The sequence below is a fragment of the Zonotrichia leucophrys genome, chromosome 4A, assembly GCF_028769735.1.
Source record: "Zonotrichia leucophrys gambelii isolate GWCS_2022_RI chromosome 4A, RI_Zleu_2.0, whole genome shotgun sequence".
In the NCBI taxonomy this organism is placed as follows: domain Eukaryota; kingdom Metazoa; phylum Chordata; class Aves; order Passeriformes; family Passerellidae; genus Zonotrichia; species Zonotrichia leucophrys.
Window position 1 is genome coordinate 11,874,105 of NC_088174.1, and position 61,955 is coordinate 11,936,059.

Genomic DNA, 61,955 nt, shown 5'->3' on the forward strand with positions numbered 1-61,955 from the left:
ATTTGGATTGTTTGGGATTTTGTGGGGGCTTTTTCCTATTTTGGTGTTGTTTTAGAGCATCCAGCTAAATTAAAACCAGCATTAGGTGTTATTTAACAAATTCTACAAACTTTAATAAATTTCTACAAACTTTACAGGAAAGCAGCATTGTTTGCTGTCCTGGAGGTCAGGATTGCTCCTTCCCTGCTTTCTCTCAGGGAATTTTCTCGCATCTGTTGCTAAGAGACAATAATGACTGGGGCTTGAGAGGGACCCAAGAAGGTGCAGTGCTTCAGGGGAGGGTGCTCCTGGCTGCTCTCACTGAGGGCTTTCTCTTGGTGGGGCAGAGATACCTCAAGAATTGGCTGGGGAAGGGGCTGGGTTCAGTTCTTATCTCTCTCACTATTGAGGGGAGGGGAGACAGGCTGTAGGGGAATTCACTGCCACCACCTCTACGTTCCAGTTTCTGTCTTCTTCACCACCATGGGGTTCTGTTTTCTCCTGTGAGTGAGGCTCTGCTCACTAGATGGGCTCTGTATCATCCTGCACACTGTGGGGCTTTGGTACCTTATTAGTTCCTCAAAAAAGAAAATTTTCCTTGGTGTTTCAGATAAAGGGCCAAAATTTTGGCAGTGAGGCACAGCTCAGTTGGAGATGCTCTGACATTTCTGCATTGTTACTGCCCATGGGGTGGAATTCTGCAGGTTGGATCCCTTGTGCTGCAGTGCAGTGGCACAAGCCCTGTCTTGGCTCATCTCCTCAGCACATCTCAGGACCTGCAACTCGTGGTGCTGCTGCAGGACTGTCCCTGTGTCTGTGCACCACCCCTGCCTCCCCCAGGAACACCATGGTCCCTGGGGCCTGATGGAGCCAGCAGGAAAATTTCCCAGAGCAGAACAAGTGATGGAGAGTGCAGTGTGGGGTTTTCATTTAGACACCCCTCAGGAGGATGAGATTTTCCCCAGCATGGGATCATCAATGCTCTTCCTCTGTGCCACCACCCTGCTCCCTCGTAAAACTGCCTGTGTTCCATCCTGCAGTGTATTTCAGGAGATGCCAGGCTGTTCCTTTGTGGTTGTTTATGGCATCAAATGTTTTTCCTTTTACTGCATACTTCAGATGCAATAAAAGAGAAATGAAGGGGCCATTAAAGGAAAATGCTTTTCCCTGGCATTATCTGCTCTGTGGGATGTTTCCAGAGTTGCTCCTGGATGAATGCTGCCTGGACCCCTGCACCATTTGCCCTGTTATTTACAGGATGCTCCCTTTGCTACTGGTACCCCTTTTCTGGGCTGGTTTCTCACCCCTGCAGCACTCAGGGCACTGATGTCCTGCCACAGCTGCAAAAACAGGAGATGCTGAGCCTGTGGCTGGGGGCAGCTGCTGCTCTGGTACTTCTGCACCCCTTGTGAGCCAGGCCAGCTGCTCTCAGCCCTGGCTGAAAAGCTTGGCAAGGTGCTGCTCATTCCTGGGCTTTCTGTGTTGCTGCTAAAGACTGGGTACTCTAGGAAGCAGGCCTGGAGCATAAACCTGATGATTTATGACTAGAGCTCCTTCTAAGTGTGTAAGTCATGAGCCAGCTCTGCAGCATGTCCTGCATAAGTCTGGGAATTTGAGAGAAAAAAATTAATGTAATTAAAATAGGTGTGACCCATATGCACACAGAGCATTTGTTGGAGTGCAGGGTCCCTGCATACACTCCTCTTGGTGTTTGGGAAATTCTGGGCTGGTAACTCATCAGGGGGTGCAAAAGGCACAATCCCACTGTTAGTGTCCTTCCCTGCCAGTCTTCATGGACCAGCTGCAAAGGCACTAAAGAAAAGCAACTGAGGACTTCTTAACAGGCAAAGTGACACATTTCCCCTTTCCTTGGTCCTGGAAACAACTGAGCACTTTGGAGACTTCCAAAACAACTCAAGTGGGATGTTAACATCCTCTGGAGGCCGGGGACAAGAGCATCAGACTGGAAAATGGGAAATGGGTACCCTCAGCACCAACAAACAGACCCCCCTCTTCTTCTCTCCAGCACTGATGTAGATGATGAGACCATCATTGATTCTCTAATTACAGCTCTTGCCTTGTGACTTCTGCCATCTGCCAGGGGTGAAGGTACCTTGAGGGCATCATTATTTTAAATCCTACCTGATAACAGATAAAGTATTAAAGGAGGGCAAGATGACCTTGTCAGACAAATTTGATGCTGGTTTTCTGATTGTTTACTTCATAACAAGTTTATAACAGGTTTACAGCAAACGTGATTGATTAAGGTAAAAGGATTGAAGGAGAGTGTCTCCCAGCCTTGCAGGTCTTTCCTACTTTGAAAATAACATCATGAAGAATTTATAATCACCAGCAGTATACTTTGTAGTCAGCACTGGACTGGTGTAGAATAAGCTGATTTTAATGCAGCTAAATACAAGGCAAGGTACAAGGCAAAATAAATGTAGGCTGTGTGGGAAAGATAGGGAATTTGTTGCTTTAACAGAATGCTTCAGAGGAAAATTTATGATTTGCAGTTACCAGATGCTTTAGTGTTTGCAATTGCCCTGGGTGTCTGACTTGGGGTCTGGTGTTTGCTCAGTGAGAGCCAAAAATCTGAACTGTTCTTTGTCATCTGTGCTGCAGAAGTGAGAGGAGGCTGAACAGCTCCTGGTGCTCCCCCAGCATCACCCTGCACCTCCTCTGGCCCTTAGAGATGCAAGAACTTCATCCTTGGCTCTTCCTCAGCCCAAAGGTCGCTGTCACCATGTGTTGTTTTTGTTTTCTATCTAGCAAAGTCCTAAAAATCCTTCTGCTGGCAGGAACAGCTCTCTCCGTGCTGGTGCTCAGAACTGTCAGTGGGGACTTAATTTGTCTTTTACAATTTGCAGCTCTGTGTTCTCACTGCTCCACACATCATCCTGTGGCAGTCAATACTTCTAATGGGTGGAATTGGCAGAGCTCTTGCTTAGGCAAGGAAAAATCTGTCTCTGAGGCTGTCATTAGGAGACAGCTTAAATAGAGCTACAGGTGAGCTCACAGGAGAGAAACTCTCACAGGAGAGATTTTCACTGCATGAAAATCCCTGTGTGAATTTGGGGCTGCAAGCAGGAGACTGAGCAGCAGCTGTGGGGGCTCACTGCAGATCTCTCTGAGGGGCTGCACTTCACTGGGAGGGGACCACTGGCCAGGATTTGCCTTTGTCTTCATCCATGATTTATCTGAGCCAGCCTTGGAACTTTGTGGTGACAGCAAAACCTGATGTTTTCTGTGTGATAATGGCAGAGCAGTGGCCCTTGGCTGTAGAGATGTGTTTGGCTCCCCAACATTTTCTGTGATTTGTGGGGGGGAAACCCCAAACCCACAAAAATTGTATTCATTTTTGGCAGGTGGCTCTGTTGTTTATAGGAAAAGTAACAAAGGAAGAAGCCTTCCTTCCTTCCTTGCTGCTTTCCTTCCCTCCCTCCCTCCCTCTTTGGGATGCATTGCAGATGCCAATAGATGCATTAGGGAGAATTTGTGCAATGATTGAATAGCAGGTCTGGCAGATAATGCAGAAAGTCATTTTGCCCTGTGCTGGCTCCAAGGCAGGAACCACTTAGGCGTAGATTTCTGTCTGCCCTCATCTCAGGAGCCCTTCCCAGGAGCTCTGATGGACCAATTCTCAGAGGTCACAACTATTTAGCCCTGTGATGCTGCCAAACCCTCCCTTCCTCTGTGAGGAACAGGCATCAGAAGTGTTAATCCTTATCAGGTTTCTCAAGGTCTGTCTCACTGACTTTTAATTTCCATTTTTCATCCTTTCCTGTTTTTGGTTGTTTGCTTGAAGTCAGATTTCATCCCAGAGCTTCTCTCGGGCTCCTGCCAAGCTCATCTGAGATGAACCCTTGAATTCACGAGCACAGAACCGCTGCTGCCTTGCCTTGCCTTGCCATGTTCCCTCCTTGCCTTGCACTTCTGGTTTCTGCCCTGAAATCATTAATTTTCAAGCTGAGGTTTCTGTGGGTTAGCTGTAAAAAGAAACCAGCATCTTCCACAGCCTGTGCCCACCGCAGGAGTTTCTGCTTTCATTCCTTCCCCTCCAGCACCTTCAGCTCACCTTAAAAGCTGGCAGTGGAAGCTGTGCTGTGGCTGGGAGCAGTGTTTGTGGCTGCCCCAGTGTCACTTGTGGGTGTGGAAGTCATGGAGTGATCCCAAATTGCCCCATTCGCACCGTCCTGAGCTTCAGAGGAACAAGGAAAGCGAGCACGAATCGCTTGGGGCTCAGACTCGTCTCAGCAGCTTCCAGCACAGGCTGTTATATCACAGGATAAAATTAGACTCTGACCTTGAAACCTATATGTGGCAGAGCAGGAGCTGTAGCCTTGAAGCCACCCACATCCCATGTAATTCTCAGGATATTATGCGCTTTGAAAATGCTTGTCTTTCATTCTGACAAGCTTAAATCTTTTCTTATGGCGCAAAGTGCTCCTGCCTTCTCTCCCAGACTTTGTCTCCCTCCCTTTCTTTCCACTGTGCACCATGCTTAGAACATTTTCTCCTAAAGCATCTTCACCAGAAAAAAACAAAAAAAAAAATCCTTTTTATCATGCATACAGCAGCGTGAAAGAGAGCACTGTGCCAAGCCTCAGCTCTGCTCAAGAGTTCCTGCAGCTGATATATTTATCTGCCAGGCTCAGCTCCCCCTGGCAGTCCATTCATGGGGAAAAAACCCAGCAACCCCCACCTCCCAAAAAAACCCAAGAGGAAAGCAAGGCTGAGGCCTTGATTATAAATAGATTTTGTGGAGAGGCAGTATTATCTGCTTAAGAAGCAAGCAAACAAACAGGAATGCACACAAAGAAAGCTATGTCTCTCTTTGTCCTCTGAGAGCCACCTTGCTGCTCTTGGTGTGATGGCAGAAATGAGCAAACCACAGAATAATTAAAATAATGAATGTTTTGGTGCTTGTATTTAGTGCAAATGTGACTGCCCCTCCATGAACAGTAGGTGTGGTTGCAGTTCAGTGAAAGTATAATAAGTCCATAGCAAGACTGGGGAGATCCCACTGATTTCTAGTTCAGTGGATGCAGGTAACAAAGTCAGGGCTTTTATCAATGCAAACCACACAATAACATGTACAAAAAGGACCAGAAGCTCCAACAGCCCCCAGGAGCCTCGACCAGCCTGGCTGGGCTTCAGTCTAGCAGGAGTTACTACCAGGAGTGTACCATCATCACTTTATTTCATTTTATGCCAATTGTAATGTGCAGAAAGCAACAGGTTAATACACTGTAAGTCAGGATAGGAACTGTCCTTTCTCATTTGTGTTTGCACTATTCCATGTTCAAGTTTTTCATTAGCAGTTAAGTCAAGTTTTTAAAATCAAATGTTGAAAAAACTTTTAAAAGCATATTTTTACAACAGTTTTTGTAATTTTTCTCAGAGGTTTTTTTAATATGTACATAGTCACTACTAACATCTGTGGTTTGGTAGAAATATTATTTACATATAACACATTAAAACCACATTTGTTGTGAATCATGAAAGCTAGAAACCCTTTTCTGAAATATTTACATTTTAAAGCTCAAGGTAATAGTAAAGAAGCCTGCATATTTAAAAAGAAAGAATTTTCTCTCAGCAAACACCTTTGATTGTTTTTCCTTGCAAAGAGAATGCTTTCAGTAAGAGTAGTGTCTCTCCAGTGGATGCAACCCTCACTATAAAATGATGAGTCCAGTGCTGGAGTATCAGCATGTGGATCCATTTCTTCCTTTCTTCCTCAGTGAATATCCTGTGGCTGACAAGCACTCTCAGTAATGTAGAGTATTCTTAGTAATGTGGAGTATTTTTGCAGTGGCTGGAGGTGAGGACTCTGCCTCCCTCACAGACCCCAGGATAAGAGAGAGAGACTTGGATGAGGCTGGGAAATGTTTGTTCTTGTGTTGAAATTATTAAAATAATCTCACCATACATAATGCATAATGAAAGTATAGGTACCCTCCAGGGACAGCCAAGGAGCCCTTTAATAGTGAAACATTGCACCTCTGACAATGATGGGCCTTTTGGATTACTGGGAGAACTGATTCCTGCTTTGATTCGAGTGATCTGATTTACACCCAGATAAACCCTGGGCCAGACTGAAAATGTGGCTTTGCTTGATGGAAGATTTTGGACTGAAATATGGGAGAGAAAAAGGCTCATGGGGCTGTGCTTAAAGGTGTTTTAGTGCCTCTTGTCATGCACAACACTTTAGGGAGACTTCTGAAAGTTCATTAGAGGATATATTCCACTCCCACTTTCTCTTGATCTCATGATCTCTTCTTGTCTATTCTCTTTTCTTTCATTAGCACTTTATATCATTTGACACTTCATCAGGATGATGGCCTGTTTACTGTATGCAAATAATCCCTGAATTATGCATGAATAATTATGAATTTGCGTATTGGTTTCCTGAACTGGCATATTGCCATGTAAAATTAGCTCCACTTTAACATGAGCACAGAAACACACCGACACATCCAATTAGACCTGAAGGGAGAGCTCACCTTGAAGGGAGCACAAAGGGAAAGGGCAGAGGAGCCAGCTGGGTGCAGCCACGGCCCCAGGGCTGGGGCAGTGGTGTGCAATGGAATGGGGTCTGGTGGATCCAAGGTGCCTTCCAGGCATCACCTTCACAGGTGCAATGGTGTGCAATGGAATGGGCTCTTTTTGCACCCATTGGGGTCTTTTTGCACTGCAGCACCTCTGGTGGATCTAAGGTCCCTTCCAGGCATCTCCTTCACCCCTGAGCTGACCCAGCCATCCGTGCCAGGGCAGGGATTTTGTGCATTGCTTGAAGCCAGAGCTGACTGCAGGACCCGACCTGCCCAGCACAGCCCTGGTGAGCAGCCTGTGGTCACAACTGAGATGGGAAGGAGCCACACTGAGGATTTGAAGGGTTCTGCATTTTGAGATTTGTGTTCCTCAGGACTGGGTCCCAGACTTCAGCTGAGTCTCTGGGGCTGACTGGGTTGGTGTGGGCACTCCTGAGGTCACACGAGTCTGTCCCTGGTTTGCCAAGGCACCCTCTGTGCCATCCTGTGCATGAAATACCCTGCATAATTGCAAATAAATTAATTAAACTTAAATGTGGTACTTACATTTTATTTCTCTGCCATTTTAATTGCCTGTAAAATCTACTCCTGAGTAGCCAGCCTGCCTCTGATCAGATGAACCCACCTGCTTAAAAGGAGACTTCAAAAGCTGAAGGCACCTTGTTTTCTCTTGCTGCCAAGCAAAGGCCAGGGGTGAGCCCACTGCACTCATGCTCTGGCATCATCATCTAAAGAAGTTTTGCCATGCAAACCCCCTCAGCAGGGCCACTTTGTGTAGCAGATCTAAAAGGGAGGCTGGAGGTGGTAGCAGCCCTTTCACAAGAAAGAGAACAAGTACTGAAGATCTTTTTGCCTTTCTAGTATTCCTCCCAGGATGACATGGAATATATTTAGAGAAGAGCTGAAGACAGACATTCAGTAGGCACAGAGAAACCATTGAGGAGCTGTTTTCAGCTGGCAATAATTCTGGTATGAATCTGTGGTGCCCCTTTGAGTAAGCTCTTTGGTAGGTTTGTATTTAATAGCTGCAAGCTCACGTGTCTCTGCATAAATGTTCTAGTTATCCTCCCCTCTTTGAATTTCCTGCCAGGACAAAGCTGTTGATTGAACCTGTTTGAGCAAATCTTAAAACATCTGCACCAGTCTTGGTGTTACAGGGCTTTGTTCTGTGATGGGTTAATTTAAACAATTGTTATTAGCTATTCTATCTGAAATATTATCTGAATTACTCCATCTGAAATGTTTTGTGTGTATTGCAGCACAGGAACCCCAGGACAGATGAATATTGCTGCCCTGTAATTGCAGGCATTCTTGGCTCTGCTCCATGTTTGGTGAGTGTTATTTTAGATCAAAGTTTGATTTTTGGTGGGGATCTGTCAAAACTCATGACAGCAGTGAGCAAAAGGACCAGTTAACATAAAAACCCACGTCCTTTCTCTCAAAATCTAACCAGTGGACACACTATTCTCCCAAAAAGAATGTCTGTTATACATCAAAACCAGCTTAAATAGTTCACTAAAGTAACTTCTTTTTTTTTGTATTAAAAAGGGAACCAGTAAACAAAACATAATGCTTTTATTACATTTTAGCATGAATCTGATTTCTTAGCAAATGGAGGCATAATACTTTCTTTGTGTGCCTTGCCTTCTTAGCACATGGGTCCATAAACTCAGTGACATCTATAGAAAGGTGAGTTGCTGCTCCTTGTTCCATCCACCAAGCAACAAAGATGATGAATCCAAGCAAATCCCTATCATGGACAAAGTCAAAGGAGCATTCAATGTGTAATTTTTCAGAATCAGCAGAGATATAGTCTCCTATATGAGTTTTTTTCCTTGTGGAGCATCACATTTCCTTCAGACTCAAAGATCTGAGTAATTCCATAATGCTTCCTCTTGTCTCCCTCCTTTTTTAACTAGACTCTTTTACTGGGGTTTGGGACAGGGACCATCTTTGGCTGCCTGCCCATGGATGACCCTGCATGACTGAGCTGTCAGTGCCATTGGGGGGCTCTGGCTCAGTGCTCCCAGTGCCTTGTGCTGTGCTGCAGGAGCAGGAGGAGCTGCATCTGCACTCAGGCAGGAAAACAGGCTGGGGAGCAGACAGGGCTGCTGTAAATAGGGTCTGTGGGGTGGTACTGAGCTGGTGACAGTGGGGAACTGTGGAGGCTGAGCCTGCAGTACTGTTCCACTGCATCATTTTCACCCACATGATTATTTACCTCCCCAGTGGTGAAAATCCTCTTGATTCCAGCTCAGAAAGTGATTACTGGGGCTGTGATCAAGCTGATGTTTCTACTCACCTTTCTCCTCTGCAATTTGCCCTCTGACTCCTGATGATCCCTGTGGCTGAGGCTGGAGGGGCTGGAGCAGGGCTGTGGATTCAGGAGTGCCACAGACATTTTATGAAAAATCCTTTTGCCAGGATCTTTTCTCCTGAGAAGCTGAGAAGCTTCATCTTCTCCATGTTTTGCTGCTTTGGAATGTGATTTGGAGGATTGTTTACCCAGCATGTGAAATTGTTTTTACTTGATGACCAATGACAGCCACCTGTGTTGGGGCTGTGAGCAGTCACAAGATTTTATTATCATTCTTCTCCTTTGCTTGCTAGCCTTCTGATGAAATCCTTTCTTCTATTCTTTTAGTTTTAGTAAATAATTTTCTTTTAATATAATATATATAATAAAATAATAAAACAGCCTTTTGAAACGTGGAGTCAAGATTCTCATCTCTTCCCTCATCCTGGGACCCCCGCAAACAACATCACACAGGAGGGCTTTGGGCACCCACACAGAGCTGGTTCACCCACCCCATTCCCTGGCTCACCCACTCCATTCCCTGTCTCACTCATTCCATTCCCTGTGTCATCCATCCCATTTTCTGTGTCACCCATCCCATTTTCTGTGTCACCCATCCCATTCCCTGTGTCACTCATCCCATTCCCTGTCTCCCTTGCTGCCAGTTCCTGTTCCACCTCTCCAGGGCCAGCATCACAGCCTCTCCTCCTGATCTCTGTGATTTCATTAGCAGAGGCTGGGGATGATCCTCTCAGTGCAGACGAGTCTAATCTTCTGCTTGGGGATTTGACCTGGGCACACACAGACATCTGGCACCAGACCCTCCCCACAGAGCTCAGTGTGTCCTGAGAGGGAGACAGCAGAAGGAAAGGGAGCTCTGTGCCCACCATCAGAGGAATCAGAGCCTTGGAGACATTTCCTCCATCAGTGCCAATAGGCACAGCTGGCTGGAGGGCTGAGTTTTCACCTGCTGACTCTGTGCCTCTCTGACAAAGCAAAAGGATGTTTAATTGGTATGGAAATAAGCCATCAACATCCTACATCTTCTTTTCTCTTCCTGGAAGCTCGCAGGGATGGTGATTGGGGATTTGAGCTTTGCAGAGATCGGAGATATTTTTCCCCAAAACACACATTTCAGCTTACTCTGCTCATGCTGTGTTTTTATTATTTTTCCCTGTTTTTTATCTGCTTTCCATGTTTTTCTTATCATGACAATGGTGGTGAAAAATAAACACTGCAGCCAACAATGCTGTTCTAATAAAGCTGCAGTTAAAATGGCAAAGAGAATGCAAATTAAATACCATAACCATTTAGAAAATGTACTTTTTATTAAATATGAGTACTTTCCATCTCAGCTTTAAAACGTGGGTGGATTCTATTAAATTTAATAATTTTCCTGGGGGATTGCAGGGTAAAGGTGTTGCACAAATGCACAGATAACAAATAAGGGTGATTTTTAAAAACAGCACAGAAAGGTGCAGTTGTTAAATATATGGATCATAAAGATGCTCTGTTGTTGATTCAACCTCTCCCTTCTCTTTTCAAGTCTGCTTTCCTCTGATGTTGCTGCTCTCCATGGCTCCCAGAATGAATTTTTCACAAACATTAATTATATATTTATAAACATAAACACCAGTAAACTTGGCTTTTTTAGTGCATTGCAGATTTCCTTTTGGCTTCAGTCAGAGCAGGATTGAGCATCCAGGACCAAGCCTTTGGGCTTGGACTTCAGTGCTGACATCCAGTCCCTCCTCAGGATGCTGTTTGTCTCCAGGGGCTGGAGATTAAACATTTTTCAATATTTACAGCTTGCACCTGGACGTGTGAATGCTGTGGCCAAGTCTTGGCTAACAGGAGATGTCTACTTTTCTCTCAGGTTCTTGCAGGCAGCCCCTGTGTGTAACCACCCAGCTGTTGCAGAAACCATCCCGTGGCCACCTGCTCTGCCCAGGTGTCAGCTTGTATTGCAGTCAGCGCCCAAATCCTGCTGTGGCTCTGGGCTTTGGTGACCATTCCCCTGGTAATTCCAGAAAATTGCCATCCTGAGGCCTGAATGGCACAGCTTTTCAGCAGTGCTGGGCAGTGTAAACTGAGCAGTGCTGCAGTTTGTGAGTGTGGCCCAAGGCTGACTGCAGCACACCCAGCCTCGTGCTGCCTTCCAGCTGTTGATTCTTCCAGAACCATCCTTTCCTCAGCACTTTCTGTTCAGTCCATTCCTCTGGAGGACTCCTGAAGCTCTAGCAGTGACAGACCTGACTGTGCAAAAAGCTGAGGTGTTCCTGAAGATTGTTTTCCTGCCAGTGCATCTGAATCACCTTTTCTGTTTCATTTGTTCTGAATTTCCCTTCTGAGAAAAAAAAATCCAGAATCAGGAGATGCCTGGGGGATGCTCCTGCCTTTTCCTCTGCCTGGCTCCCAGAGCTGTGTGTGCAGCTCCTGTGAAGCTGGGCTGGATCCAAGGTCTCACAGCTCATCCCTTCAGGCCTGTGGAGTGCTCCAGTGCTGGGGATGGCTGCACTCCAGAATGGCCATGCTGAGCTGGGATTGCTGTAAATCCTCTCATTCTGCAGGTGTTTGGTGCAGTGTGGAAGGCTCAGCATCACCTGCATTGAGCAGCAGCACACCAGGAATCAGAGGACACCACAGAGGGACATTTGCCATGGGAAGTTTCTCCAGCCAGAGCTGGGTTTGAGACAAAAATACGCCAAGCTGATGGATGGTGCAATGAAATCATGCATGACAGGGTGGGCTAGTTTGGCACAGCCTGGTTTTGGTAGTGGGGGGAAGCCACCAAGGTGGTTTCTGTGAGGAGCTGCTGGAAGCTTCCATGATGTCCAACAGAGCCCATCTCTGATGGCTCTGGAGATGGAAGTGCTGCTGGCCCAGTTAGAGAGGCTGGGGCATGTGAGAAGAAAATTACCTTTCATTTAATTTCATTCTATGTAAGTACAACAGAAAAAAGGCCTGAGGATATCTTTCACTGTTTTATGACAAAAATAGAGTGAAAAATCAGATAGTGGGAACTGTCAGTGCTAAACATCATAATCTGTGTATGTGAAGCTTGGAGAGTAGCTGTTAGTAGATCTTTCAAGGTTAATGGAACTGACTTTATTTTGTTGATTGGATAAATGATTATTTCCAAAGGGATTAGTTATAATCCAGAAGTTAACACGTCATTTCATCTTTGATTGTGCTCCTACAAATCTTCTATATAACCTCTCAGACAGACAGCTCTGCAAGCTCAGCACTTTTTATGGAGGGATTTGTTGCAAAGCAAATGATTGTGGTGTATCTTTGTATGAGTTCTGAAGAGAAATACTGCAATGATGCATTTCCCCCCTTGAAAAAAGGCAATTCATTGAAAATGAAGGGTTTCACAGAACTTTGGCCAAGACATGTGACTTCCTTATTGCTATTCCAGTTGTCATGATGCTGAGAGCCCTGGGTTTCTACACCCACTTCCCTTGGAGTCCTGGCTTGCATGTATCCTTTTAGATATCTGTAGGCGGTGGTAAAGGGCAAATTCTGTAAACCTGGTGCTGAAAATTCCCCCGTGGGCCTTTGTGCATAGACAAACATGACTTAGGCAGTGTAAGGAATGCAAAGTGGAGGCTGCAAGGGAGGGGAGATAAAGGATGGCTGGATGTGTGTGTTCTCCAGGAGCTCCTGTTATGCTGTCAGCCATTCTCTGGAGTTCAGCTGTAATATGCTGCAAAGTGGAGTCACCTTTGGCTCTAGGCATAGGGACAAAGAAAATGTTTTCAAATCAAGGCATCTTTCCAAACTTAATCAGCCAAAACATTTTTAAGCCTCACCAACCCAGCCTACACAGCTTTTTAAATTTAATTGGCATTATTAAGTTTTTTAAGGAGGAGAAATATACACCATAAAACAAGTGTGAATATAGAGATAGCTTCATGATATTTAGAAGTGCATCAATTTGCCTCTGAATAGAAATATTAGTGAAAGAATGTGACTTGCATAATGCAAAATCTTTGCTTTCTCACCAGGTACTGCAAGAGGAATTACAAGCATTAGCAAAGTTCAGGAAGTCACAGCATCCTTTTATGCTTTTCAACTTTGCAGAGATCCATGTTTTTTGATGTTTAATGTATTTTAATATATATATTATCTTTCTGTTTGTATTAACACAATTGTATCTACAGTAATATTTTCTATACTAATACTTAATTTTTTTAATGTGATGGCACCTTGGAGAGATAGTGAGTGCACCTGGGTTTTTGAGTGTTGCAGCCTAGAAAGGGGCCTGCTTCAGGTGATTTGTTTTAAATGCATCTTGGCACAAGAGCAGCAGTGCAGAGCTCATGCACAAGCCCAAAGGGATCAGAGGGTGCTCAGCACCCAGGGATGGGCTGCAACAAGCACTGGGACCCTTGGCAAATAATCTGCCATGAATGGCATGTCCTGAGAGGCTGCTGAGGTGTGCTCTAGGATTTACAAACTCCAGACCCTCCTGTTCATACAGAGGTAATCAGTGCTCTGTAGTAGCAGGTTTTGCCTCCTGGTAAATCAGCTTTTCTCTGAGAACTTCTCCCCCTGTGCTGTCTTGTTGTGCAAGCCCCCCCCAAGATACCAGCATCTTTTCTGTCTGAAAAAGTTTTATCTGGAAGATGTATTCCTTCCCTCATTCCCTTGGGGATGCTGCATTTGCTGCCACCCCTCTTCACATCTCAGACACCCTCCTGCCGAGGGTGAGCTGGGAAATCTGCCTGTGCATGGCTGGGGAATCTCTGCCTGTGCATGGCTGGGAATCTCTGCCTGTGCATGGCTGGGGAATCTCTGCCTGTGCATGGCTGGGAATCTCTGCCTGTGCATGGCTGGGAATCTCTGCTTGTGCATGGCTGGGGAATCTCTGCCTGTGCATGGCTGGGGAATCTCTGCCTGTGCATGGCTGGGAAATCTCTGCCTGTGCATGGCTGGGAATCTCTGCCTGTGCATGGCTGGGGCTCCCCTGCTGCATCTGGATCAGGCAGGAATCCATGCAGAGGTGCAGCAGAGTGAGGCTGAGGTGCAAAGGTTGCTGGTTCAGTGTTTATGCAGAAATGAGACCCTCAGGTGGATTTGTTACTGCTGCAGGATAACCCACCCAAGGGTGGGATGTGCCCCTGGTCTCCATCCCCCCATCCCTCCCATGCAAGGGGCCAGTGGAACCTATGGCACAGCAGGATCTGCCTCTGCTGCAGCTCTCTGGGGCTGCTTTAGATTGCAGTCTTGGATTTAATCACTGTTTTGACAGGCTGCAAAAAAATATTGCTGCTGGCACCAGGAGCAGAAGGAACATGAGCAGCCCCAAACAGAATGAGCTGAAGAAAAAGAGCTTGTTTAGCTGGGGGCTCCTCTCCCCACTAAATTTCAGAGTCTGGCAGCAAGTGGCAGAGGGGTGAGACCTTCTCAAAAATAGGTGACAGGCATAATTTCTAATAGGAAGTATTAGACAAACCCCAGAAATGGGTTCCAGGGAAAGGTGAGTGCCCTGGGCTGGTTTGCTTTCAAACTCAGAGCCCATAAATAACAGCTTCCAGGGCATGATGTGTGTAATGATTCCTGTGTTCCTGCTAGGGACTAAATGAGCTGACACCCTGCAAGCTCCACTCCCTAGACTTGCATATCTAATATTTTGTAAGATGTGAAGTTTTCTCTGACCCTTTCTATTTACTTGTGCCCATAAATAAGGAATTATATTGAACCTGTAGTATTTGCCAAGACATAGTCCTTGTGGGGAAGATCCCCCTGTGTGTGTGTGAAAATGCACTGAAGGAAAGGGAGGAATTCCCAATCAGTGTTAGCTTGCTGCTTCTTATTCTCTCTACCAAAATTTATTATTTTTATGCTCAAATTTCTCTTTACTGTTCAGGGATATTTACCTAAACCAATCTGTACATCTGCAATGCAGAAAAGAGTGGAAGCTGTACTCACTTCTGTGTTCAGCAATATTTTGTACAGGATTTTCCATAATTAGCTTCTTTCAGCTGTAGTTTTTCCTTACAGTTTTCTGTCATCCAAATGGCATTTAAAGTACCTTAACATTATTTTAAGTTAACAGATTTTTTTTTTAATACCAGTTGTCTGAATTCAGATCTGTAATTGTGCCTGTAGATCCTCTTCTATGATGCATTCATTTTTAATACCTGTTAAGGAATTCATATATGGGGAAATAGGTATTACAGATTACTTTTATTGCCACTGTGGTGTGTTCCACTCTTCTTAGCAAGCTTGTGGGCAGTTTTGTTTAGATATCTATTATTCATCACTTGCCTGAGAAGACCAAATGTGGGTGATTTTTAAAAGCTCAGCCATGTAAAATCAACGGGTTTTAACATTTTGCTGTTGGTTTCCCAAGAGAAGCGGATTCAAGGAAAGTGCAAGGAACCAGCCAAATAGTTAAAAAATTCTTCCTGTGGGATGATCAATCTTTCTCAAATAGAATTGTGACCCTTGGCATGCCTAAATTACTATTGATTTAATGGTAAAAAATACATTTTTATTAGTTTTTATTATATTTGTCCTTTGCACTGAGATCCCTCAAAACCATAAGTATTTATATAAACAATTTATGGTCATATAATAAATAGTCTTCACAATTTAATTAAAAAGTCAAGCAGCATAACTATTTTTCAAGCCCAATGAGTAAAGATCCTGCCATTTTTATGTCATAAATCAGGATACAGACTGTCAGTTTAATCTCCTCTGTTCTCAGCTGATGCACCCATGGCACAATACTGTGTTGATATGAGCACTTGAGCATTTTCTCAAATGCTCCAGAGTTAGGCCAGGAGGTGTTGTAAGCCCAGGCTGTGTTTGTGTTTCTGCTGCCCTCAGGAGTGGATGCTCCTGCTCCTTGCTGGTGTTTCCTGGCTTAGCTGTGTGTGGTGGCAGCTCATGATGAGAGTGGCTGTGGTCCCTAAATAACCCCTCTGGCTCTTGCCACAGGACAGGGACATTTCCTGGATGTGGAGATGCTGTCTGGTGACACAGAAACCCACTGGTGCCCGCTGGCATTTTGCCATTTCACTGCCGTAGAACTCTTCATTTGATGCTGTGGAAAGGCATTTGAAGAAAGACTTGCTTCATGGCACCCACCTGAAGGCAGGGTTTCTTCCCAGCTGCAGCTGGAAATGCCTGGGTGTCCCTGCACTTACCTGTGCTGGTGTCCTGTTCTGCTTTATAATTCCAGAGATTTTAAACTGAAAATAGGAATGTGGTGTCTAAGGTCAGATCCTGGGCTGGAAATGGCACATGGGGACACCTGCACAGGGGCTCTGTGGGACCTGCTAGTGCCCAGGTACTAGTGGCTGCCTGGATCTAGCTCAGGTGTGTGGTTTACAATGGGAGCTTTGGTTTACAATGGGAACACTTTGAGAAGTGTTCCAGATTTCCCTCAGACTGCTGGAAATACCATTCTGACAGCCCCTTAGCACAGGATTTAATCTGGAGAAGAGAAGATTGATTGAGGATCTCATTAATGCACATAAATGTCTCAAAGGTGGGTACCAAAGGTTGGTGACAGAATCTTTACAGTGATGTCCAGTGACTGGACAAGGAGCAATGCCCATAAACTAAAACATAAGAAATTTCACCTCAACATGAGGAAGAACTTTATATTGAGGGTGTCAGAGCCCTGGAACAAGGTCATGTAGTCTCCCTCATGGAGACCTTCCAAACCCATCTGGAAGTGTTTCTGTGTCACCCCTCCAGGTGACCCTGCCTTGGTAGGGGGGTTGGACTATAAATGGTGGGTGAGCAGGTAAGAGATGCTGCCTAGAACCCTGCCAGCCTGATCATCAGTAAATGAAAAATCAGCAGCTGAAGCACTCAACGTGCAGGGAATCGAAATGAAGCTCAAGAGAGTCTGAGTAGGTGTTTGTTCAGCAGCTTGTTTAGACTTTAATCATGGTTAAATCTTTTAGTTAGATAATTGTTCTATCAGCTGATAGTTTGAATTGTATTAGAGAACAATATGCTAAAACACCTTCAGTGGGAAGCAGCAAAGGAGATGAGCTTGGATTCCTTCTTGTTCATTTCTTGCCTATCACGGTGTCAGTTCCTGTGTTTTCTGATTACTTGGGTTGCATGATGTGAATTTTCCTCTACAAACACTGACTCCAAACACACATTTCCCACCACTGCCTGACACGATAGCTCAGGGAGCCAGGACTCATTATCAGAGGTCAAGGCCTCTGTGTAATTTGCCTTGGATCGGGAGTTGTTGTTTCACTTCCAGCTGTGCTGTGGGAACTGGGACTAATTTCCTAGTGATGATATGCCCGAGTTTTCTATTTATATAGTTTTAGGATTTGGGATCTGTGTTTCTCACAGGCTTTGCTCTACTAACTTACAAGCTGCTGGGTGGTTTCAAAACCCTTGAAGTAAAGCTACATACAATTTTTTAAAGAAGAAATGAATTTAAGCAATGCTTCAAGCTAGGTTTTCTTCATTTTATGGCATTGCTGTGTGCTGGGATGAAGGGCATTACAAGTCCAATGGCTTTTGTGTGGTCATCACAAGCCATCACAGTAGGCTGTGCCCCCCAAAAGCTGCTCAGTGCGCAGCAATGAGCCTTGGCCTGTGCTGGGATGGATGAGGTTAGATGTTTGGGCACCTGGAGGCTCTCCTGCTTCCAGCCCTGCACTCCCTGTGCTGGGATGGAGGAGTTGGATGTTTGGGCACCTGGAGGCTTTCCTGCTTCCAGCCCTGCTCTCCCTGGGCTGCAGCTCTGGTGAGGAAGGCTGTGCACGCTGCAAATCATGAGATGTACCAAGTTCTCCATGTTGCCAGGGAAACCTCCAGTTACAGACACAGCCCTTGAGCTTTTTGCTCAGTTTGCTCAGCCCCACGGACTGAGTAGCCCCCCATGGACTGCTGCCTGAACCCCCAGAGCCAGCACAGACATCTCCCAGGTACAATGCAAAGTCTGATGTGGGTCTCTGGGATGAAAGGGAGACCCTCTCCTGAGATAAACAGCTAATTTTCCATGTTGCTGTTCCCACTGGTGAACAGCCAGTTAATCAGAGCCTTGAACTGGGGAATACTGGTGCCAGCTATATTATTGTAATATTGTTGGGTGTCACTGGAGTTAGTGGGGCAGCAGGGCAGTAGCTGGGCTGAAATGGCTTCACCATACACGTAACCTCTGAAAACAGCCCAAAGTTGGGAATATTTTCTGTCTTTTTATGTTTACCATCTGAAATTCTATCTCTCCCCCTCTTACCTCTGCTTTCCCTCATTCATTTATTGCTGAACTAGTTTTATAGATTTAATATTGAAGATTTACCATTAAGAATCAAATGTGGTTTTCCTGAAAGATGATGAAAATGATGTGTCCTGTAGTTTGCACTTGGACTGACTGTTTTCAGGTGCTCTGCTGTCCAGATTAATTGATGGGTGGCATTTTCCTGCTTGGCAATGGATGGGGAATAGAAAAGCAGATGACAACCAAAAACCTCAAGTTAGATTAGCAGAAAGATTAAAGCTTTTAAAGGAGAGCTGACACTCTGTGCACATGGTAATTATTAGAAAATATAAGCACAGATTTAAGAAAGCTGGATAAGCGTTGTAAAAATACTAAGGAAGCAGCTCCAGTGTTTTTATTTATAGAGGAAAATAGAGTTTCCCCTCTGCCCCCTGGGGGGGCAAGGAGCAGCACTCCCTGAGTTGCTGTGTGTTAAGGACAGTGGAAGAGGTTGGTATTTGACCCTGTAGGCAGGGGAATACTGGAGATATAAAAAGTCCACAGGGTGAAAGGTGCTCAACAAGACAGTAAAAACTGTCCAGAAGGAAATAGGCAATGTGAGGGAAAACATGCTTAAACTTGTTCTGGATTACTCTAGGCTGATTTGTTCTGAATGCTCCCTTTTTCTTCCCCTCTTTTTGGCTTTTACTGGCTTCTGTCTATTTCAAGGTTTAAAAAATATATATCAATTTCTTTCCTAAGCACAGAAAGTCAAAGAGCTGAATTTTAGCTGTTAAGCTAAAGCAGCCTAAATAAATGATCACTGCTCCATCAGGCAGCAAGTGTGCACCCATCCATGCTGCCCTGAGAGGGAAAAATTACTTCTTTTTCATAGGAGGACTGAGTTGGTTAAAATATTTAGTAGTTCTTTCAGTTCAGGCTTTATCATGAATATTCTCCTCTCAGTAGGAGGACACCACAGATTTCCTTTGTGGCAGAGGGGAAACTCAACTGTTCAACGCTGATTAAACCTGTCTTTGCTGCTCTAACTAAAATACACCTTCACTTTGGAGCCTTCCTTAAAAAGATAATGCATCTAGGTTGTGTTAAACAGAGAGATATGTTTGGGTTTTTGCTGGCTGGGTAATATATTAATTTGTAAAATTCCGAGAAAGGCAGCTCTTAGCTGATACAAAGTGCGAGATTAAGTCTTTGGTGTGAAAAGTCCTCTCTTGAATTGACCCATCTGAGGTCAGTTCTCCCCTCTGGAAAGCCAGGGAACAAAGGAATCGTGCCAGAGACAGGAGAGGGAGAGGCTCCCAGGCTGCTCCAGGGGCTGCAGAGGCAGAGCCCATCCCTGGCAGTGCTGGGAATTCAGCTTTGTCTGTGCTGAGAAATTTGGCCATTGTAGCACAACACAAACACAGTTCCAAAGCTGTTTCAGTGAGCAGAATAGGCTCAGTTAGCAACTGGATTTCATGCTGGCGCTGTGTATCTCTGCTATTGTATTTTGCCAGCAGAGAAATGTGGCAGATAGAAGCAAGTGTATTTTTTTTTTTTTTTTTTTAATTCCGCCACTAGTAGAGCTTGGCAGAGCCCGGTGTGAGTTGCCAACCCCATGGCTCCAGGCACGGACGGAGGGATTGGAGCAAACACCACATCTTTCCTGGGCTCACTGATAAGCTGAATGTGGGCACTAAGCAGAGGCTCTCCCAAAGGACTTCTTGTTCCCAGAGGCATCTGAGAGACGAAATATAATGCAAACTCCAATTCTCCAGTGTGGTTTTAGGAGTATATCTGCTAAATTCAGGGGCCTGAGGATGGGGGGAAGATCTCCACAAGCAAAACATGCCGAAAGAGAGTCCAGAGCCCATCACTGCCTGTGTCTCTGTTGGGTTCACGTGGCTGCTGTTGCTGGATGGGTCCAGGTGCCATCAGATTCCCCAGAGCCATGCATTTCAAGGGGAAAGAAAGGCTCTTAAATTAATTTTTTCCTGGCTTTCTGCAGAGTGTGATCTCCAAATCCCTTTGGAAAGGGAAATTGCATACTGGTTTTCCTTGTTGGGCTTCATGAGTGGGGCATTTTTTTCTGCTCTGTGGTGCAACATGCTCTGTTCCTCACAGCTATTGACCTTGTAAGTGTGGGTGTTTGAGACTCAGCCACTTAGGCAGTTTTAGTTCTTTCCTGGGGCTTGATAGATTTTTCCTGAAAATGCACCATTACAAAAGTCTATTAAGTGCATTGGGCAGAGGTTTCTTCCACCATAGCCCAGGTCAGGTATGTGACGCGTTGGGGTTTATTCATCTCATTGCACATATTTTTAAAAGTCAGGCTCTTGGACTGAGGAGGGAGATGTCTGCTCCCTTTTACCTGCTGAAATGAGAAATAACTAGAAGCTGTCAAGTGGTGATGGGATAGGGATGAATTTGAGGAAGGAACAGAATCAGGGGAGAAATGTCAAGAAAGGAAGGCTGAAAAGAAAGGCAAATAATCTATTTGCTTTATGAGACAGGAAACACTCGTGGGGCACTCAGTGGGGTTTGTGGGGTGGGATGCCACCTCCATGGCCCAGGGGAGCTCACTGGCCCTGAGAGCAGGGCTGTGGTCCCTGGGACATCAAAGCCCTGGAGCAGTCTTTGCTCTTCCCATCCCACTCCAGAGGCAGAATTTTCTTTTCCCATTTTAATGTGTGCCACTGCTGACAGCAGCATTTGCCCAGGCAGAAGTTGCTCTTACAAGAATTACACTCCTTTTCTAAAATTGCTTCCACCACCAAGTGCTTAAAAAGAAATCAAATGGGCTGCCATGCCAGCTCTTAAATGAGAGCTGCTCAGAGAGCAGCTCAAGAGGTCTCCAGAGAAGCAGCAAATAAAATGTCTCTCCTGTTTTTGGACTCCTGCTCTGCTCTGAAGCAGGCTGGGAGCCAGCAGGGTGGGGGAGCCCTGTCTGTGGGTTTGGAGCCCAACACTGGGCAGGCTGGCTGGGCTAGCTCATTTTGAGAGCTGGCTTGCTCCTTCTCCCTCCATGCTTGGCTTTCTTTTTTATTTTAAAAGCTTCATTTGGAGCCAGAGCAGCAAATTGGAGGCCAGTTGTATGAAGACAGTGTGGGGAGAGACCTGGACCCAGAGCACGGCTGTGGCTTGTGGAGATGAAGCCTGCAGGGGAGGGAGAAAAAAAATAAATGCTTTGGGCTGGGAATAAGGTTGTTCTTTTCTGCCTTGGCTGCCAGAGGGATGCTGGAGGTTGAGAGCTACTGAAAAGCAGAGTCTTTCTGGCAGAGGGATGAAAACCTCCTGACTACAGCCCACTGCAAGGAGAATTTGGCACCCAAACAAAGTAATTCTGTGCTGAGGCACTCTCTCCCAAAGACTTGTCTGAGGGGAGAAAAATAAAGGGAAGGAGGAGAAAAATAGCCAGCAGAAAACCCTTAGAAAGAGCAGCTCCTGGTTAATGCTGCCCTGGAAGCTTTGAAAATCAGTGGTGACCATTGCAAGGTGCTGCTCGAGGAGGAGAACAGTGAGCACAGAGCTCCAGGGTATTTGCAGGCTGGGTGAAAGCCATGTCACAACATGCAGAAGTAGAAATGTCACATTGCAAATCATGGGACAGGTGACAGCCTTCAAAATGTTACAGTGGCACTGCTAAATAGGAGGCCCAAAGTTTAAGGGTGGCTTGGGGAGATAAATGTGCTGCTGCCATTTGGTGAATGACCACAGGGGCTGTCACCAGGGCATGCAGTGACAGGACAGGGGGCAATGGCTTCAAACTCAAGGATGGTTGGTTTAGATCAGAGATTAGGAGCAAATTAGGGAGATGTTGGCAAAAAAGATTCCAGAAAGCCCATTTTTCTGCAGGAAACTCTTTGAATTGTTCTTTTCCACATCCATTCAGATTGAAATACCATTTTTTTCAGTAATGGGGTAGAATTAGCAAAATTATTTTTTTTCCTTTGAATCCATCAGATTGTAGGAAATGGAAACAAAAAAATTAATTTTAAAAAGGAATAGGATGGGTGTGTTTGCAAACATGATGCTTATTTAACATTATTTTCTATTCTCAAAACCAGCATGTTGACTTTATTATCAGCCAAACAGATTATGGTGTCTGTAAGCCTAATATTGACTGCTCTACCCCCATTTCATATCTCCCAACAATTTTTGATTGCTGCTGAGAAGACATTGCTGGCAATTCAGGACTAGAATTTCAGAGAACACTGATTTTTCAGCAGAATATTATGAAGTGTTGAAGAGTTACTGAGAACCACCAGTCTAAGGCTGATGTTATTTATAGCCTTCGTGTCTGGAGAAAGTGATAAATCTGCAAAGACAGGGGAGGATCATATCCTGCAGCCCATACTGTAAGGGCATTCCTTTCCCATAAATTGAAAACTAATGTTTATTTCTCTTTAATTAAATACTCCATTAGCCAAAGACTGTGTTAAAATATTTAAAAGGAAGTAATGTAATCAATATACCAACTGTGCCACTGTAAACATATTTCATATGCAGTAAGTGCCAGGTTTTCTCTCTTTGGTGAATTATGAGTGCTTTGAAAAGGATAGGTGGAACATTGTGGGTTGAGATGTTCTGTAAATGCAAAAATAGAATTTTTTCTTGTCTCTCCTGAGGGCACTTCATCAAGCTGGTGTCTTGGTAATGCTCAGTATATTAATTGATTCCATTTTTCAGGGGGAGGGGTAGGCACATTTCTCCTAAAATCTTCATCTGCTTTTAGATACATGTGTGTGTGTGTACATAAAATTATTGTCCAAAGCAGAGGATTTTGTGCTCCCTTTGGTTTCACTCCTCATGTTGATTCCATTGCTCCTGGCCCTGCTCCTCTGTGGCCTCTGATGGCCCCTCAGGCAGAAGATTCTTCACATCTCAGACACCAGAGCCTTTCCAAAATATGCCCAAAATAGAAGGGAAGGGAGGAGAAGCCTGGCAATAAGAGGTGGAGGAGTGGAGGGATTATTTTCTTCTTCAGTCTGGTTAAAATCAGGCTTTAAACCACTGAGGAACTAAATGCATTTTTTCCCAATAAAATAAATATCCTGCAGCCCCTCCTCCCCTTTACTGGTACCTGGAGGAGCTCAACCAGAAGCATAAAGTGTCTGATTTAGTGTTAACATGTTCTCAGCAGATACTTCCTCCCCTTGTTATTGCCTTGCAAAGCATCCATTGTACTCAGGTAATCAAGGGGAATTTTTGCAGCCACTTTCTTTCCTCAGAAAAATATTCCTAGTGGTGTGATGATAGAAAAAAAAATGTCTTTTGCGAAGATAATCTATCAGTTGAATTAGTTTACATGTGATGTTAATGCCAAGAACCTCGGGCTGCTTAAAAATAATAAAAAATGAAATGTCAAGCAAATAAAAGTTAATTAAACACACAGTGAGAGAGGCTTAATTTTAGTCCTAAAAGGAGCTGAAGCTTTTGCAGAACATCTCTACGAAGGTAAGAAATCCCTCAATGAAAGGTGTAAAATATCCCCCAGTCCCTGGCAAGACATGAGCACAGCACCTGAAGAGCACCTGCACTCCAGACACCACCAGATGTGGCAGAGGTAATTTTCTGGGGGTTGGGGAAGTAAGAAAGCAGTGAACTAACACAGAACCTCCATGAATTGTTGTATATTACCAATATTCTTGCAAATCTCCATACAGAAGGAGCTCTGAGTTATTCCAAGCCCAACGCAACACAAGATTGAAAGATCAGCTCCTTTTCCCATGGCATTGTGTGTTTCACAGGAAGCCAGGCTGAGCTCCATGCTTTCCCCAGCATGCTTTTATTCTTTATTCCAGCATATCAGCTGTGCTGAAGCAAAGAGGAGAGCCAGAAGAGCAAATGAGACAAGGCAGCAAACACTGCAGCTTGGGCAGGTGGGGTTCTACTGAACCAAGTGTTTGCCTGATTTGGGCACAACAGCGGGGTTTTCATAGGAATGTTCACCTCCCTTGCTGAGCCTCCTAACAAAGGTGATTATCCAATAATTAAATGTTTCCCCACCACCACAGCTCCATCAAGGAGGCAGCCCACAGCTGTGTGCCCTGGTCCAGGGCAGCTCCCTGGGCTGCAGGGTCTGCCTGGGGCAGAGCTGCAGGAAGGGGCCACAGCCAATGTCTGGGGCTGTGCCTGCCCCTTCAGGACCACAGCTGGGACAGGGAGTGTCCTTAAAACATTTAAAAAAAAGGTATGAAAGCCCACAGAGCTGTCAAATAAAAATGAAGGGATACCAAAGGGAAATTACAGTGATGGGTGGGACTCTTCTGGTGGGAAACCAGGACCCCAAGCCTGCTTAAATGCCTCAAACCAGTGGAGAAGGCTTAAGGCTATAGGCAAATTAAAGGTGCCAGGACTTGTTCACAAACACCCCCAAAGTCACCATGAGGGTTGTGTCTTCAGGCAGCACAAATCCCAGGAAGAGATGGAGGGAGAAGAGAGCTTTGCTCCCCATTTTATTTATGTTAAAGGGCTGTATGCTACATTTCCTGATTAATTTTGAAAAGATATAAGTTAGCAACAGAAGGTATGAGACATGCTGTATTTAATCTTGGAGTCTGCAAGGCTTTCCTCACCCTTGACTCATCACAGATTCATGTGTGCTGTGGAATGTGCTGACTTTCTAAAAGAATGGGTAACATCATTTCATATCCCAGGAAGTGGGGCTGCCCAAAATGTCAGAGCTCCAGACTGGTGGGTTTCAGTCAGGCTCTTTTCTTCGGTCTTTCTCTGCATTCTGCATTTCCTTAGCACCATCTAGGAAGCATTTGCACAAAGTGGATGGCATTTTGGTAAACACTTCACATGTAATCTTTAACAATCTAACAGCTTTGTTAGTCACTGTAACAGATTAAATGCTCCTTCTCTGAGCTGGCCTAGTTTGGAGGTTAAAATTATGCAGCCTAAAAGGGGAAAAAATTGAGAAAAAACCCACCAAACATGCTCTCATTCTGTTTGTATTATTTTGCAGTACAAAAAGAAGAGAAGATCAGCATCATCAGGAAAGCAGACTTCATCTTGACAGGTAACTTTATTTTGAAATGTAATTATTGGGCTAGACTGGCAGCAGGGGTAACCCCTAAGGTTGTGTGTCCTTGGAGAAGGGAGCAGGAGCAGGGATGAACAAGGGGATAATAATGCAATGACTGTTTTTTCCATTTTGCTCTCCCTGTAGTTACAAAGAAGCTGACCTTGTTGCTCTGTTGATGAGCTTGCAGTGCAATGCAAAGAAAAGCAGCCAGCATTTGCTGTGAGATGCGCAGTGCATTAAATCCATGGAGACAGGAGCACACAGGCCCTTTGCTGGGTAATGGCAGGCACACAGCAAATACAGTCACATATCAAACCTTTCTGTTGGGGGGGAGCTGTGGGATTACCTGTACATCTTTATATGATCACTCAGTTAAAAAAAGAGCACTTTGGTGGCTTTCCCACCCTTGGCAGATGGCTTGGGCTGGCAGTGGGAGCGTGCAGAGAGCCAGAGGCAGCTCTGCTGGATGTGCCCTGCCCTCCTTTCCATTGTGTCCCTTCTGTATCCCCTGGCTCTCGTGGCTCCCAGCTGGCAGGGACCTGCACAGAGGTGCCAGAGGCAGCCCTGCCTCATTAATGTGCCCTGCTCTCCTTTCCATTGTGTCCTTTCTGTATGCCCTGGCTCTTGTGGCTCTCAGCTGGCAGGGACCTGCACAGAGGTGCCAGCCAGCCCCAGGCAGGCAGGGCTGGCACTGATTAAGTGCCTCTCCAAGTGATGTGATATTAGAGGGGTTTTAACCAGCCCTGGAAAAAGACTTTTGTTTTGCTGTTGAACTAGCAAAGATTAGGTGGCATTTGAATTACTGCTTCACCCCTTTCATTTCCAAGACTATGAACATGTTTGCATTGGTTTCCTCACTCAAGAGGTCTTGTCTGGCAGGACTGGCCATCAGTCTCTCCTGATGCTGTCTGTTGTCCCAGAGCCTCCAGTGACTATGCAAAGTGCTGGATGCTACATGCTCATTCCAGATTTATCAGTGCAATTTGCATGTACTTAATATTTGTGCTTCACTGATGTAAAACTTGAATATTATTGGTTTATTAACTTTTTTCTGGGGGGGAAGGTTATTACTTTGCTTTATGGAGGTGTTTAAAATGTGCAGAACTTGATGTAGATGCTTTGATTGCATGCATAAAACTTGTAGGAAATACTGTAATAAAGCTCATAGAGCAGATAGTAAATGTCTTCATGTTTGGAAGGAACTGGATGTGCTTTGTGTTTCCTGATGAGTGGTTCATCGGTGTTAAGAAACAATTTTCCATTAATCAGGGTGTGTGTCAGCTGCAACCTGCCCCACATGTCTGTGTGGATAGGAAAAGGAGCAAGAGCCACTTTTTGTGAGCTAACCCCATATCTATATGGGTAGGAAAAGGAGCAAGTGTCACTTTTTATGAGCCTGGATCTCCTGCTGGGAACCTTCCACCACTGCCCCCTACAAGCCATAGTCTCTTCTCTCACAAACCATGCAATTCTTCAAATTTTCTCTTTCAGCAAGCTAGCAAACATTAAAACCGGCAAAGATTTATTACCAAAAATGCTTTATTTTGCATTCTGGTAGGATATGGTTGTGTCAAAAATATTAAAAAAAAAAGGAATTATGCTTGTTGGAGTAAGAGAATAAATCAGAAAATCATGCAGGGAAAATCTCCTGCCAGATGCAATATATGCATCCAAACAGACCTTTGGGCTTGACCATGCAATGCTGGTGATCTCTTATGGCTGCTGAGGGTGCAAGGTGAGGAAGAATTGGACTGGACAAGGTTAAACAATCTTTCAATCCTCCTCTGGTACTGAACTCTACAATATCCTGAAAGATCTGTAGTTTATCTTCCATATATAGGGGTTTGTAGTGACTTATTTTCAGTTTGTGTGTTCTCAACTAGTGAAAGAAATGAATGTTGCACAGTTAATTCATTTATCAATCACATTCAGTAAATGGATTGTCTGATCTGAAACACAGAGGGAGAAATTAAACAGATTAATGTCTTTTCTCAGCTGCAGCAAAAGCTGTGATCAGAGCTGGATGAATTAACTTCAAAATGAATTGACATCACTTCTGCAGACACAAGTAGTTTCTGTCATGTTTGGGGTCATGTAACTCAATGTCCATAGAGCAGTCAGGCATGCTGGCAGAGCTGGGACTTTTCAGATCATCAGCCTGCGTGGTAATTCATGCCAGCCTGCCAACATCCATCTTTTATTGGCCTTTATCCTTTCAGAGGAGGAGGAATGACTTGGTGTTTTCATCCCTCTCTGTCAGTGCCCAGTCATTACAGGAGAAACTGATGGTGGAGCCAGGATGTTTAATTCATAGATCAGAGGATGCAGCAGGGAAAGCTCCCTCCCATCTCCCTCAGGAGGAGCCTCCCTGTGCCTCCCAGCCTGGAACCCAAACAGGCACCACTCCAGCCCTCAGGGGGAGCAGGAGGGGAGCTGACACACTCTGGTCTGACAGATCTGTGCTCAGGACTGGGGGCTCCACAAGGAAGTTGGTTTTGGGCAAGCTGAACCAGGTATGGTCCTAGAAATAGACCTTGCTGGAGGCAGCAGACATTCCAGAGTGTGCCTTGCCTTGTGTCCCATCACTGCTTGGAAGGGGCTGTCACACCTCTGAGCTCCCTTCCTGCTGCTGGGAGAGGGGGTGAGAGCTGCCCTAGGAGTGGAGAGTGAGAATTTGGGAGATGCAAACTGAAGGACTTGAGTTCTTGGTGAGCTCAGAAAACACATTCACATAGGCCAGGGGAGTGCAGGGTGCCTGCTTGTTGTCAGCTCCTGTGGTGGGAACCAACACTTGTGGAGAGACATGAAAGGTCTGGTTTTGGTTCGTCTGGGCCTCTGAAATGGTGAAAAACAGACACAGCCAGGAGAGAGAAGCCTGAGCTGGCAGAGGCAGTGACTTACCTGCCATGGGCAATGGTGTTCATTCAACCCTGCCCAGAACCTCTGGGGTCACCTCTCAGAGCCAGGCACAGGGGACGGGAGCAGCCAGGCTGAGCCACTGGGCCATCACCTCCTCTTCCTCCTGAGTGAGCTCAAAATTGGAGCTCCCAAAAGCAGGAGCAGCCCAGGGCTGAGCAGGGTGTGAGGAGCAGCCCAGGGCTGAGCAGGTTTTAGAGAGCAGCCCAGGGCTGAGCAGGTTTTGGGGAACAGCCCAGAGCTGGGCAGGTTTTGGGGAGCAGCTCCCATCCCTCCCATCCCTGCCTGGCTCTGGGCAGGCACTGCCAGCTGAGCTGCTCCTGGTGCCAAGCTCTGGCTTTGCTTTTGTGCAAGCAAGTTGCCCTCTGAGAACACAGAACTGCAGAGCTAATCTCTGTTCTTAATTTGCCATTAAAGTTTATTTTCAGCAAATTATTCAAAAAATCCACAGCACAGCTGTTCCACATTAATCTCCTCCTTCTTGCGATTTTTCCCTTTGGCAGGAGGCAGCTTCTGTGTCTCTGTTTGTTTGCTGCAGAGCCATGTACAAGAGACAGGAGCCTGGTGAGCACTTGGGGCAGGGAGAGAGCTGGGTTCCACCTGACAGGAATTTGGAGAGGAGGTGGGGAAGGATCACCCATCGCCTGAGACAGCCCTGCAGGTTAGGGCAGGGATTCTGGAGCACAGACACACCAGGCAGCTCTGGGGTTTGGGGACAGAGGACTCAGCCTGAATTATCCTGCCAGCCTCATCACTAACAGCTGTAAAGGCAGAGCAGGGTCCAGCTCATTTCCTGTGCTGATGACAAGAGGAATTAAAGCTGAATGTTTCCTGGAAATCAGATTAGTGGGCAACAGAAGGTTGCCTCTGGGTAACAGTGTAAGGTCAGAAATTTAGTTTTAACTTTTGAAATCACTCTTTGGGCAGCTAAAAAATGATGCTACAATAGCTCATTGATACTGTAGTCTTGAAAGTAAGTTCTCTTTACATGGGTCCTTTAGACATTAAATAGGTGATTTGAATTAACCATTAACTATTATTGAATTTGATTATTTAATATTTGTGTTAAATATTAATATTTTAAAATAATATTTATGTATAATATTTAATATTTATTTAATTTTGTTATTGAATTAATTACTAACTGTAATGAAATATTATTTACTGCTACTTGAATTGACTACTAACACAATACAAATTGATGCCTTTGAATAGCACAGGCCCCATTTGTAATGCAAAGTTAATTTGTCCAGGTACTTTTAAGTACATGATTTGCAGTTGTCCACCCAGTTACTCAGAAACATTCCTGCACTACTGAGATATTTTTTAAAAAGTAATTTATTTTTCTGAGCAGCTCTATCTTCCCTTGTTAACAGACCCTGAAACAGTTCAAAGCAGAAGGTGAATGGGCATTCAAAGTGGAAAATGTAAATGTGTAAGCTGGTAAATGTTGCATATCTCAAGAAGGAGAGTTTAGCACAGACAAGAGCTGCAAAATATGTACAGCATCATTTTTCCTACAAATTCAAGACTGAACTCTTGTGACCCATCCACTCTGTGTGCTGCCATACTGTGAGATGCAGCACAATATTGGCAGTACCAGAACTGGAAGGGAAAGGTGTGTCTTATTAGAAAATCTGGTTGGAAATTAGGTTCATCTATTGTGTTTTTTTAAAAATCATATAATCTCCAGGTTCAATTTACATTTACCCCATTCAGTAGCCTGAGAGCCATGGGGTGTTTCTAAAGGGATATTTCCCTGTTCATTAAATCCCACTGGAGTCTAAGACAGAGCAGTGTGGGTTTCAACCAGAAATGTGTGGCAGGGCTGTTTGGGGAGTGGAGGCCATGTACAATAACACTGAATTAGGGCCAGTCTGGAAAAAATACATTTGAGCAAATTTCATGTCTGTTAGTTCAGACTCCTCTTAGGACCAAAATATTCGTTAGGTACTTGGATGGGAAAAACGAGGTAGATCTTGATTTCTCCTGCCTCATTTGGCTGGCAAGATGCTGCACAGTAAAGGTTAAATTTTCTTCAGTTGCTTTGAAAAAGATGCAAAAGGAGAAATGAAAGGAAAGGGCAGCAGATAAAGGTGGGGCAATGTGATGCCTTGAAAATCAACCTCATGAAATACATCTTAAATGGAGGAAGGATGAAGTTAGGAGAATGGCGTGTAAAGGTTTTCTTGTCTTAAATCTGTTCCAAAGATCAGAAAAAAAAAAAAAACTACCAGATGTCAATTTTGATAAAGTTAATGAAAAACTGTGGTTCAGGTACTATTTGATGAAATATGTTTCTATATCTGTTAGTCAAAAAAAATTAATTCTTTAATTAGAGGCAGTAAGAGAAGCTTTAAAAAAGACAAAAAGTCCAATTTGAGCAGCTGCAAATGAAAGAAACTTCAAAAACTTAAAATATGTTGTGTTCTTCCTGCAGTTTTACTTATATCTCAGTATTTTTGATTCATCTTGTTATTCTGAGTTAAAGGGCTCATGGGCCCAGAAAGCTGCAAACAAGGAGAGACCAGCTGGGGGAAAAGGAGTTGCAGGAAGGTGAATTTTCTGTCATCCACGTTGTTGTGCAGAGCTGCTTCATCTCCCCACTGCACCTCCCTGACACCAGGGCTTTGTGTGCAAAGCTCAGCCACCAAATTCCTGCCCCAGTCATGAAGTGCTGGGTTCCTCTGGGGACACTTTGTGGCTTTTGCAAAAAGCACGTCCTGAAAGCATTTTTCTTTCATTTTGATGAGGAATGGGAATGCTTTGAAATCTCAGAAAATGCTCAGGTTAAATCATACCCCACTGAGGGTACAGGAGCTCCCTGTAGCACCTTATCAAACAGCACAGCAAGGATTTGCCCTTTCTTTAGGCAAGTGGACTCTTCCCTGAGCTGTCCTTGTCTGTATGTCAGAGCAGAGCTGGATCTCTCCAGGTAAAATGGAAATAATTTCCTCTTGACACAAGTTTATCCTGATGTAAGGCTTAATTGATAGCTTGCAGGGCACTTGTGTTTTCCAGGCTGTTGGTTTTGCTCTAAGCACAAATTTACTCAGTGATGAGAATATTTTGACAACTCTGCCTATCTGTGCTCAGGAACTGCAGTTTGGTGTGAATTTCCAGGGTGTGTTGACCCAGTTTTAAGGGCTAAAATGAGCATGCTCTAGATTGATATGGAAATACTGTCGTTGGCAAAATAAAACAAAGAAATGGTAAATAATCAGAATTAGAGTTCATTCTGCACAAGAACTTTTAGGAGAGTTTTGCTTAGCTAGCAGAGGTGTGTTTTTGTCCTTAGACTTTCTCCAGAAGGTAATTTTTAAAAAATGATGCAATTCAGCTTGAAGAAACTTGTCATTCTGACCCACTTGCACGTCCTCATGGACACCTCTCTTCAGCAAATCCCTGCCTAGCTGTAAACACACAAAAATCAACATGTCAAATCAAAGAGAATTAGTTTTCACACGTTACTTCATTATTCTTTTGCCATCCCAAGTCTAATAATGTCTCATTTAGAATTCTCTCTCACTCATATTTGTGGTGTTTATTTTTATGTGCTTATGAAAGCTCATTTTTAGGCAACTCATGGCTCATTCTTTAAGAATAAAGAAATCCTTTTTGGTTTTATATTTGTTGTGTGAGGAGAGCTGGGAAGCCTGTGATTGTTTTCTTTAGATTATATAACAAATTAGCTTCTTCCAAAATATTATGCTCTGGGGACTGATGACAGGAAGCACGAGAGAACATTTGAATACATCACCAGATCTCTGCAATACATGCATGTGTTTTTTGTGTATAGAACAGGGCTTTAAGTAGAAGTGTTCAAACCATTTTGCTACCAACTCTCCTGACATTGTATTTGTGTTGCCTATACAGTCAGAAAAACATTTATATGCTGGAAGATAGTTGATTTTGGTACATGATTTGAATGTGGAAAAAACATTTGTACTAATTATGCACACACACAAAAAATAGTAAGGAAGCTCTGTGTTCATCTCTTTTATTTTTGTGATCCAAAATCTGGCTATAAATAAGAGTGCATTTGCTTAATAAAGAAGTATTATCACTTTGCTTCACCATTTCCCTCTTAGGTAAAATTAGCTGTGTTGCTAAGCCATCAAAATGCAGCTGAGAGGAAAACAATGATGAGCCCAGCTGTGCCCCTCGTGCTCCCACAGAGCTGCTCCTGCTCCTGCCCTCATCACTGCCTTTTGTCTCTCCCCATCCAGGAGCACATAAATTATGGTATTGCCATTCCATGGAAATTCTCCTTGGCCACTTTTCATTCCAGGAGCTGTTGGGAAGGTGACATGAATACCTGCTCACTGTTCCTCCCCAGGGCCTTTTTGACTGGGGCAGAATGAGGAATAATAACTGGATTGCTGCTGCTGTATGAAGGCAACCAATTACTGGTTGAGGCAGGTAATTATGATGCTGAACACAGCTAGGAAAGTTAACATCTTGGCAACTAGTTGAAATTTGAAATAAAACCTCACTCCCATTATGTTCTGTATGCAGAGGAACTGAGCAGATAGTGTTGGCTCAAGCCAAAATAACAAATTTGGATCAGACTTCCCTTGTATTGGGATAATAAGTGTGGGATTTCACAAGTGGCCTTTCAAGCTGGGCTTGCTTTAAAAAAAAATCATCAGTAATTTTTTTCTTTTTTTTTTTTTTTTTTCTTTACTAAAGCCATCAGAAATTGCTTACCAGGGTTTTGCAGTGTGGTGAATAGCTTCTTGTGACTTCTGACTTTGACTTGATGAGTTTCCTGTTCACCCTGATAGCTTTCAAAATGGAAGGGAGATTCTGAAATGACAAAAACAGCAAGGAATAGAAAATTGTGTTGGCAACTGCAAGCGGTGTGAACATTCAGACCGCCCCAAATGTGGGTGTCTGCAGAGTTACTGCAGAGAACAGCAACGTTCATAAGCAGATTACTGAGTCATGAGCATGTTTTGAATGTGATTACAAGCAGAGAGACAGAATTAGTCTTTGATTTCCATAAAAAATTAATGAGAGAGACAGACAGGGACAGACAAATTGAAGAGTTCACTTGGTTAATTTTCTACCCAGCAGCTATTGTAAATGTTCCTCTTATTTAGCAAAGAGAGATATTAAGTCTATATTAGTTGTGCTGGCCAAGAAAAACTATTAGTGTGCTGGAGGTTTACCTGGGGGCAAACTGTCAGCAAATTATAAAAGTGACAATGTGCTCATTTTGGGACATTTTGATGCATCTTTCACAAGTGCAGTCAATTAAAGGCTCCTCTGGAAATGATGTTTGGCTGCTGTGCTCCTGAACCACAGCTCTGCCTTCGTGTGGGCACCAGTGGGCTGATTCCCTCCCTTGAAATAGAGAATCTAGTTGTGTTTTAAAAGGGGATTACTGAAATTATGCCCTGCTACAGATGGGATAAGATGGGATGAAATCATCATTAATGCTATAAATGCAGCAAGTGCTACATCTCTAGGATATAATTTTATTTCTTTTATTCATGGCTGCTGGGCAAGTTATAATTGAGATGGTACAACCCTAGCAGTGGGTCTGAAGCAGGGCTGGGAGGTTCACAGCCTTTCCCATGGATTTTGGTTTCAATATGCCATGGCCTAGATGCTGACTTTAGCCAGAATTTAAGTACTCTCTACCTCACCCATGCTCCCTCAACTTTCACTCAAGGCAGCCAAAATGCCACCATTTGGCAGAAATATCAACTCTTGCAGATAATTCGTGAGGGACAAAGAGTTCTGGTGTCCTCTACAAAATGGAGTTTGCTCTAATTTGCGCTAAATACCAATGAACATTTTTGCAGAGATTTCTTATCCAGATATAATGTCCTGTGTTTAGGCTATTTACAGATGGTTAAACGGTCAGATGATGAGTTCATTCCCTATTTAAATACAACTCACAACAGAGCATTGGAATCTATACTTTAAAAGGAATAATTGCCCTGACTATAGAAGATTTTGTTCCCATGGAAAATGGCTATGAAACTTGTGTTGTTTAATTGTTTTCAACTTCTTTTTTATCTTTTTTTTTTCCCTTCAAATCTTGCAAAATGCTGACTTTTCAGTGAGAGGCAATGAAACTGTTGTAAAGCTTATGATGGAAATGGGCATATCCGTCTGGATGTAATCAACAGATATTTTCTCTGTATAATAACAATAATAAAGACCAGCTTTGGAGTGAAAGTATTTAGCATGAGTGTATAAGGTATTCTAGTTGTCTTTGAGATGAAATATGGGAAAACTCACATCCACTGTGTGTTGGGAGGAACAGCCCACTACAGTAAACAAGGTTCTATTTCTTTAGATGTCATGCAGGATTATTGGCAGGTAAGACACATGTTTAGATTCTGCTTTTATAGTCTCTGTTATGATAGTGTCTGCATCAGCATCTTTGTGTTACAGAAGTGGCATAAATAATTCATATCTTTATTTAAATAAATGTGGGTTTATTTCCAATTGGCATGGAAAAGGCCTTTATTTTCTATATCATTGTGCACAGTTGTCATACCAGCCCCTTATTTCAAAATGTTTGTGACTCACTCAGAGAACATGAGTAAATCAAATTGCAGCAAACTTAGCCTGAAATTTAATTAGATGATCAACAGTTGTAGTTCTGTACTTTCCTAATAAAACATATCTCATTGCAGACAGTTTACAAGGCATTGTCGCCTCATCTGAACCCATTATTCCTGAAACAACATGGCAAAGCATGAAGCAATTCTGTTGATTGTGCTCTGTTGAGTAACAGGGGTCCTTGAGAGTCATTCTGGATTAGTTAGTGATGTGCAACTCAGCAGAGCAGGAAGGAGCATTACCCTGGCAGTCCTTGCTCCTGTGGGATGGGAGCCACAATAAAAATAATCTCCATGGTCAGCAAGCATGGCCTGGGCAGAGAAAGGATTCACTTGGTTATGTGAAGAGAAATCAGATGGGTAAATTAAAACAATCAGATGTGGGAGGCAGCTCCTGCCACACACAGCACCACAGAGTGGAACACAGACCATTCATATTCTGGTTCATTTTTGCTGAGCTAGAAAGATGGATATCTACATGAGTTAGGAGATCATGAAAATTTCCACAGATTAAGACACACAGGGTAGGTTAGAGCAGAATAGAAGCACAGGCAGGAAAAAGCAGCACAGCCTAGAGGAATATAAATCAATGGAGATTGCAAAAAAAAGCAGAGAGGAGCACGTGCCTTGATTTCATGCTGCAAAGGCCAAAAAGAGCACAAGAAAAAGTAAAACCCCTGCTGACCAACCCGTGAGGAAACAAAGAGTCTTTCTGTATATTTAGTTTTTCTGTTTCCAGGGAAAAAGCAACACAGTGACTAGGATTTTCCCTAACTTTCTCTTCTGTTTTTATGATCACGGGAAATTGTTTCACAGCTTTTCTTACAGGTTTTTCTGGACTTTTTGTTTAAGTCTCTTTGTGAGCATGGATATGGAGTTATGGATAAGAGTGCTTCTGACAAAATTTATCTCTGGTGGAATTACTCACATCCAGATCTCAAGTCCTAACTCACTGGTAAGAAGGAGTAAAACCTGGGTCTTGTTGTGAGTGCAGCTGAAAACCTGCCAGGACCAGGGTGTCAGAGAGGAGCCATTCCTTGGGGTGGCTTGGAGACCATCCCTCCATCTGGGGTGGAGCCCAAGCTGCAAATAAAGCAGGTGTGGAAACAGGGGGAGAGCTGCTGCCTCTCCGTGGGCGCCTCTGAACTCTTTTAATATTTTGATTTATTGTGTACAGTCTGTTTGCTTCTCCTCTCCTAGAAATATTATAACTTCTCTTCCTCTGCTAAAACCCCTAACCTAAAATATGTCAAATGGTCTAATATTATTGATTATACATGCCATCGACCTTTCTTATTTAACAAAGAGTATCAGTGTCCCTTGTTTGTCTAACAAAGGTTAAGTTTAACCTTCAGGGCACAGAGCAAAGAACATCTGTTTATTCAGACTTTTAGCCTGGGGTCTGAGAAGCACATTTTCTATTTGGGACCTCTGGCTGACATTTGTTAACTCAGTTTGCATGCATTTTAATGTGCTTTCTCCTACCCCAAGGCAGTTGTTTGGAATATAATATGATGGGAAATAAATATATATATATATATATATATATGGCCAAATTATTGTTTTCCAAGCTATTCCTGCTGGAATATGAAGGAGAAAATGAGTTTTTGAGATCTTAAAACCCTCAGAGGTCACCAAGATTTTCATCAAGATTAGGATGTGGCACACTGGAAGTCAGCAGCATATGAAACAGAGAAAGAGAGGGAAAAACACCAAATCTGACTGGTCTGAGCCTTTTGCCTCTGTGGGAGAAGATGCTGTTGGGGGCAATGGGTGGTGGCTGGGCATGGAGGAGCTCAAACCTCTGGAAATGGAACCTCTCAGTCTCCAAACTCTTCTGCCTGTGTGGCTGTGGCCACACCAGTGTGTCAGTGTCAAATTAAACTGCATGGTGTTGTGCCATGGTGGCAGCAGAGCTTTGGGTGGGACACAGCTGCCAGGTGTCACATCCCTGCCTGGGGGGACACCTGGGGACCCTCCTGGGTCACCCTGTGACAGCTCTCAGTCTCATCCTCACTGGGTGGGATTTCTTATCTGCCAACACAATTCTGCATGAAGACTGCAAAGAAATGGGGATTTGTAAGAAAATCCCACTTCCAGTAGAAATTGTGTTAAAATTATTTTTTTAAAAAATTGTTATGATTGCATAGAACTTCTCTTAATGACATTTAAATATGGGGCCAAACTTGAGCTGATGGCATCTCATTAAAGCCAGGGGAATAGAAATTCAAATGTGCATCTTCCTCCAAGTGCTTTATCTAGCAGCAGGAGCTTATTATCTGGTGTGACAGTGTTATCTGCCAGGAACTGTGTATCTGTACCCAGCTGAAGACAGATACATTTAAACACAGAATTCTGAGTGTTTCTGATGGCTGAGATAACCAAAAACCTGTCTAAGGGTTCAGTACAGTTTCCTTAATGGCATCAAATATTCAAATGGGCTTCTTTATTGGTAGGATTATTGCACTGCAGAAGTTAAATGAGGCTTCTTATGATGCCTTAAGAAACCTAGAAATGAAACAACATACACTTTCAAGATAATATTAGTATAGGGGGTAATATAAAGCCTGGTCTTTATGGGAGGCCTCCAGGGGTAAATACAGAAAATGTCCACAAAACCCACCCCTCATGGGGGTGCATACAGTTTTGTAAGTTTATTAAATTAGCATAATTGACAAAAATCATCAATTGGGAGCACAGGTGGTGGTGCAATTCTCCTCCAGTTCAAGCCCCTGCTAAATCTCCCCCCTCAGATGGAAACTGAACCTCTTGATGAAAATGTGTCTCTAAGAGCTGTTTTTTGGTCTTGAGTCCTGGGGAGAGCCAGGATAGGGGCTTTGGAATATGTTTTGTCTTTCTGCCTAACAGGGCAGGGAAAAGTACCGGGAAAAGTAGCTCTGACCGCAGTGATAGGCTACAGAGCTACAAATATTTGTGTAAAGAATACAGAGAATATATAAAAGGAAATAAAGGCAAAAATCAGTACAGCGCCACTTAATGCAAGGATTTGTGTGCAGAGAGCTCAGACAGAACTGGATGTGTGTGTGCAGAACTGTGCCCTGCCTGTGCTACCCCTCTTGAAGCACTTTTCTCCAGCGGTGCTGCCCAAGGGGAAAAGGAGCTGTTGCTCCGCCCCTTTTCAGTCTTTTCATTCATGAAGATTTCAGTGACAAACTGAGTTCTGATCCTTTGCAGGGCTGATCCCAGGGGCTCTGGCAGCCCCTCAGTCCGTCTATGCTGCAGATTGGAGATGTGCCTGCAGCCTCCCATGTGCTGCTCACATTTCCCCTCTCCTCAGACATCCCCCTGGCAGCCAAAGGGCTCTGTTCCCTTCTGCTCAGGCCCCAGGTGACTGTTCTGGTGTTCTCCATCACTTTCTGGGCAAAGAACTGTTTCCCTCTCTGGAGCTGAAGCCCACTCACAGTCTTCCTCCATAGCATCACTCTGGGAAGAATCTCAGAATCAGGAAAGTCTTTCTGATAGAGCCACCTCATGAAGCCCCAAACCATTAGCAAGGATGCCTCTAATTTCCATATTCTAATTTCTGCCATAACATGCTGTGGGAAGAGTCATCTGGATATTTCTCTTGAAGCAGTAAATGGAGATGTCTTTCAAGATGTCCTCTGAGCCTGTTACCATAAATGTCACAAACTCCTGATGAATTTCCCCTCCCTGACAAGAAAACAGTTTGTTTTCAAGTGTTACTGAACATTTTCCCTTGCAAGAAGGTCTTGTGCCTTCCTGGTCACAGGCAAGCAAGAGCAAAGAATTCGTGCTTGGGCTGGTATTTCAGCATATAAAATGATCAGCTCCAGAGATGGAGTAATTGTGAACCTTTCTTGGGAAAAGCCATGTTATTGCTTGGAAATCACACACCCACATCAGGATGATCATCTGCAGTGGAGCTGTCTGTCCTCCAGCAAGAGATGCTTAGGGAACAAAACAAACCCACTTCTTCAGAGGGGAACAGAGGCAAAATGTTCATCCCAAAGTGCAAGGGACAGGGAGGATCTCCACAGAAGAGGTTTAAGTGCAGGAGGCACCACAGCTGAGCCCCTGATGCCAGGTGGGTGCTGCAGTGCAGGGAGCTCTGGGGGCTGCTCAAACTGCAGGAGCAGAGCCCTCCAGTGCTGCAGCTCTCCTGCTGTCCCTGGGGAGCTGTGGCTCCTCTCCATTGCCATTCCCCATCCCTCTGTGATGCTCAGGGAGTGGTCAAGGGCACTGTCCTTGCTCTCTACTACAGCTCAGAGGGATCTCTGCTTTCCAGGGCAGAAAATCTGCCTTCTTGGTCTCCCATTTCACAGCAGGATTCTGTGTGTGAGAGTTTCAAAAAGGCACAGCTGAGCCAATGCACTCACTGAGGCTGCCAGTGGATGTGCCTCTGCCTTCAGGGTCCCATGGCCCTTGAGGTGCATTTCATCAGCTCTGTATACATTTCACTATCACTCAATAGGGTGAAAGCTTATTGTCATTAATTGTGAGGGTTTATGTTGGCAACCACTTAGTTCCTATGGTTACATCTCTAAGAAATTGTGAAATAGGCACTTCAAGGCTCTGGGCAGAGAAACAAATTGACTGTTACAGAATCCATGAATGATAATAACTCATTTACTTATAATGCTAATAAATAATTGGTGTAAAATCTTCTAGTACAGCTTTAAAATACTTAGGGTATTTAAAGGTCAGCACTGCTCTTAACTCTCCATTAAAACCCCCATATTGCAATAATGGAGCCCAGATGGCAATTACAGTGTTTCAGAGTGTTCACTTAGCAAATCCATACCCTGGTCCTGCTCTGCAGGGCTGCCCTGCCTGTGTTCCCCTAACACTACAGCAGGGCTTTCTACTCTGTGCCAGCTCAGGGTTACAAACCATCCTGCTTCTGGACATGCTAAAGCTGTGCCATGGGAACAATATCCACTGTCTTTTTGTCTCATGCAGCCCTTTGTCTAGGCCATAGCAGGATCCTGAAAGAAACAGTGTTTTGTGGCAGGTAAATACTGTTCAATTTGTCTACAAGGTCACCCCTACTACCCCACCCCATCAGGGAACCTGAATCCTTCTGGTCTTTGGGTTATTTTCCTGGCTGTGTTTCTCATTATCCCTGTCTTTCAGTGTTCTGAGTCCTGGAGTATCAGCTTTGTGTTGCTGCTTTCCTAACTCCTCTTCCCCCACATTTTCTTCCAGATTGTGTGCTTTCCCTTTTTTTCACCTGTCCTCTGTTTGTCTCATGTGCAAGCAGGCAAGCACCAGGCTTTGCACTGGTTTAGGATGCTCTTCCATATCCTGTCCTATTTGTCTCATCAGAGCATGTAGCAGTTCAATTTTTGTCACTCTTTCCCTGCACAGATCTTGCTTTGCCTACAATAAATTTTTTATGCCTTTTCTCTACCTTGTTTCTTTTTTCACCTTGTCCTGTGACAGTCACCTTTCCACAGTGAACCAAGGGTGGGGGAAAAAGAATCTATTTCTGTAACTGTGCTTCCATATTTGCAGAATTTCTGCTCTGCAACAGGATAACCCCACGGTTTGCTTTTGTCCGTCAGCAATGTGTGCTAAGCACAGGCTTTCCCACTTAGAGCTTACAATATACTGAGTTGGCTTTAAATTATTCCTTCGTGATTCCTGGTGTGGGATGAATCAAGATGAATCACACAGTGATGGAGGTAATTCCTCCCATCAGCTGAACAATGAATCAGTCTCTATTTTTCTCACAGTTAAGATGCCAATTTGCATGTGGTACTAAATAATGTTCCCTGTTAAAATCGAGAGGCTGAATAAAGCGGTGGTCAGTTTGTTACAAGGTTACAGGCTGAGAGACAGAATGCACAGCAGCTACACTGCCTTCAGTGTGAACAAACAGTGCTTCATCATTTGGAAGGGAAAGTCTGGGGGCAGATCTGCAAAAACCATCTTCTAGAAACACGTGAATGAGCTGTTGCTTCAGATAGAAAACAAGCCCATCACCACTCAAGTTTCCTAAAGTCTCTGTAGGTCCTGAAAGCAAGCCCAGGATTTAGTGCTGCATTGCATATCTGACAGTAGACAGTCCTGTCTGTTGGTGGAGTATATTAAAAAGAAAAGCAACAAAACAATGCAGAGATTGATACTACTTCAAAAATATTCATAGAAATGTAATGATGCTATTTGCAGTCATCGTAATTGTAGCCTGTGTGTTGTGTATTTAATGAATTAGTGCTGGGGAAAAAGGTTCTTTTTCTGTGTGCCAAAGCCAAGAAGTGGACTCTCTTGATGGAAACCCAGAGATGCTCTGGCAAGCTGGCTGCTTGTTGCCCGGCATTCAGATCAGCAGGCTGTGACAGGGAAGGAGGGGAAGTACCAAAGCCTGGTGGAGAAGCTGTGCTGTTGGGAGTGTGGGGTAGCAGGAGATAACCTGGGAGACAAGCCAAGGATCAGAGTGATGGGGTGGGCTTGGGGCACTCAGCCCAGCACACAAACCCCTGGATTTCCTGGAGGCAGGCACAGATTTTCTGTGCTGCTGCTCTGTGGAACAGCAGAGCTCTGGCTGAATGTGCTCCAGGGGCTCTGGCACAGCAAGGCCAGGGGCTGCAGACTCTCCTGGTTTTCCTCCAGGGACAGGAAAAATGAGGAGGAGGAGGAGATGGCCTAAGCCCCCATGGCCTCAAGGGTCTGAGAGGTCCCATGTCTGCTGCACATCTCCTCTGGGTACAAACCAGCACATTAGCCTATGGCCTGACCTGTTTTGGAAATGCCTTCACCTTTTTCTAGGTTAAAGGCTGAAAGATTTGCAACACAAACAAGGAGCTTGTGCCCTTTATTCATTATGTCACTTCCAGTGTTAGCTAAATAAAGAAAATCCTTGCTTCACTTGAATTTAAAATGACACCAAGTCATGATTCAAACTTGCAGTGACATTTATCCAGTTAGCTGGTGTTTGCTATAGGTTGAAGGGACACATAAATACAGTTGTCTTCATATCTCATGCACATTTCTCAGTGCTCTTTGTCAGTTATTAAGTGCATTAATTCTTCTGATGCTAATTTCTGTGCAGGACTGATGAAAAATGCATTTTTCCCAGGGAGCTGGCACTTGGCAAATATCTCGATGGCAATAAATTAACACAGGAGCTAAGTTTCTGTTGCCATGGTTTTCTTCTCCACTGATACTCACAGTTTACTGTATCTTTACTCCAGCAAGTGTAGGGAAGCAAAGCCACATCCCAGATCCCCTGGGTGCCCCAAATCCTCTCCTCTCATGGCTCTCTCCTGGGGTTTGCCCTGACAGATCTCTTGCTCTCTGCAGGGTTCTGCACAAATCTCACCTCACTGCCAGACCTGGCAGGGCTCCTGAGGAGCCAGAAGAACAACAGGGGTGTTGCTGAGGAGTGTTCAGGCATTGCAGTATTCCCCTGCACCCCTGCCCTGCCTCTCTGTGCTCCCACCCCGCTGCAAGGCAAACTTTGCCAGCCCCACTTCCCTCCTCTTCACTGGTGATGAAGCTAAAAGCAAAGTGGTTGAACTCATAGCATCAAGGGACTGGGTTTAGTGCTTGGTGCCCTTACATTATTTAAGCTTCCTGAGGCTTCCCAGAGGCTTTTGAGGGGATGCAGATAAAATTCAGTGGATCACCTGAGCTGTGCCCTGCAGCAGAGGTTTAGCTAATAGGCCCCTTCTGCACAAACACATTTGTATTTCCCAAGGTTGAGATGGCACAGGGCTGTGAACCAGTGCTGCTCTTCCCAAAAGAGAAAGGAGAAGCCATGGAGATGGCAGGGCTCAGACTGTGTCCTCAGACTTTGTAGGAAAGCAAAATATTGATTTGGCAGGACCTTCTGTTGTAGCATCATGCCAGTCCCACGTGTCCCAGGAGAGCTTTATCCTGCCTGGGAAATGGTGATTGAGGGAAAAGCAGATCCTCAGGACTGCTGCTGAGGTCTTCCATCAGGCACTGGTGCTGCTATTGATGGCATGGCTGGTGAGGTCTGTACTGTGTTTCTCTCTTTGATGGACTGGAAATAGTTCTGTTCTCTACAGCTGGAGGCAAAAACGTTTTTCTCCCTTAAAAGAAAGACTGGAAATAGATTAGGTATTCTCTTTCTTTCAAATTATGAATATATCCTTGCTGCTGTCTGTATAGAATCATAGTTCTATTTTTCCTTCAGATTTGTCTTACTTTGTTGGCCTTATTAAGAAAGAGCTTTTAACTACTTTTTCTAATAATGCTAAATCTAAACAAGACCTTCTAGCACCGTTTTACCTCAACTATGGTTAAATATTTCTCTTTGAAATGTACAGATCTCTGCTTCTGAATCAAAGGGAATAAAATCCCTTCTTTGCCCTGATTCAGACACAGGTCCTCTCTCTGGAACAAACAGAAATGATGGAGTGGCAGAATTTCTAGTCTTAAGATACATCAGTTTTACAAAATATATTTGTACGCTTCCAGCAGGAATAAAACACCTCTGAGAAACAAGGCAGAGCACAAGTACACTGTAAATTATTCTGGGTGATATTTTTGGGCAACTGTGCTGGGCTCCTTGGCAGCTCTCAGGGTAGCTGGAGCACTGCCTGCACCTCATCCTGCCACATCCCAGCATGTGTGGGTGGGAAGATGTGCTGCAGAGGGTGCTTTGTCTGTGCTCATGAGATGTTCACATTAACAAAATTTGCTTTGTGTTTTTGCAACTTCAGAAAGAGGCAAATGGCTCTCAGGAAAACCCGGAGTCTGCAACAAGTATTTGAGGTGCTGCTTCCATTCCTCTCTGTGGGTCAAATGCCCTGGTGTTAAATTCCTCATTACTCCTGCATCCTTCCAGACCTGGGCCCTGCATTTATTGCTGTGTCTGAAGCAAATGCTGGGCTGGGAGAGCAGAGATTTCTGCTCTTTGGCAGCCTGGGCTGGTGCTGCTGCCACCTCTCACCCTGCTCACAGAGATTTGGGGAGGTGGCCCCAAGCAGCTCCTCCCTGAGATGCTCCTGCTGCTGCTGCCTTGGTGCAGCCAGGGCCTGCTGTGCCCCGGGGCCTCAGTGAGTGAGGAGTTTGCAGATTAATCCCTTGTAGAACTCCTGGCTGTGCATTCTCCCTCCATCATGACCCCCCTGGAAATCAGTGTCTGATAACACCACCAGGAGAGATCAAAGGGGCACAATCTGCATTAGCTGCAGCAAACAGAAGTCTTGCTGTAGCCAGCGCAAGAGCAGAAATACAAATCCTGGGTGCCAGGGTACAATTGCTGCCAGGTTACTGATGGCAGCCTCCTCAGACCCCCATCAGGATTACAGCACTCAGCTGCTAGGCAATTTATATTTATTAATACACACAGGGCTTGATTTAAGCACAGCAGCTCAGCAGCAAAACTGCCTCTGATTTATGGTGCAGGCAAGAGGTGATATGAGATACAATCCCTGGCATGGGTGTGCAGCCTAAAGAGCAAGGAGAGGCAAGGGGAAAGGATCTGCATGGTTGCAGGTAATTGCCAGTTAATTTATAATACCCAGATATTTCATTCTATAGAATACTTATTTAAAGGTTTGATCATGGAGATTTGATTATGATTTTTTTAAAGAATATTGGTTAATAGCACAAAATCCTTTACTTTTCTTTCCTTTGTATCCATTTGTCAGTGTGAAAGTAAGAAAAAATATAATTTCTACTCTTTAACCAATGGCACATCTAGGCTTCATACAATATTGAATGTTTCTATTTTTTCCCAGTGAGTTTTTTTTAAATTTAATATCACCTGATCTTTGTGCAGTTAATTCCCTTGTCATCAAGCCATGTAAGTACTGACCTCAGAATCTCAGAATAGCCTTTGCAAAAAAATAAAAACCACAGTAATTTGCATCACTGTTGCTGAGGGCTCTGCATATTTCCATTTTGAAGTCCCAGTTTCAGCAGGCTGGACAATACAGATTGGTGTGGCTGTTTTCAGCTTTCAGGACGAAATTTATTCTTAGAAATTGGGTCAAAGAATTTGTTTTGGCAGGGCCGACTGAGAGTGGCTCTGTTGAAAATAGAAAATTTGCAGAGCAGCTCATTAATTTAAACAATTAGGTTAAAACTTTCTTTATTTTAAAAGTGAGAATAAAGTGAGAATAAAAGCAGCCAAGTTACCTAAAGTTAGACTGAGATATACAGGTGGAATCAACAAATGGGAGGCTTGCAGAAGACAGAACCCAGCAAACTGATGCATATTTTTTTATAATCTTTTTCTATCTTGCTTCCTTAATATTTCATTGTGTCAGTAAGTTAGGTCTTTCTCAATACTGTATGTCCTTTATGTCGTTGGCTTTGACATTGAAGAAAGGGAGTTATAAATTACACATCTGGCTGGTGGATGGGCTCTGAGCCCCCATGGACTCTGAGAGCTGGTTGGAAGATCAAGGTCTAAAAACAAACACTCACATTGAAATCCTGTTTATCTTTGCTTCCTTCTCATCTCAATCACAGAAATTTCCTGTGGGAAATCTTCCTGCAGGAAATGTGGAAATGAAGTGGCAGTGCCAGGCTGGCTTGTTTCCCCCACCACAAGACAAGAGCATTTCCATCACAGCGTCCTTGTTCTCCCTGTTCCCTTGTGTGCCTTCCCCATCCCTTCTCGGATGTGTCAGAGGCTCTTCAGGATCTTGAATCCACTTGGCTGAGAGCCATTCCTCTGAGATGGTCAAGTACACACCATTCCTTCCTGAAAGCTTGTCAATTAACTTTCCCTTTCAAGGGCTAATGACTCTAAATAGCACCTTGAGCTCATCGCTGCTGTGCTGGGGAAGGAGGGGACCCTGCAGCCAGCACAGCTCCAAATCTGGAAACATACCTGCTAAGAAGATTAAGTCTGCTATGCTGAGCATTAAGGCCATCAATATTTATGCAGCAGGCAAAATTCATATCAGAGCTGTCAGGCAGAATCTGTCACCGTGGTGTTTCTAAAAGGTTACCAGCCTCCAGATACCTGTTCCTCACTTATGAACGAGGCTGAAGATGAATTGTTTTGCAATTTGAGTCTTAGACTACTGGTAAACTGCAGGATTCATCACTGAATTAATAGTTTGCTTGGGTCCATCTGCAGGCATTCCTCTAGTGCATGCAATGAATAGCAATCTGAAGGATCAAGAGGGTAAGCTGGAAATGTTTTCACTTCAGAGAAAATGTCTGATTTGTTCAAGTGCTCTTTATCAGAGTTCCCATATATGAAAGGCAAACCCTCAGTGGGCAGTTCTGGCCTATACAAGGGGGTCTCTGTTCAGTGGCACCTGGCCTTGACAGCAGCTACTGTGGGCAGCCTGGAGAAGAGCACAGGTACCTTGTCTAATATACTGAAAACCTTGGTGGAGCATTACTTCAACAATTTTCAGCTGGCACATCTGCCCCCAGCATGTCTCTGTGTGTGCTCTCTTCCCCCGGAACTGGGCTGAGGAGTGGAGCTTTTTGGAAAAAAAAAATAAGCAGGAGAGGAACCTCTGCTCTTACCAAGTAGAAAGGGAAGATTCACAGCAAAAGGAGCAGCAGAGCACAGCAGGATCTGGTATGCAAAGGGTGCTAAACACAATTCCTCTTCTAACACATGGATGTATGATGGATACAAAACCAAGGAGGAGGTTATGAAAGTTTATATCCATGGTCTGGACAGTGTCCTTTTAATTCCTGCTACCCCTGACAGACACTTTCAGCTCACTGCTCAGCATCCCAGTCCCTGCAGGGATATCTGTCCTTTTCCTTTCATTGGAAGACATGCAGAATTTTTTCTGATGGGTAAATGATATGGTGAGAGAAGGAAAATCAGCATGTGAGAAAACTATCTAGGTGGTGTATTTTGGGGAGCAGAATCCCTGTGCCAGCTGATGCCTTCCCCATGCTGCTGCAGATGATTGCTGCAGTGTGCAGGCAGTGTGCTGCTGAGCAGGTGATGTGTGAGAGCTGCAGGCAGTGATGACGCTGGACATTTTCTCTTTTCTTCCCTTCAGGCTGCAATTCTGTAGTTTTGACTTGTCTCCTGTTTGCAATAGAAGTTATTAACCAACTGTGTTATCAGAGTATTACCTTATTAGTGTGGCACAAGAGTTTCCAGTCTCCTGACAATAATCTGCTGTAAAGGCAAAATCCCACTGAGGCACTGCATGATAAACGCCCTCAGGATGCTGAAAGTAATTGATATGAGCTGCAGCTGTGGCTAAGGAGGATCCCTGCAGAGGACTTCCAGGATTCCCTGCATCTCCTGCACAATGTGGCCCTGGCAAGACTGGTTTAGAAGCCATAGGTACAGGAGCTCCAAAGGTCCTGGGGCTGTTTTCTGCTCTAGAAGCTGGGTAAGGAGGAGCAAGGGCCTAGTGGGCTCTCTGACTCCTTCCTCAGTGTAAAATTTCTGTATGAGTAGAAAATGAAAAAACATTGAAAAATCCGACATGTTATTATCACTTGATAAATCACCTAGGTGCTGCCTGCCCTTTGTAATCCTGCTCTGTTACATAAAATTTGCTCTGCTTTTTTCCCCCTGGCCTACAGAAAAACCCTGTAATTTTCTTCTCATGGGAAATTAGTTGTACAGTAAAAATATTTATTGAGGCATGGACACCTTGATCCATTTCCTGTTTGAATCAATAGAAAGGTTGTTATTGATTTTGATGGGTTTTTGAGACAGGCTCCAAGTTTTATCAATTTTTCAGTAGATGAATTCCCTGCTGAGGCATGCTTTGTCCTGGTTAGTCCTCATCATGGTTTTTTATGACTTTTGGGAAGGAATAGAAACATAACAGAAAGTAAAAATGGCCATTTTATAAGTTAGAATATGAAAATGTGGCTTGGAGTTAGTGACTAGCATTGCTTTATCCTAAGCACCTACAGGTATGGTTGGTGAACTTGGTATTTTTCATCCGAGATGTAAAAGCTGCCAACTCCATTAAAATCTGATTCAACATGACATTTGTGTCACATCTGATCTGCTTGCATTGGGTAACATTATGTCAGCTGATGGGATGTAAGCAGACACAGCCTAACAGGGAGTGATGTGCGAAACAGGCATTCTTCTTCTTCCTGTGCTTAGCACGAGTGTAAGATAACACAAAAGGCAAAATAATCTTTGACTTCATGAATGTGACATTTTCAGGGGGTGGCTACCATGGGTTATACACTGTGTGCCACCCCATAATGTTATTCATCTAAAAAGGTAACTCAGCTTCATCTTCAGAAGTGATGATGAAGGACATAAAATCCCCTCATGCCCTTTGTGATTCCCTGTATTCAGGAGTCTGCTGAGGTTGGTGTCTGGTGGTTTAGGTTGGTGTCTGGTGGTTTAGATCAATGAATCTGTATTTTAAATCTGGCTTTTCCAGGCCAGCAAGTGTAAGAAGAGGTGGGGCATGCACAGGAACCACATCCCAGAGCTGTGTTTGGAGATCCCAAGTGACAGAGCAGTAGCAAAATCCGAAGGGAGATGGAGTCACGATCCTGCTAGTGCTTCGATCTCAAGTGTCCTGCATCCTGGGACTCCTCTGAGCACAGCTTCAATTGCAGGTTCTGGGTTTGTCTGTGAGAAAATCCTTTCCAGGTATTTAGGGGCACTGTGTGGCTGCTGAGAAGTGAGGGAAGGCGGCCCTGTCAGGGAGGGTGCAGGGGGCAGCTCTTGGGGCTGGAAATCCTCACTAGGCCAAACTCCAAAGCTCTTGGGGCTGGAAATCCTCACTAGGCCAGACTCCAAAGACATGGTGTGACCTGCTGAGATCCTTTTACAGATTTGACTCCAATGAGTCTACATGCCATAGCTCACCAGTACAGTATTTATTGTGTTTCATTTTTGTCACTGTGTGCTGGTTTTGGCTGGTGTAGAGTTAACATTCTCCAGAAGCTGGTACAGAGCTGTGGTTTGGACTCATGCTGGAAAGAGTGTTTATAATTCAGGGATGGTTTTGGTACTGCTGGGTGAATCAAGGCCTGTTCTGCTCCTCAGCAGCCCCAAGGCTGGGGGTGCACAAGGAGCTGGGAGAACACAGAGCTGACCTGAGGGATTCCCAGACTATGTGGAATCAAGTTCCTGTCATGGAGCTGGGGAAGAAGGAGGAAATGGGGATGTCCAGAGGATGGTGTTTGCCTGCCCAAGTCACTGCTACATATGCCAGAGCCCTGCTGTCCTGGGGATGGCTGCACACCCACCAGCCTGCCCTGGGGAAAGATGAATTCCCTGCTTTCCCTTTGCTGCATGTGCAACTTTTGCTTTACTTATTAAATTGTCTTTATCTTTACCCTTCCCATTCTCTCCCCATTCCAGGGAAGGCAGTGAGCCAGAGGCCATGGGGGTTGCACCATGACACTCTGCCATAAAACAATCTATAAATAACCTTGGTGTCCATCACACTGCAAACCTCAGGCTCAGTAAACACCATGGGCAGTCAGATATTCCTGAAAACTGAGCCAAGGCAGCATGATCCTTCTGAAACACCTACATTTCTATGGGACTGCTGCTCCTATAAGTGATGGGTTCAACCCAGCTGGCCATCACATTTTACCTCAAAGACTACATATTTTGTCAATACTCTGCTTTTTGCAAGATGAAATACTGCTGGAATAAAGATCTCTAGGCACACTTAACACATACAATACCAAGTGATATATTTATGCTGTTCAATAAAAGAGCTAGAAAAGGTATTTGTCAGGGAAGCAGTGGGCAAGGTAATTTATATTTTGTATGAAATGCCACTTAGGAACACTTAAATAAAATCATCACAATACCTGTTTTTCTGCAGTAAGCTGGTCCTTGTAGTCATACAAACTGGCTTCCAGCCCAACACAGAGCAAAAGTTAACTCTCTCAGGGCTGCCAACAGGAAATCAAGAATATTTTCACTGTTGGAGTATGGCAGGAGCCTTTCTGCTCTTCACCCTCCTCGGTCCTTGGTGGGGAAGCTGAGGCTGTTCTGGGTAGCCCAGCCTGGTTACAGGCTGAACTCAGAGCTCACAGGGGCAGGAATATGAAGATTAAAGGTCTCAGGAGACACAGATCCAAACCTCAGCTGGGGCAGTGGCACAGCTGCTGCCTTGCTCAGCACTGTTATTGGAATCCTCAGCACAGGATTGGAACTGAGATCTCCTAAAACTTGGTACCATCCTTGTCCTGAAACCTGTGAAGATCAGAGTGAGGGCTGTTGTTTTCTTCTTTGTGCTCTGACTTGAGCTGCACACGCATTTTCCAGCTCAAAGCCAGGATAAATATGCTTTATAAGTGGTGATAGTCTGATTAGGCTGGGGGCAGAGCAGACAAACATAAATACTTCCTACTAGTCAGTACTGTCTCAAAAATGTGACACCTTAAAGGTCCTTTTTATTTTGGCTAGCTGCTTTCCCAGTACAAGCCTGTGATTAATGTCTATGCACTGCTAATTATTTTTTTTTTTCAATTTAGAAACTTCCAGGAATTGTTGTGATAACATTTAAATGGCAAGAGAAGGCTGAGCTGTCCCAGCATTGGTCCAAGAGTCCCTGCTAAACCTGCTGACATTTCATGGGCTGGAACTCTTATTATCCATGCTGCTCAGCTGTTTCCAGCAAGATGCCTTCTGTAACTTTTTCCTAGGGACATAACTTCTTCCCTGACACTATCTTGTGCTTCCTGTAACTCCAGCAACTCTGATGGGTGGATTCAATTTGGACACAGCAAAGGTTGTAGCCCACTGGTAAATGAATTGGCAAGTTCCAATTTCTCCTGGCTGCTTTGAGATGGCTGCTGAGCAGATTGTGCAGGGTATAACCAGGATGGTGTCTTGAAATTATAAATAGTGATCAGATGGGGTGTGTTCAGTTATTAATAGCATTTTTCTACTTGCAGCAAAAAATTCTTACAAATGGCAGCTTCCTGCTTTGTTTGACCATTTATAGGCTTATAGACTTCTCCCTTCGTGTTTTCTCCTAGTGATATTTGGAGCTGCTAAAGCAGATGAAGCTACAAACCTGTCCCCTGCTTTGTCTGATGTCAGTGTCTCCTTCCTTCTTCTAGAGAACAGCACAAAGCTGAGACATCATCACCCAGCAAGGAAAAACACTGAAGGGTAGAGAAAGGCTTTGGAAACTCCCCAAAGGAACAGGGGATCCACTCAGGGCTCCCTCACATAAAAATTTGCTGTTCCTCTGTATTACATCTCTAATATGTGAACATTTGGAAGTGCTGGTTCTCCAGTTCCATGTGTTACAGGCACCAGGGAGAAGATCTAAACAACATCTGCAGTGCCAAGAGAGGTTGCCACTCTGTGATGAAGCCCAAAAATATTGTGCTAACCATGAAGGACAAGTGATGGATAGCAGTTGCTCCTTCTGATCACTTTTAGGAATGATGCTTTTTCTGTGCTAAGAACTCTGCCAAAATGTTGCAAGAAAAAGAAATCTGCTTTGCAGTCATCCATTTTCTCAGCTCTAAAAGTGTTGGCCCAGTAATTCACTCATTCTTTGTAATTTTGGTCTGCAGTGGGACAACTACACACTGGACACTGCACCTACTGCAGGGAGGGGACTGCAGCAAAAACCCTGCAGCAAAAAACCTGTTAGGAGATCCCACTGCTGACCACAAGGATTTCTGGGCTCACTGACCTGGATATTCCAAACCTTTTCAATCTGAATCTTGGATCCTTCTGCTGAGCCATGGGATTGATCCAGAGGCTGAATCTTTGAATGCATTTCTGCTCTAGATGGGGCTGGGGCCTCCCAAGGCTCTGAGCAATTTATGCTCTTCTGATTTCACTTCAAATTCAATGATGGAATTTTATATGCAGTAAGGTGCTAGCTGTAATATATGAGAACTGAATACTTGGAGGGAGTGAAAAAGAACAAGCATTTGGGAAAAGCGTTTAATAATATTTTAGTCAGAAATTGTTTTATAAAAAGGGCATATTTTACATGAAGTAAGCTGTGTTAAAACCCAGTATCCAGGACACTGTTTAAAGAAGAAAAGGTCAAGGTCTTTAACAGTTCCAGAGCTGAACCAGCAGTGAAATGAGTGAGCTCCCACTGTCCTGCAGTGACACTGTCACATCTGTGCTGCTTCATGCAGGTGCGTCCCTGGAGGGAGTTTCAGGGGGTAGATGTTACCATCTAAGGGTGGTACAGATATACAGATCATCTACAGATGATACAGATATACAGATCATCTACAGGTGACACAGAGCCAATGTCAGGCACAACTATGGGGCTGTAGGTTCCAATCACCTTCTCCTGAATAACTGGAAATCTATGGAAACCAGACTCGGATTTCAGACTCTGTAAATCCTTCCATTGTCATTGTTTGTTTTTAGATCAAAGACAAGTCTAAGAGTTCTGATAATGAAAGAGATGTATCTCTCTATCTACAAGTCCCTTGTGTTGTTTTGAAATCCCACTTGTGTGCTGCAGGCCCCTCCAAAATGCTTTAACTCTCTTTGTTCATTGTAAACCTTTTGTAAAAGAATTCTCCATTATTTTCTTTTGTGCTGAGTCTGGTGATATCAGCTATTTCCCTCTAAAGCCCTGCTTAGAAAACTGGGATTTTTTTTTTCTCCTGTGATTTTCTCCACTGTGCTTTTTATCTCATGACTGAAATGGAAATATTTTACTAGTTAAATGGGGGGAAAAAAGCAGTTAAGGCAGATGCTGTTTCATCATCTGCCTAACACAGACCTCCTCAGCATTCAGAACAGCAGTTTACTGCAACAAATTAAGTGCACAAATTTTTCATGTGGAAGAAATGATTCCTGAATTCCCTCTGAAACCTCATTTCTTCAGTAGAAAGATGAGTTAATGAAGAAATTTACAATTTAGTGCCTGTGAGTGCTTATTCTGGCTCTCAGAAGCAGTTTTGTGTTAGTTTCCATTATTTTAAACTCCTTCAGCCATGACTTGGAAGCAGCAGCAGTGGTCATTCCTATAGATTTACTTTTTAGTTACCCACTTTTATTTGCTCAAGCCCTAAACTGACCACTGGGTCTTCAGCCACGTGCTTTTAGTCCTCGCAAAAATATTAGGAAAAGGGAGAGTGAAAAAGGCTGAGTAAAGCCAGCATTTCTTGGTCTGTCTGTCTGGGGGTTCATCCCAGGTGTTTTGGTCCTGTCCCTCCCTGCTGTGCCAATGCACCACATTCCCAAAGGTGAAGAATCCCCCTCTGTGTGCTCCCAGCATGGCATCAGGTGAGAAATGCTGCTGGCTTTTGGCTGGGAGAAGGAGCTGGTGCCATTCCTCACACAGATGTGGGTGTGTTTTTCCAGGCCTGTAATTCATGCAGGAAATGCTGCCACAGAGCTCCTCCTGGAACATGGTTCCTCCATGGTTCCTCCTGGAAGGCAGTAAATACATTCTCTGTGCTTTCAGAAATGGATGCACCCAGGGATTTTATTGAAAGGAAGGATATGGATGTCACAGGAGAAAAAAAGAGTTGTTTCAGCCTAAAAATATAATTTTTGTTTTATTTCTAGTTTAATGATTTGGAAGTCTTCTTTCTTGATATCTTCTTGGAAACATTATCTACTTTATTTCTGTCATGTCCTTCCTAACTGGGAAATAATGAGATGACTACACTGAATAGTTCAATAAAAATATTTGACTCCAGTTTGATTTCCTGTGACACAAAACACCTGACAGGTCTGTCTCAGGCACCACTAGGATCAGTCATCTGTTACACATCTCAGCATTGCAGCACCAGATAGCAGGGCTGGCCTTTTCCTTTTCCTTTTCCTTTTCCTTTTCCTTTTCCTTTTCCTTTTCCTTTTCCTTTTCCTTTTCCTTTTCCTTTTCCTTTTCCTCATGCTTGCATTGCTCAGGCAAAATGCTCCAGCTCAGGTGCAGATTTGGGAGGGAAAGAAGCTGATCTTTGAACTGTAGATACAGCAGTTTTCCAAAGGCTAAAGAGTAAATTAGGAGTAGAAAACAGAAACTGAAGAAAAATGTTAAAATACATTAACCAAGAAATACCAAGCAGAGAAGTGCAGAGATTTCTGATTTTCTGTGCAGGGCAAAGGTTGAATGCTCATTGAAATACAATTCAGGGAACTTCAGATTGAAGCCACTCTTTCAACTTAAGAAGGAGGAACATTTGAGAGTGTGCTTTCCAAAATATAAAGCAATGAATTCCACTTCTTGATAATACTAAGTCTTTAAACTGAAGAGATAAATCTGAAAAGAATTCAAGAAAACTTTAAAATATTTTAGAAATGCAGAACAGGGCATTGTGATATTAACTGAATAGAGAAACATCATTCCCTTGAGACTCAAGGGAGGCACCTCTGCCTGCAGCCTGTGTCCCAGCAGGAAGGATAACAGGTGCAATCTAAAATACTAAAAATAGAGTTTCTAAAGCAGCAGTAGTTGAACACCCAAGGCCCCGGCTGTGCAGTGGGATGCTCTCCTGCCATGCTGCATCCCTGCTTGCTACCTGCATCTGTGTGGCTGCATGAAAGGAGAGAAGATGAGGCACTCATTTCCTGCTGTGGCTTTTTTATAGAAACTTTTCGGTTGTCAAATTAATATTTTTTTTAACCTAACCATTTATTTACAAACCTGTTCTTGGGGCCTGAATTAATCTGCCAGTGTTCTTCTTCAGCAGAAAGAACATTTAGACAATTAGCCCACTGCTGAGGGAAATGGAGGGATGGTTGTCATCAGCTCTAATGATGCTCCTGTACTAAGGATGCTCTAGGAATAAGAAATCAATGAGACAGTGGTTTGAAATGACCCAAGGACTTTCCAACCCAGTGATTTAATAACACAGGGAATAAAAAAATGAATCTTGGTAAATACTGGAACAGAATCTGCCCAAAGGAATTTTCCGATATTATTTTTATTTCCTTGTCTTAATACATTTCAGTTCTATTTGCCCCTTTCTGTTCCATACACTATATTAAAGAAGAAGAAAATGTTTTCTATTCAGTTTGAGTTCTTCATGAGCCTTTTTCCTCTCTGGTTGACTAGAAAGACATTAAAATACAAATATGTAATTAACTGACAGAACAATTTAAGACAAGTTTTAAAATGGTTCTTCTAGCTGTGATGTGTGCCTGGAGAAGCAAAAAGGAGAAAATCCCTTACTTTGAGAGATGGTTTTTTAGGTTTTTTGTTGTGGTTTTTGTTGTTGTTGATGTTGTTTGGTTGGTTGTTTTATTGTTTCTTTTTCTCTGATTTTTTTTTGTTTGTTTTGGATTGTTTTGGTTTGGTTTTGTTTTGTTTGTTTGTTTTTTTGGGCAGACTTGAACCTTTTTGATCTCTCTCTTTTGTAAAGTACCTCTTTGTCAGATTAAATATGAAGATCCCTATCAGAATGCGCTTGGCTTTGACAAGTCTGGCAGAGTCTTGTGTAGCCTGAAACATGGTAATGGCTGGCACTGAAATGAAAAGGTCTTGGATAATGAATAAAGAATATTTTAGCAGCATGACTCATAAGTAATACAAAGGAGCTCTGGCAATGTCTGTTCTAATTACAGACTAGTTGCTCTGTTGTAACAATCATGGGTATTAAGTGTGTGGGATGCTGAAATGTGTGGGCATCCTGCTAAGCTTGATCTCAGCTCCTTGCAGCTCAAATCCTGTCTGTCCCAGCTGGAAAGTAGGAGCCTAAAAATGTACTGAGGGGGACTAAATGTGTGTTATCTATTTTTCAATGTTTTTTGTTGGGCCCTCTGGGCCACAAACTTTTTGAGCTGTCAGAATCACAGAATGTGCTGCTCAATGCCCAAGCTGTCCTGTGGGAGATGCTCCTCATCCCCCTGCACTGCCACAGTGCAGCATTCCCAGGGCATCTTGGTGGGATCAAAGAGCAGCAGCAGCAGCAGTTCCAGGGTCTGTTAGGTCTGTAGAGGTTTGTGTTACCTCCAGGATTTCAGGGAAGGAGGTAACGTGGGCTGCTGTGCCTTTGAGCAGCAGAGATGGTGATAAATCTTGGATGGGAAGCCTGGAGCTGCCAGAGGGTCTGCAGGATGGCACAGCTCTGCTGGGCACTGCCTGCTGAGGGACTGGCTCCCTGTTCTGGTTAGAGAGCCATGGGCTTAGGCATTAAGATATCAATGTGACTCAACCCTGCAATTTAATGAAGGCAGGTCCAGATGTAGAATTTGCTCCATTTCAACAGTTAATGAGTTGGAAAATTGTCCAAGCTCAATTTTCTGTTTCCTTCAAGGTTCTTGCTTCTTGAGTTTGGGTGATTATTTCCCTGGGCACCATTTGTCCTTGCCCACTGCTTGGCTTTCTGTTTTTCAGCATTAAAAGGATTTTTCTCCCTTTTCTGAATGGGGGAGACCCTCTGCCTATTTCCCAGAAATTTTAGTGATGTTAAACATGGTGCATGACTTCATAGGAGAGTGCTCAGAAGCTCTGACTTCACAATACCATGGGATCCTTTTACAGGTGAAGATTTCTGTATTTAGGTGATGTGTAATAAGGAAGGCAGTCCCTGGGCTGGGAAACATATGCACAGAAAATATATCCATGGGTGTTAACTCTCTGTGAATACCATCTGATGATTATGCTTTAAAAATACATCTGTGGGTATTAACTATCCCCAGCTACCATCTGATGATGTTTTAAATATCAGCTGAAGCATGCCAGCCAGCTGAAGGATCACAGGCTGCAGCAGGGAAGGAGGATGAAAAACATAAGCAAGATTTTGGTAAGGAGGGGTTGTTTTGGTGTTGGGTTAATGCTCTTAGTAATAGTGAATTGAGAGAAGACAGAAAATGCCTCTTGCACTGTGACCATCTTTTCTAATCACACTAATGTGTCTGTAATAAAAATAACACTTAGCCTGCCCTTATTTCCCTTGGGATGCTCCCTTAAATTCCCTTCTTTGTTGTCAGTAACCTGGTGAACAAGGAGAGGGGGGTTTTTCCACACCTCTGCTGTGATCCCTGCCAGCAAATTGTGCCAATCATCCACTCTGGAGCCAGCCCTCCCTCCTGTGTGGCACTCCAGGGCAGAGCTGGAGCAGAGCCTGGCTGCAGTGCCCAGTTTGCTGCTGCCCAGGCACTGGGGAGCAGTGGGAGAGACCCCAAAAGCTCAATCCCCCCTCAGAATCCCCCAGAGCTCTTCATGGCTGGGTGCTCTTCAGGCCAGCACAGAGGATGTGCAGGCTGGGCTGGGGGCAATTCATGTTGAAGCTGAAGATGTTGCCTGTTCTAATGCCTGAGCAGCACCTGGGTAAAGGAGTCTCCTTCTTGTTTGGTAGGTTCACAATATCTCTGCTTGCAAGGAGCACTTTTATTAAGTTAAACAGAACACACTCTGCTGTACAGCACCATAATCCCATTAGATGCTCTGCAGGTTCAGACTGGACTACATGTCCTTCACGGTTTCCCCTTAAAGGGACACAGGCAATGATCAACCACCAAAACATTTTCCAGCTCTTTCTACCAGCATATTACAAACATATAACACAAAATCCTAATCACTTCTGGCTTTGTTTTGAAGAAAATAATTTCCCATATGCATTGAAATTAATATTTGCAACAACAGCAACAATGCAAGTAATTGTTTAGCCCCTGAGTACACATGCAAAGTATCCTAAAGAATATCTTTTGTCCAACACCTTAATCAGGAGCTGAATCTACCAAAAGCTCAACTTCATGTGAATGAATATTCATGGGTTTGCACAACTGAAATGTTTGTATTATGAGTAGTCTTAAAAGCACTTACAGTAATACTTTAATTCCGAAAACATAGTGAGAGGTTTCCCAGAAGAGTACCCAGATGTAAAAATTCTGAACAATACCCAGGATTTTGCTTAGGGGGTGTTTTGAACAGACAGTAATGTTGTAAATGAAGCCTGTGGTAACAGTGAACAAAAAGATGTCCCCAGTCTCTGCATGGCTGTCATCTGCATCACTCAAATCCGTCCCAACATGGCCAAAGGTGGCCCTGGGTTATTTTTCCCACACATGAGGCTGTCATGATGTTGCCAGAGGTGACAAAAATCTCCAAATATTACAATGTACTGGTGAAATTTGTGTAACAGCCAAAGCTACTCACAGTGTGATTTCCAGGGGTTGTAAGCATGCATATTCCAGCAGCTCTGCAGCACAAACCCCACAAGAACTAGGGGCAGGTTACTGTGTTTTGGTTTTTTGACAGTGGGATCATTGGCCAGGAATTTGTCCAAGAGATGGTAATGAGAAGAATGCATAAATGAAGCATCAAATTTGCTTTATGTACAAACATATATACATATATATATGACTCTCTCTCTTTTAATATATATTGCTTGAGAAGGTTTAACACATGGCCCTGCAGGCAGTGTGGTGTCATTTCAACAAACAAGCAAATTACCTGGATGGTGTCCCCATTCAGAAGTGCTTGAAATGTCTTTTGCTACCAGTGCTGTCACACCAGGTGAGTGCACAGGGGAAAGAACCAGCTCTAACTTGGCTAACATGCAGACAGACAGACAGACAGACAGACACGGCTGTGCCACTGCCCCAGCTGCAGAGCTGCCCTCCCTGGCACTGAGGGAAGGTCTTTGCAAGGTCCAGCTGTTGCTCTGGGGTGGTAAATCTCTCACCAGATGCTGAGCCATCCCTGTGCCCTTCATATTTGGTGCCATCACCACACTTAGCTCCTGCTCCAGCCAACACTCCTGCACTGAAATATGGAGAGGCTGTAACAGGACTGCAGTATTTGCATCACATTTTAGGCAAGTTCCAAAGGACTATTGATGAGAATTCAATTCAACCCACAGCCCAAAGCAGCATTTTCAGTATCACCCTTTTACAGACTGCCCATTTCTGTGTCCCTTTACAACCTGGGTGCTGCACATCCACTTCCCCTTGTTTTTGATTCTGAACAAGAGATGAGAGCAGACATCACCTTAAATATTCACAAGGAAATGTCAGCTCAGATGAGGCAGTACAGGGAGAAGGATGGAGGTGGGCTCACCATAAATCATTTATGGCCATGAGGCATGAATAGAGGTCACATCATTCTCAGCAACGTTATTTTAATAATGTGATGCAAATCTTCACTTTAATGGCAACCTGAAAATAAAGCAAGCACTTATTGGAAACATATTGGTTTCAGAAAGCTGCCTGGAAGCTTGCAATGTGAAGGCTCTCAAGGGACTTGCACTGAATAACCCAATGGAGTGAGTCCTCCCTGTTGCAAGCCCCAACAAAGCTTGTTTTCAGCAAGTAACCAGCTCTGCTGCTGCTGAACCACCTGAACATCTCATAGTTTCAGAAATACTTGCAATTCTTTAGCACCTAGAAGCACAGAGCAGCCTTGGACAGGTGATACATACCCAGCCAAGGGTGAATTTTTTATTCCTTTCATGTACAGTGCAGCTGTACTGGTGATGGCATTCAAGGGCTTTAAGGTGTCAGGTACATTAGGTTAAAACAACAAATCTCCTCAGAGGCAGCTTCAGAAACTTTGGTTTCTCTGTAATTTCATGTCTGCCTTTGCTTTCAGCAGCTGCCACTAATTCTGAGCTGCTGGCTCAGCTTGGCTTGACAATCAGCCTTGGCACAGCCCAGATGTGGCACAGCTGCATTACAGAGCATCCAATAAATAAACTCACCCTCAGGTACTCACCTCCCTGGGTGACCTCCTGCAGCTCCTCCCCAGGGGCTGCACGGGCAGGTTCTTGCATCAGAGGACAGCTGAATGTACACAATTTATTCCTGCTGCTGCTGAGATATTGTCAAGAACTTGTACAGTCACCTTGTCTGCATCACTGCTCACTTCCTGTGCTATTTTTCCCTGTCCTTTTTTCCTCTGCAGGCTTTGATGGAATGGTTTCTCTTGCCACAACCATTACATTTGACTTCACATACAAGACTTCCATTAGCACGTTTTTCCCAATGCACTAGCAATGCTTCCTTTCCAGTTTATCTCCTATTCTGGGCTTTTTCAGGTGTTATATTTACTTTGTGATGTGCTAACAGGCTTGTATTTTCAAGTTTTTCTTAGACTTCTTGGAAAACTCAGGTTTTTGCCTGCTTCTCCTAGACTGTGAACATAAACTTTCCCTGTAACATATACTGTGGTAGACATGGCTTGGCTTCTTGTGTTAACCTTCTCCCACCATTTATCAGAAATTCCTCAGTAGGGTAGAGAAGGCAAAGAGCTGTCTGGTCTTAGCTGAGTGTGCAGTTGATTATTGGATAATTCCACCTCTGTCTCCCTTGTGAAAATCATGGCTGGATAACCAACAAGACCACTGTCAGCAGCAGAGTCCTCTTGATGCTTAGACTGATGGTTGTACTTCTTGTATAGCAGGGAATACTAAAATTATTTGAGGAAATCAATGGTGAAAGACCAAAGAGTCACATCAGTGTTTTACATGACATTAGAGGGAAAGTGTTGGTTTGTGGGATTAAAAACACTGGAACTGGGGCCAAAAAATAAGACACAAGATTAGGAAGTTAGCTGTTCTCTATTAAGAGCTGTCATTAAAAAAGCAAGTTGTGCCTGTGACATTTGCTGATGTGGAAAATCTAAGCTGCCAAGATGTCATCTTAAACCTCCTATTCCAGCTGTCTCAAAGGAAAAAAAAATTGAACGTTAGGTTTGTGTCTTAACTAGTGAGACATCTGAAAAAGGCTCACATAGCTAAGAACAATGCTTTGAATTTTTGTAATACCTGGGATAATTTTATCAGAGAGGGATTTAAGTGGTGATGCATTACATTATCCTAGTGCTGTGCAAGACATATGGAAATTAGTGATGGATTAGATTTAAGAAAGCTTATAAAAAGAGTCTTGCAAGACCTTTAACCTTAAAATCGTTCATAGCTGAGAAATCCATTAAAATAAGTATTGAAGTAATCCTTGGCCACCACAGTAGTGAGAAATATGCTGGTGATTAATGGCTTTTGGTTATATTTTCTTAAAAGTTTAATATGCAGCTGTAGAGAAAATATCTGTGATAATGGCAGCCACAAGTCCTCACTCTGTTGTAAGAAAAGTTGGATGCAGAGCTGCTGCTGTTCCTGTGGGTTTTGCTGAGAGCAGAAGCAGTGCCAGGGCCCTTTGCAGCCCTGCTGGGTCTGTACCAGAGCCTGACAAATGTCAGTGAAGGCACTTTGGCTAGAGATTCCTGGTGCTGGGCAATCCCCAGCCATGGTGACACCTGTGGCACACCCAGGGCTCCTGTGGTGGCAGCTCTGGTGTTTCACAGCCCTGCATATCCCCAGCTGGGTCAGGGCTGGGCTGTGCCCATGCAGAGATTTCCTCAGTGTCAGAGCAGATTATTCTGCCAGGGCAGCAATGTGACACTCTTGTCTACACTGTTTTACAGAGCTGGGCTGCCTCTTGTCACCCAGCATAATTTCCTGGGCTGGAAATAGAATCTTAATGGTGGAAGTACAAATCAGATTTTCCTGTTGGACACTCATAGAGCTGGCAGCGCGTGGGACTTGCTGACTTTGCAGGGAGCGAGATCACTGTGCAAAGAATCATCACCACTCCTGAGTGCTGGAATATATATGTCTGCACCAAAACTCACTGCCAAGGGTCTGCATTTTGAGCTGCTGGTGAGAGGCCTAATGCTGCAGGAAAGGAATTTCTCTGGTGATGAAGAGAAAACTGATCTGACAATGTCACTGGCCTCCACTAAAGGGAGAACAGGGTGAAGTGGTTACTGTTCCCATTCCGATCACACCCACCAGAGAAGAGCAGGTACATTTGTGCCTTCCTTTCCAGCTGGGCATAAATCAGGTGTGTGATCTGTGCAACTCCTGCAGAATCAATGTCACCTGTGCAGTACCAGACAGCCAGGGATCACCATCAAGCAAGGGCATCTCTTGTTAGATGAGCTAGAAATGCTTTTTTTTTTTTACAGTTTTGCTGGTAGAACAATCTTCTATTTAACAAGCTGTAACAATAATTTCTGTTTTGATACGGGCCTTCAGTTTGATGTACACTTGTACACTCCATGCATGCTTTCTCTTCTTTTAAAAATAATTTTCCAACTCATCCACCTGCTTCTGGCACGTTACCTTAGTTCAAATAAGGATGTGCTGCTCTTTGCTGTTGCTGCCTATTCAGCACAACACATTGCTGGGTGGTATTTTCCATCACTAATCACAAGAGCTATTTGGTTTATCATCACAAGAATTGCATAAACTCTGCTGACCAGCAAAGGCCATTACCCTTGGCTGCAGAAGCTGCTGGAACAAATGAAGAGACCTTCAGTGTGCATCACACAGCAACTCTGAGAGCTTGCCTTGCCTCCCACCTTTCTCTTCCAGATGTCAGGTGTTAGTGAAATGTGCCAGGGTTTCAGAGTAGTAATCACATCAATTTGAGCAGAGAACAAGCTGTTATAATTCACTGTACTAATGAAAATTATGATGACACCACAACAGAAATCCTTGCCAATCTAATCATCTCACACCACCACAGCACAACGTTATTTAAAGACTAATGTCCTTAGTAGCACATACAAGTTTAGGAACAATTTCTGAAGATGATTGAACACCAAAGCAAAGTGGAGCTGCATGG

At 44.0% G+C, this 61,955-nt stretch overlaps 1 long non-coding RNA gene across 1 annotated transcript; it reads left to right on the forward strand.

Moving 5' to 3' along the window:
* Nucleotides 1-13,142: 13,142 nt before the first annotated feature.
* Nucleotides 13,143-26,252, forward strand: LOC135447742 (uncharacterized). The gene is made up of 4 exons (XR_010440286.1): nucleotides 13,143-13,317; nucleotides 23,824-23,997; nucleotides 24,993-25,046; nucleotides 25,197-26,252. It is a non-coding gene; the product is annotated as an uncharacterized LOC135447742 (long non-coding RNA).
* The last annotated feature ends 35,703 nt before the right edge of the window (nucleotides 26,253-61,955 follow it).